Consider the following 72,089-nt stretch of genomic DNA (forward strand, 5'->3'; position numbering starts at 1 on the left):
AAAGGCCAACAAATCTGATCCTAAGAGGATCGAAAGATGCGATCTGAAAAAGACGCTTAAAAGACGAGCCTGAAAAAGGCCAGCAAATCTAATCTTAAGAGGATCGAAAATTGCGATCTGAAAAAGACACTTAAAAGGCGAGCCTGAAAAAAAGGCCAGCAAATTTGATCCTAAGAGGATCAAATAATGCGATCTGAAAAAGATGCTTAACAGATTTGAGCCTGAAAAAGGCCAGCAAATTTGATCGTAAGAGGATCAAAAAGTGCGATTTGAAAAAGACGCTTAAAAGATTTGAGCCTGAAAAAGCCAGCAAATCTGATCCTAAGAGGATCGAGAATTACGATTTGAAAAAGATGCTTAGACTTGAGCTTGAAAAAGACCAGCAAATTTGATCCTAAGAGGATCGAAAAATGTGATCTGAAAAAGACGCTTAAAAGATTTGAGCCTGAAAAGGCCATCAAATTTGATCCTAAGAGGATCGAAAAATGCGATTTGAAAAAGATGCTTAAAAGATTTGAGCCTGAAAAAGGCCAAAAAATTTGATCCTAAGAGGATCGAAATTGCGATCTGAAAAAAACGCTTAGACTTGAGCCTGAAAAAGGCCAGCAAATGATCTTAAGAGGATCAAAAAATAAGATCTGAAAAAGACGCTTAAAAGATTTGAGCTTGAAAAAGGCCAGCAAATTTGATCCTAAGAGGAGACTGGAGCTTGAGAACATCGAAAAATTGATCTGATTCAACAAGTGACCAGTAATAAAAACGTTCGTATTCTAATACGTTCTGGAGAAAAACAAGCATTAAAAGGTCATTAGGCGTGACAAATCCGGCAAAAAGAGATCTCATTCCAGTTAATTTGCGATCCAATACAATGCCAAAAGTTAGTGAAGGCTATACAATCATTCGAAACCAATCAAAAAGTGTCTAAAAAATTAAGTTAAAAAAGAAGTGAATCTCAAAAATAGCCGGCTACCCTATTTCATGGACTCTACTTCTTCTAACAGGACATCGAACTCGCCACCTGGTTCGGGGAAGTCTGGAGCATCTTTGTACGGTTGAAGGTCTTTGTCCAAGCCAGGGTTCAACTGCTGTTGATCGAAAGTTGCAGCGAAGGCCTTCAGAGTGTTCGCTTGAGCTTTGCATGTGTTGAACCCATCACCAAAAAAGCGCGCAACCTTCATCTCCACAGCTGTTTGAAAGGCTGCAGACCTCAAAAAATCACGAGCAGCTTGAAGTCGAGCCTCCACAAGCGACTTTTTATGCTCTTCGATATGGATGCGATCAAACTTACCTTCCTCTATACCATCCAACCGACCCGCCTCGTAACCTTCCTTCATGCCCTCTTCTCTACCAGCTATAACACCTTTTCTGCGACCATCAGAAAAGGCCTTGCCTTTAACCTTCTCCAATTCAACTTTGAGATCAGCGAGCTGGCCTTTCAAGCTCTCATTTTCAGCAATCAGTGTTTTCTCGTTGGACTCCTTTTCAGCAAATTGTTAGTGAAGATTTTCTAGCTTGTGGACCGCTGATAAATAGTTCTTCCGATGGCTAGTGCATTTTAGAGCCATATTGTGAGAAAGAGCTGCGGCCTACAAGATGGCGTAAAAGGTAATTAAGAAGAAACGAAGAAAACAAAATTGACCTCACAAAACGAACAAGTTCATACCTGCATTAGAGCATGGGCAAGATGTTCCTCAATGCGAGTATGGGAGGTCATCAATATAGAGGCTTGATCGCGGGGAAGGAGAGTATTACTATAGATCTCCCAAGAGGCTTGACTGGCTTCCCCATACAAGACAGTGCTCTCTGTAGAGATGTTCTATTTGAGCACGAACTGATCCCCTTGAAGTTTCTCAGTTTTATGGTGGGCGTACTTCAACTCCTTGTGAGCTTGCCTCTACCAGTCCTGAGCCTCCTTCAGCAGCTGATAATTGAGGTCAGCGTTCTCTAAAGCAAGCTCCCCCCAAGAGATGGCTCCACTTCTTTAGCTTTGGCAGATTTAGAGGATTTGGAGCTCCCACTGCTGCCTTTCCCTTTGTGTTTATGTTTGCTTTTCTTGCGCTGCGTAGAGGGATAGGTGGATTGAGGTCGCTTCTTTAGATTAGGGCTTGGGGAGCGAGCATTATCCCCCTTAGGGTTTTGGCCCGCGTCAAGAATACCAGGGGCACCCTCACCATCTGCTTCACCGCTATCAATCTGGATAGGTACGGAACCTCATGATCACGAATCAAGGAAGGAGTCACGGAAGGGTCGGCAGGCTAGCAACTGTTTTAGCTTCCGCGGTATCCTGCGAAGCCAGAAGGCGAGCGGCGATCCGGGCATTCATGACGACCTCAACTGCCAACAATAAAAGGGGTTAACATAAATGCGAGCAAGCAAAAAAGAAAGCGAGCGAGATATTCACCTAAAGATTCTTTTACTTGGAGGGGTGCTGGAGTAAAACGAGCAAGCCTCAGAACCTTTTCATCTAGAAGTACTTTCGGATAGTACCGATAAGCTGTAAGGCTATTTAGAAGATCGCCTTCCAGCCCCCCTCCCTTAGGCCTAGGTTGGAGTTTATGATTATTCCAGTTACAATGGAAGGTCCACACTTGGCTGGCAGGAGGTCGCACAAAAATAAACTTCTCTCGCCAAGGGCCAACGTTTGATTTCAAAGGTTCCGAATACTTGCACTCTCTTTTAACAGATAAGTAATAGAACCCCTTATCTGCTGACCTAGTCGAGGTCGTGAAAGTATATAGGACCAAAAATTATCAAAATTGGGATCTATACCTAGGGCTTTCATTACTATTACAAAGAGAACTATATGGCTTATGGAATTAGGGGAAAGTTGCATAGGATTTGTTGCTGAAGAATCGAAGCAACTGGTAAGGCGATAGGAAATCTCAAACCAGCGGAAAAATGTGTGATAGAAAAAGCACAAAAACCTAATGGCGGTCGGTGCTTACGCTCAAAAGATTTAGGGATCCTAATCTTGAAATCTAGAGGGATGAAAAAACGTTCCCGTATCTTTTTTATGGGGGTTTTGACTTTACTAACTACGGTGGTCCAAGGTTTCCTCTCCAATCTAGCTTCAAATTTTTCTAGAGTGGTAGGATTTTCAAAGGAGACTAGAGCTTTGCTTTGGGAACGTTTGGATTTAAGTTTTCTTAGAGAGAGAATCACCGGAGATAGAGGCAGATGCAGAGTTAGAGCCGGGGGAGGTCTCTAACGACCCTGTGCCCGTGCCATCATTAGAACTGGAGTTAGAACTATAAGTAGAAGAGGACATCGTACCTTATAGATGGAGAGCAACCCTGGAATGCGAAGAAGGAGAGATCGAAGGCTTTAGGTGCGAACGGACAGAAGAGTTTAAATGGTCCAGTCTATATATAGGAGATTCTGGAAAGACGCGCCCATACCCAAACCACCGGATGCTACCACGTGGCACAAGAGCAGACAGACGCCGGATGATCAACGGGTGCGACTAATGCACTTCTTCAAAAGAAAATAAATTTCACTTTTAAAGAAGTGGGGGAGTGATGATGGGGAAAATACAAAATTACCAAAAAATATCCTTCATGAAGGGTATTTTTGTAATATGCTTCATGCAAAGACCTGTGTCCCATTCAAGCGGGTCGGTTAGACCCGCCCATCCAGAAAAATCCGTATTGGCAGAGAAGCTGTCTAATCACAAGACCATCTTATAAAAGAATGACACATGGCTCGATCATAGATTTATCCCCGAGACTATAAATATTCCCGACAACTCATTTATTAAGGTAACTGTAACCTATAATTTTCGACCTACCTCTTGAGTTCGCATCATTTTATTTCGAACCATTCTAACTTGAACATCGGAGGATCGTTGTCGGGGACACACCCGACGAAACTCACGTGTTTCTTTGTCCTTAGGACCCAACTTCATCTTGGAAGGAGAACGTGGCCGTTCGGACAGAAGGGTCGCAGATTTCGACCAAGATCAAGCTCCGACAGACTGGGCAGAGGCGGGAAGAGGAGGAGGCGAAGGGGAGGGGGAGGAAGCTGTGGCTATGGTGGGAGGGAGGAGGTGGTGGCAGCAGCGCGAGGATGAGGGAAGGGGGAGGAGGATGGGGGTCACAACGGGGAGGACGAATGGGGAGGCGGCGGCAGCGGCAGCGCGAGGGAAGGGGGCTGGGGTCAGCGATGACGCAAGGAGAGGGAGATGGTGGCTGCAGGGCGGCAGTGGTTCGACGATTTGAGGACGAAGAAGAAAGGAACTATTTATATATACATATATAATTTTTATATATTAATATATTAAATATTATTTATACAGATATATATTTATATTAATGTATTTAAAATTAAATATATAAATAAAATAATATTTTATTTTGCTCTATTTTTTATAACATAATGGGTAAATAGCTGTTTTATTTTTTACAAGAGGAGTAATTTGCTCATTTTCCATAATTTCTTTTTTCTCATTAAAAATACTTAAAGCTAAGTCCCATAGACCGAGGGCGAGAAACTGTGCGCAAATGAGAGTAACACGAATAATTGACTCCAGGTTGCATTTAAATTGAAAGATTTGAAATTATAAATTTTAAAAATTTAATAATAAATTCTTTAAATATATTTGAATAATTCTAATTCTAAAAGATTTTAACTTCTTCCATTTTATTTTTAAATTAAATTGATAAATATGGATGGGTTTTAAATATTTTTCAGATATTAGTTGAAATTCTTTCTCCTCATCCTTCCCTTAAATTCCAATTTATCAATTCAAATGCACTCTTAAGGGTAGAAAATCCTGATACGTGCAAATCACTGCAGCCCTTAGATCATGTTTTAGCTATATCAAGAGTGCACGTGAAATTATATAATTAATCTTTCTCTTATAAATATCAACGCTCTTCCAGTCAAGTATAACTTTTGTTTACCCATTCTCTCTATACTCACTTGAGAATCTGATTTCTATCGTTGACTTGAACGTGAAAAAGCTATAGTCAAAATATTCCCAACGTGGTTCTAACATGTTAGCCTATTTTGCAGGCATAACTTTATCTCAAGGAGCTCACTTAAAAATACTTTACGTTGTCGTTTGGAACAACAGAAAGTACAAGACATGCAATTATAAATAAAACACGGATTAGCGACAAAGAAATTTAATCGTTAATTTAAATATTGCCACTAATTATATATACTTAGGGATAAAAAAGTATTTTGCCACAATAATATATTTTATAATTTTGTTAGTTATAATTATTCGTGAAACTTACCCACTTGTAAAATCAGTCACAGAAAGTTGTCGATAAAATTGTCATTAAAAGCAATTTGCGACACATATTCAGTGACAATATACTGACAATATCTGTTGTCATCATATTTCTTTCCACGCTAAATTATTACTATAAATGTATATGTTACTAACTATACATCTATGCGACAACTTTATGTTCAACTTTCATAACTGATAATTATATTATTATAAAATTAAAAAATTGTGTTTTAAGAGTTTGTCATTAGTATCAAGATGATTACTTTGGTTGTTAACCTCATTATATATGTAACTTACAATATTTCAAGCAATTTTCCTTTTAATTTTTTAACTCTTACGTCAAATATAATCACATCTAAGTTTGAATTCAAATTTTTTGTAAGAAATTTTGAGTCCACACCGTTGAGTTATACCCAGAGGACAATATTTAGCAAATTCTTTATTCTTTTTTCTATACTTTTTCATCAATCATCACTACTCATCATCACCATTAAATTTACTCATTATGTTTTATTTTTCATTACTCTTTAAATTTTTTGTCGCTCATCTCATTGATAATAAAGTTGTTCGTAAAAATTATTTATGAAATGACATCAATGAGCTGCAAAGAATATTATTTTTTTTTTCAATATAAATTTTCCATGAAACTTTAAAATCTTAAACAAAGTACGTAAAATACAAGACAAAAGGATTTTCTTTAAGAAAATGCATACATAGAGATGGGGGAAATGATAGTTTTCGTCCCGTAAGTTAGGGTTTTTTTTCACTTTTGGTCCTATTAATTACGAAATTGTTATTTTTGGTCCTGTAACTTGTAAAAGATAGCAATTTTGGTCCCATAATACTTTTTCGTTATATATTTTTAACGAAAAATGCCACTTGCTTTGCACATGACAACTAGAGTCTTTACATTTTTTGTTCCATATATTACAGGATCTCACTTTTAATCCTATAACTTTCAAAAAGTAACATTTTTTGTCCTCAAGCACTTATAGCCATGTGGCCTTTTCCACTAATTATCTAACGAAAATGTGTTATTGGACTAAAATTGTTACTTTTTTAAAGTTACGGAATCAAATTGATAATCTCGTAATGGGATCAAAAGTGAAAAGTTCTTAAATTACAGGACGAAAAATACAATTTTTCCCATATAGATATATGCATGTGTGTGAGAGAGAAAAGAAAGAGAGATTTGTAATAATTTTTGGGGTTGCCCTTCTCCATGCTGTATATTGATTACGGAAAATTATATGGTTTACTTTATTATTATTATTATTATTATTATTATTATTGTTGTTGTTGTTGTTGCTGCTGCTGTTGTTGTTGTTGTTGTTACTTTTAGAATATGATGTTTGCTTTTAGTGATATTTGTGGCATTGTAGGTGCAAGAAAAGAACTCAAATGAGAAAAACTGAAGAAATTTAACAAATACGCATCCAAAATTTGGTTGCTAGAAGTGCATTACGTCTAACCTATGACCATGGGTTACGAGGCATGCAGTATGACAAGAATTATGAAGGTCCCAACTTATTTACTGCTGTAAAATTATGTGTGGGAACCAAAATACTTTAAAACTAATTCTAATTATGGTAGGAAAAAGATTGAAAAAAAAAAAAAACAAAGGAGAGTTTAATTGTGTAAGGAATCTTTTCCTTTTCTACTGTGATGAGAAGCTAGTACAAAACGGAAAAGTCGAAAGGAAGCAAAGGTTGGCTAATTTTTCTGCAGAAATACACGTTCAAGAAGGGAAAAGAACGAAGGGACGCATGAAAATGTCGATCCGACATTGGAGTGATCGTTGTTCTAGCCCAATTTTCAACTCTATAAGTTTTTTTTTTCCTAAATTTTTCTTCTTTGTTCTAAATTTAGTTAGCATGGACTAATTTATTTTTTACCAAACCTTTTTGGAAAGCCTACTTGAAACAATATTTTGAATACTTGTTCAGACTAACTATGGTTTTATTTTCATATGTTCATAAATTTATTATGTTGTTATTATAATTTGAGAGTTTGGTCACCTCTTAAATTAAGTTAATTACGCTTATGAATTGGAAGGGGATTTTGCATATAGGACAGGATAATTCATGATGTGTAGACATACATAGACATGATTCATCTGGTCATATAAGTTTTTCACAGATCCTAATGCCTTATTATCATGAATCTTAGAAAGGAGGAATTCACTAATTAATTCCATGGTAATAATAGTTTTTCGTAGAACTTGAAAGAGTATATCACATTAACTCGAGAAGAACTTCAGCTCATGAAAGTATTTACTTATTAGATTAATCCGTTAATATTACACTCATTAGATCATTTAAGTGGACCTATATCTTATCATCTCATCCATTCTTGAATCTTCTCTAACTTGTGCTTATGCTATACACTTTTTAGTAATTTGTCTCATCTGTAACAGTAGCTTTCGTTTGATTTTCAGTCGTTCAGATAATTAGAGATTAGTCATAATTTTATTAATTAATTCTCATAGGATAGATACTTAATAACTGCTGTACTTGCTAGTACCCTATACAAAATATGATAATGTAAAAAATACTAATAAGAATAACTTTTTTAAAATTTGTTTCATCTGAACTTTGCCACATGTGAATAGTTACAAAAGATATATGCTCTCAATATTTATTGAATCAATATTTTTAAAATAAGGTCTATAATAATATTTTATTATTGTTCAAATGCAAATAAGAAAAAAGACCAAATCATATTTAATTTTCAAGTAATTAATGCCAATCGTCGATTTTAGAAAGTAATGGTTTAACAAGTTCATGTACCTCATAGAAAATAAAAATTAAAGTCACGCTCTACATAATTATTTGAAATTCGAGAGAGAAAATTAGCAATCAAAAGACACTAATAAATTTTGTCTTCTTGTATAGAGTTTCTGGGCGTTTTAACCTAAACAAAAAATTATCTCAAATGCTATTATCACTTGAACAGTGTATTCCACTTTATTCATAATGCTACCGTCTAATCTTTCTATTGGGCTCCAAACTAATTCAATTAAATAAGTAATTATGCACGATAAAAAACCTTACGACAGATAATCACACCAACCAAATAAAACCAAGTAATAAAAACACTTTTACTACTTGACATAGTATGCTAAATGCAAGTGCCAGCTGACAATCCTTGATTGAGAGGAGTGGGGTGTGTTTGTGTATCCTTCTTAAACTCTTATCACATTTCATCATTATGAGACATTCTTAGCTGGAGTTTGAAATTTGAGTTCATATCTTTAGTTGTTGTCCACTTGCTTGTAAAGATGAATCAAAAAGACTTTTACTCAAATCCAGCAGTCAACCCCTTCAATTATATGTAGCTATTCAAATCCCACATAACTTGGTTCATATTCTCCCTTCTAAAAAAGGTAATGATTTTCTAAACAATGAAAGTTCAGTTATTTTGTACACTACTGAAAAGGTAGTGATTTGCATTATCAAGTGAGTGTTCTGGAAATATATATGTATATATATTTTGAAAAGCCCATGTAGACCTGATTTATTTATTTAAATCGGGTGATTTAAATTGGTATTTTTTTAAAATTGTAAATATAATCCTGAAATTGTAATTGTGATTTACATCGGCATCCTTCACAAGAGTAAAAACTTACAACCAGCAACCTTTTTGGTGAATTACATTGACACCGCTTTAAGGGATGTACTTGTAATCTTGTAAATAACAAGAAGTTTTTGCATAATTAGAGGCAAAATTATATACTTAGTATCATAGGATAAGTCCATTTCCAAAACAATTCTAGGCTTTAAGGGTTTTAAAAATAATCCAACCTTCCATTAAAACTAACTAAATGAAGACAAAACATTTGCTTAGTTGCTCATTTTCATTTTCTGCCGTTTAGCCCAAATGTCACGTGAGAAGCACATGCCCTTTAGTCAATTGAAGGGAGGGAAAATCATTCAGACAAATTTGCAAACTTAATCATGTCGGATAAGCCATTTAAAAGTTAGTCCCGCACTTCGTGGGTTTTAAAGTAGTCGGAACTTCCATTAAAATTGTTGGAATGAGAACAAAATTTTTGCTTGGAGAAACAATATGATTACTTTAGTCTCCAATTAGAAGTCTCTAAGAGATCCAAAAATTTTTTTAACCCCCACACACCTACTCACACACGCTACCAATGAATTTTGAATCTAATATCTCCACAATGAAATGTTGAACCACAAACCATTGGGATATCCCTTCAGGGGCAATAGCAATTGCAACACCCAAGTTAGCCGTTGTGATACATTTCTTTCCATCCTTTATTAAAACTGGAACTAAAGTCTGGACTCTGTCAATCTATTGTGATTGAGTATTTGCGGGAGTGTAGTTAAATGGAGAAGGTGCCTTTATATTAACCCTTGGCAACAATATAGATTTAGGACCAAAATTGAAAATAAGTCCACTTATGGGACCAAAAATGTAATTTACCCTTATTTTAATTGTATTGACTAATGGAGAGAGTAGTTGCCGTTATCAATTGGACGGAAATCCCTCAATGATCCTCAAATTGAGAAAAAAAAATCACATATGAAACTCAATATACGAATTGACCTGAATATGAGACCAAAATTGAAAATAGATCCACTTATGGAACCAAAAATGTAATTTATCCAACTATGACTGCTGGTCTTTTTTTTCTTTAAATTGGCTTATCATATAGAGCTAAGTGCAGTTTTATCCGAGTATTTTTCCCTCCCTTCAATCGACTAATGGGGACGTGCATTTCACGTGTATTTGTCGTTATGTTTTAGCGATAAAAGATGAAAATGACTAATTGTGCAACCATCTTGTCCTCATTCCTAATTAAAGGGTGACTAGTTTTGAAAATCTGTAAAGTGCATAACTATTTTGTAAATGGACCTATCCTTAGGACTAAATTTATAGTTTTAATTGATTTTAGGGGTGTAGCTGCAATTTACCTTTATTTTATTTTCTTTCAGTACCACGTTAGCTTTTTAAAACTAATATGTATATCTCAGACAATGGCATAGATGCGATTTGATTACCATCAAAATAACATGATTTGTCATGTGGAAAAGAAATATTGACCCATTATTTACAAGTACCATTAACTAAAATAAAATATTAAAAATAAAAAAAATTACATCGATATTTCATAGGATTATTTTTAATTACACAAATATTTTTTAATCTTTACAAAAATTACAAGCAAGCCCCTTAATGTTACAACTGTAATTTTTATTGATACCTCATTGCAGGCTGAAATTTATGCAAACACCCTTTGAAGTAAGTTACATTAACACCCACACTGGGTATAAATATAATTTCAATATGTAAATTTAAATACTTGTTTAATATATTGAGAATTGAAATCAATAAATACATTCGAATAAAATAAAAAAAAATAAAAAATAAAAAACTACTAGTTGGCATATTCATGAGCTTAAACTCATAATAGTTTAGTTGTGAGGTCCCAATCTTACTAATCGTGTAAAGGCTCGTCGGCGTATAGTGTGTATATCTAGAAACTTGAAAATGAAGATAGCATCTAATCCACTACACTTCTCTCATACTGTCTCAAAACATTACAAATTTGTATTCTTTTATGCCTTCTTTACTTGGAGTGATGGGATTTAAATGGTATAGATAACTTTATGATTGTAATCCAGTCATAATAAGTTATAGTAGTGAGCTTTAACTACTAACATCGAGCTGATTAAAAATAAGTAAACAAAAAATTAAAAGTGATATATCCCAACTAATAACTCAAAGTAAAGCTGGCATTAGTCTCTTTTTCTTTCCATTACTATATTATACTCTAAGTAGTTCGTCGCACATTCTGTGTATGTGCACAATTTTTTAAAATTATATAAAATAAAATACATATATAACTCTTATTATGCAATTTTAAAGAGAAATTAAAAAGTACTTAAAATACGAAAAAATAAAAATTAATATCAATATGGAATTCATGAAAATAGATACTAATATAATGTTGGATGAGAGAAAATGTACGAGAAAATTGAACAAAAAAGAAATATAAGATACCAGATTCATCCCTTTTCAATTATATACGATATAAATATATATGTATGTTGAATGAACGAACACGTTTTTTTAAAACCCTAAAAGGGGGATTTTTGTGTTGTCAATTCTAGCAATTAAAAAGAAAAATCTAGCAGAAAACAATAGAGGGACTTATAATTTGAAATTGATTATGACGAGATGCAGACAAAATATTGTGTGAAGAAACGGATATAACACATGTTTCAAATATGATTAATCGTGTCCAGACACAAATATCAAAATCCAGAAGAGGACAAGCATAAAAATGACCTAACTGAAAATCTTAATTATTACCTCGCGTCGAGACACATTGGATATGTCTGCAAAATAAGATAAAAAAGTTACTTAGTACTTAAAATATGATATAGTAAATGTAAATATTCTGTATTGTATATGTTGTTTTGTGCCATTTTTTATGTAGGTCGCATAAAAGTTGGATCAGGTCGCTAGTCTTGGTCCCTGGATTAGGTCGCTGGATCTTTCTTTCTAGCATCCTGTTAGTGGATCCTGAGAACAGAGCAAACGTAAGACTAGTTGGGTAGCTTCCAGCGAAGGCCCTTCGATGTTTAAGTTAGAAATGTGGGGTCGAAAGCGATCAAGTGAAGACGAATGAGATCAAGAAAAAGAAATAAATGAGCTTGCTGAAATATTTATAAATGCGAATATATATAGTAGTACGGTACCGCATGGGCGTGTGACATGTGGTGTCATCTGGATGCTCTTATGTCACACAATCTAACAGCTGGATAGACGGGTTGACTCCATGGACCGGGTCAGGCGGGTCGGGTCGCGCGATCCTGTCATTAACAGTAAAATCCTTTAAAAAATAAGGGTATTTTGGTCATTTAGTAGTTACTCGCATCAATTTTGTTTTAAAATTAATAAATAAATCAGTAATAATTATGAATTCAATGAATATATTTAAAAAAATTATTCGGAAATTTAAGGGATAAAGGGCAGCAATACAATAAAGAGAAACGAGAACAAAAAAGAAAAAGAAAAGATGAGAGAATGGAAAAAATGAAAAAAATTACTTTTAAGGTCATTTTATTTTTAAGGGTAATTACAATGTTTTTTGAGGTTAAGTGTAATTTAAGGTGAACATCTTGTAGTACGAAATATTGCACCTAGTATTCTGAATGTTTGTTTTCGTCTAATAAATAAGTTCATCTGTTAGTAAAATTTCTCTGAATTTATTTATATCAACAAAAATTTTCAATGAAAATTCATACCTACCCCTATCGACTTACAAATTCATAGTAGGTCAACTTTTTTGATCAAACTGCCCTTATAGGGATGAAAATATATCTCCTCATGCAAGTGTAAGATATATATGGATAGTTTGGTCAGAAAATATTTGTTAGACCTACGAATTGACAATAAGTCAATCTAGTAAACATAGATTTTTATTTAATATGTTTGTTGATATGTTCAAATTTCATGAATTTTGATTGAACGAAGACTCTATTTTATTTGATGAAAATAAACGTCAGGAGTACTTAATATAATTTTTTCAAAATAAAAAAGAGCCATACAATTACACCAAACCAAGAGAGGGTGGTGTAATTATCCCTATTTAATTTTTATATATAAGGATAGTTAGTCCGTACACATAATTTAATTTATACATAAATAGTTATTCTACATCCGTCAATCTTAATAATATAGTATAAATTACACAGATGAATTTTGAACAACTTGAATTTCTTTTTTTTGAGGAAGTTCACGATGATATTTTTATAAAATAAAAGAAGGCACGACATAATGTCCTTACAAAACACAAAACGAAACACCAACTATGAACGGACTAAAATAAATAAAGCAACACGCTAAGACTAAAAGCTAAAATAAAAATAGCACCTAGCAGAAAATATTTTGCTTAGTCGACAAAATTATATTTTTAGTCCCATTTTACTCTCAAAGTTGTGCAATTTCAGTGTTTCAGTACATTACTTATCGTAGATTGTCAATTTGGTCGGGATTCGACTACATGCCCTCAGTGACTGAAGGGGAAATTCGAATGCTTGTAGGACTAATAAAATTAGCATTACCTCTTAACTTATATGAATTAAAACTTTACCAATTAATAAATTCCAACTTTATTAATTTTATTCCTGTTGATCCGTCCCAAAAAAATATGACCTCAAGCAATGATCTCGATTATCCTGCGTTCTTCAAACGGGCCAATGGAACCTAAGAATCATAGAAGACAATTAGGTTAGTCGGGTTCGTCCCAACGATGATCATCCAACGCTCAAATTAGATCTAATTTTGTAGATCGAAGTATACAGTAATAGGCGTATATTTTAAATGTATAGAATGTCGTTACCTTTTTGTGAATCAGATCCTGTTATTTATAAGGTGGCTTTTAATATATATGGCATGTACTCGTGTCATGATCTTGCATATCATCTGTATATCGGATTGTCTGCTGGATATTTGTCATAATGGCATGCTTTCACTCAAAATACCCATTTTGAGTGATAATTCCCCCTAATCACCTGTAAGTTATAGAATGATAATTACGGACATAAATGAGTCGAGTTCGGTGAAAAGTTCAAGCACAAATTTTAAAGGTTCTAGCTCGAGCATGTTCATATTTTTTGCTAATAATTAAAATAATATTTATTCAAGAATATTTAGTTGTTGTATTAAGTTGACAAAGCAAATTATTTTTCATCTAATATAAAATATTCTAATTATATTAAACTATTAGATAATTTAAAGAACTAATAATTAATATAAAATAAAAAATATACAAGGATAATAATAATAATTAATTATGAAATTACATAATCGTATGCTTACATTAAATTCATCTAATGTTAGGAATATACAATTTTATATTATTTTTATTATGTGTTTAATATTAGTTTAATTGTAGCATAATTAATGAACGTATAAAAAATGGACATGAAATTGTCCAAGTACTTACACGTAATCTTGATAAAATATATACTACCAAATATATATGTAAAATCTTCTGAATTTTTAGAAAATTAATATTAAAAATACTTAAAATCAGGATACTGGCAAATTTAAATAAATGAATCAGAAGGTACAAAACAGTATTTACAGTCCCATTTGGACATTATGAGTGGAATGTTATGCCATTTGGATTAAAAAATGCACCCTCAGAATTTAAAATATTATGAATGATATTTTTAATCAATTCTCTAATTTTATCATCGTTTATATTGATGATATCTTAGTCTTCTCAAGTAGTATCAAAGACCATTTTAAGCATTTAGAAATATTTAGAAACTTAGTTATCCAAAATGGTTTGGTCTTATCAAAATAAAAAATGAGTATCTTTCAGTCAAAAATTAGATTTCTTGGACATCATATTGAAAAGGGAGAAATTATACCCATCAATAGGAGTATTGAATTTGCAGATAAATTTTCTGATAAAATCATTGATAAAACTCAATTATAGAGATTTTTAGGCAGTTTGAATTATATAGCCCCATACTATAAGAATTTTGCTCAAGATACAACAATATTGTATGACAGGCTTAAGAAGAATCCATCAGAATGGACTGATGAACATACCAAAGCAGTTAGATTAATTAAACAGAAGGTAAAATCATTACCATGTCTAACTCTTGCTAATCCAAATTGGAAGAAAGTTATTGAAACAGATGCCTCTGATATTGAATTTGGAGGATTACTAAAATAAATTGATGAAAATAAGCAAGAATACTTAGTTAGATTCCATTCCGGAAAATGGAAAGCAGCCCAAAGAAATTATGCTACGATTGCTAAAGAAGTTCTTGCTATTGCTAAATGTGTATTGAAATTTCAAGATGATTTACTCAATCAATAATTCACAATTAGGACAGATTGTTCTGCTGCTAAATTTGTGTTTAATAAAGATTTTAAACGTGATGTTTCTAAACAAATATTTGCTAGATGGCAAGCACATCTTGCCCCATTTAATTTTTCTATTGAGCATATTAAAGGAGAGACAAATAGTCTCCCTGATTTTCTATCAAGAGAATATATTGATGGAAATAAATCGGGATGAATTTAGAAATGAAATGTTTAGAGGGATGAATATTTCCCCAAAAATTCCAAATATTTGGATGGAAGAGCTTGTCATTGGAGAAATTTTTTTTATGAATGGAGTTCATTGGCCTATTTATCAATTAAAATTCTAGGACGAACCAATTAAATATAAGACAAGATTGAAAAAAATCCAAAAAATAATCAGAAAGTGAATTGATAAAATCAAGAGAATTATTTTTGACATTCTCACACAATTTCCAGATGCAGACGTCATTGCAGAAAATCGTTTTAAACAACTTTGGATAGCAAATTTGCTATACCATTAGCAAATTGCTGGTTATTATGTTGGCTAATGAATTACTTTTATTTTTCAGGAATGCTCCCCCAAAGGGGAAGAGGAAGAAATTCCTCCTCTAATCAGAGAGGGGGTAGGTTTTGAGCATGAGACATTATTAGACTTGTTTAAAATTATATGGCCCAAACCAAATGTCTGGGCCTTGCTCAAATGGACGGCCAAATCATTAAAGGCCCAGAAGCCCACTATCCACCAACCCAACCCTACAAAGGTTCGACCCGGCTGCCTTATATTTATTTCAGTCTCTTCAACTGAAAACCCTAATCCCCCTTTTTCTTCCCTATCCCGTTTGCTCTTCTCCTTCCTTTAATCAGATGACTCCTTGGGTTCTTCCCCAACCCCTTGTCTTTTGAGCTCCTTCCCGTACCCAGAAATGGCCGTTAGTAACCTTCCCCTGGACAACCTCTTTAAATGGCTGATCTTGGTCGGTTCATTGCTAACGAAATAATCTGCTCTCTCTTCTCTTCTTATCTGAAACCCTAAAACGCCTGAGTGGCAAAAACCTCAAAGCCTTTGTGGCCCTTCCTTTGTGGAAACCGTAAAAGCCTCTGTGGCATATCCTTGGTGGATTTCTGGGAACCTCTGTGGTTCGAAAAACCTCTATGGTTTTCTGATTTGTGCAACCTTGAGTGAGGTTATGACCTTTGGCCTCGGTAGGCCTTGGGTCTTAGACTCTGAGCCGTATTTTACTTACTTCTGTTTCATGTACTGTTGCTTTTCCCTGGTCTTGCTCTTGTAAGCTTATTTATGCTTTTTAGGTTTATTGTAATTTGTTTTAGAAAGGTTTGTAATAATCTTTAAATCTCTGTAAATCTTTGTAATTGTATTCTCCCGGAGACCGATCCACTCCCAACAGTGGTATGAGAGCGGGGTTAAGTCTCTCGCCTACCACTCACGGTAACATTGTTCTAACCCTAAGCTTCTTTATTTTTCTGGTCCCAGTTTCCCGACCCCTTACTACTAACCTCCCTTGGCTGGGCTCGAGAAGCCGTCGGGTATCTGGTGGAGGCGTAGTCAAGGCCCCAGTAATTATTAATTTGTTGAATAATCTTCTGTTTTAGTTGTTCTCTGTTACTTACTCTGTGATCTGTGAATTTTTTATTCTGTGAAAAATGTCTGGTTATAATCTGCAACCTTTTGATGAAAAATCTGATTTTACTATTTGGCAACAAAAAATGAAAGAAATTTTAATACAACAAAAGTATTTAAAGCAATTGATGGAAAATATTCTGAAACAGTCTCTGAAGAAAAACGGCTTGAAAATGATGAGTATGCTTATAGTTCTATTATTTTAAATTTATCTGATACTGTGATTAGAAAAGTTGGAAAACAAAACACTGAATAAAGAACTTTGAAATAAATTAGAGGAACTTTATACTGAAACATCTCTTCCCAGTAAACTATTTCTTTTAGAAAAATTTTTCAGGTATAAACTTGATCTTTCTAAAAATATTGAAGAAAATATTGATGATTTTACTAAATTAATTCAGGACATAAAACTTACTGGAATAAAAACATAGATGATTATACTCCTATAGTTCTGTTAAATGCAATTCCTGAATCTTATGGTGATGTAAAAGCTGCTATCAAGTATGATAGGGATAATGTAACTCTAGAAACTGTAATCAGTGGGCTAAAAAACAAGGAAATGGATCTAAAAACAAATATTCCTAGCTCTAGTAATAATGAAGTTAATTGTGTAAGAGGAAGACCTAAGACTAGGAATAATAATAAATCTAAGTTCAGAAAATACAGTAAAAGTCGTAGCAGAAGTAGGGGAAGAAGTCCTTCTAGGACTAAATATAATAATAACAACACTAAATATGAAATGAAGTTCATAAAAACACCATAAGAAATGAAGTCTAAAAAGAATTCTCAAAATGAATCTGCTAATGTTTCTGAAGAAACTACAGATGAAGTTTACATGGTATCTGATGTCAATTTTGTTGATAATTCCTTGAATAAATATGAATGGCTTATCGATTCTGGATGTACTTTTCATATGACCCCTTATAAAGAAATTTTGATGAATTTTAAAACTGAAAAATTGGGTTCTATATCAATGGCAAACCAAAAATTATGTGATGTGCTTGATTATGGTGATACATGTCTTACTTTTGAGAATGGTTCAAAAATTACCCTAAAGAATGTTAGGTATGTCCCTGATTTTGCCCATAATTTGATTTCATGCTCTGCCTTAGAAGAAGAAGGGTTAAAGGGATTATGAAAATTTCTAAGGGTTCTATGACCATTTTCAAAGCAGTTAAAAAGAGAAACCTGTATCTGTGTACTGTGAAGTATGACTCTTTTTCTAGAAATATTTCTACAGAAAATAAATCTGAACTTTGGCATAAAAGGTTGGGACACATTAGTTTTAAGGGACTTGAATTATTACACAAAAATGGTTTCTTGCATGAAAAACTCTCTGTTTTAAATTTTTGTGATGACTGCATATTAGGAAAACAACATGAAGTGCATTTTCCTACTTCCTCATACCCATCCCCAACTTCTTCAAATAGCATTTTAGAATATGTACACGCAGATGTATAGGGTCCTGCCAGTATTGATACACATGGTGGAAATAGGTATTTCCTTTCCATAATAGATAATTATTCTAGAAAAGTCTTTGTCTTTCTTATGAAACAAAAATCTGATGTTTTTGAAAAATTTCAAAATTGGAAAAATTTAGTTGAGAACCAAACTGGTCATAAGCTCAAAGCCTTAAGAACAGATAATGGTTTGGAATTTTGCAACAAACAGTTTTCTGAACTATGTGACAAATGTGGTATTAAAAGACATAAAACACTCCATACACTCCTCAACAAAACGGGGTAGCTGAAAGAATGAATAGGACCTTGTTAAACAAAGTAAGATGTCTTTTAATTAGTTCTGGTTTACCAAAAACCTTTTGGGGAGAAGCTTTGTTAACTGCAGCACATTTGATAAATAGATCTCCCTCTGTGCCTCTACTTGGTAATATTCCTGAAAAAGTTTGGTCAAAATCTGATGTTGATTTTTCTTCTCTACACATTTTTGGATGTTCTGCATTCTGTCTTGTTAATGGAGATAAATTAGATCCTAGATCCCAAAAAAATATGTTTATTGGTTATCCATCCAGAGTAAAAGGGTATAGATTATGGCTTAGGAATCAACTTGGATTTAAAGTTGTAGTTAGTAGAGATGTAATATTCAATGAGACTGAAATGCCATGTTTAAATTCTTCCTCTAAAGATACTGAAAATTTTAATATTGAAAGTACCTATAATAAGGTGGAACCTAGCAATTTGGATAACCAACAAGGGGAAGAAATAGTAAATAGAGAAGAAAATAACAATGAGAATCTTGAAAATGAAAATACAAACACTTACCAGTTAGTAAGAGATAGAGAACCTAGGGAATGTAGGATTCCTTCTAGGTTTAAAGACTATCACTTAGCTCTAAATACCGAAAACTTGGAACCTAGTTCTTATGAAGAAGCTATAGAAAGCTCAAATGCAAAAGAATGGTTAACTGCAATGAATGAAGAAATAAAAGCTTTAAAAGAAAACAACACTTGGGTTTTAGTTTCAAAACCTAAAAATGCCTCTATAATTGACTGCAAATGGGTTTTCAAAGTTAAAGAAGAAAACAATGCCAAAAGATTTAAAGCTAGACTGGTAGCAAAAGGTTTTACACAGAAAGAGGGCATAGATTATACTGAAATCTTTTCTCCTGTGGTTAAATTCACTACTGTTCGAATTATACTTGCAGTAGTTGCTCATTTTAATTGGGAATTAAAACAAATGGATGTAAAGACTGCTTTCTTGCATGGAAACTTAGATGAGCAGATTTATATGTCTCAGCCTCATGGTTTTGTTGATAAGAAAAATCCAAAACTTGTGTATTTACTCAAAAAATCTTTATATGGTTTAAAGCAATCCCCTAGGTAGTGGAACAAAAAGTTTGATCAGTTCATGCATTTCTTGGATTTTAAAAATAGTGCCTATGATCCATGCTTATATTTCAAGTATGAAAACAATGTGCCTTTGTTTCTTGTTTTATATGTGGATGACATGCTAATAGCTAGTCCCAGTCTTAGTATGATTAAGTGCTTACAAAATAATTTATGCAAGAATTTTGAAATGAAAGACTTAGGAGATGCTAAGAAAATTCTTGGGATGAATATTGAAAGAAATAGAACTAAGTCTACAATTTTCTTATATCAAACTTCTTATATCAAAAACATTCTTGCAAAATTTTCCATGGAAAATTCTAAACCCTCTTCAGTACCACTTGCTGTGCATTTTCAATTGAGTAAGGAACAGTGTCCTCAAACTGATTGTAAAAAAGACAAAATTAAAAATGTGCCTTATTCAAATGCTATAGGATCTGTAATGTACTTGATGGTAAGCACTAGGCCTGATATAACATATGCAGTTAGCTGTTTAAGTAGATATATGTCAAATCCAGGTTCTTCCCATTGGGAAGTTGTAAAATGGCTCTTTAGATACTTAAATGAAACTAAAAATCTTGGTATAACTTTTTCTAAAAGCACTGATGGTGTTAAACTTAAAGGTTTTATAGACTCAAATTATACCAATGATAGAGATAGTAGGAAATCTACTACTTCTTATATTTTCACTCTTTGTGATGCATGCATAAGTTGGAAATCCCAACTTCAAAGTATTGTGGCTCTTTCTACTACTGAAGCTGAGTATATATAGCAACCACTGAAGCTATAAAGAAAGTAATATGGCTCAAAGGTTTAATTTCTAAAATTGGTTTTCTGGAAAATAAACTTACACTCTTCTCTGATAGTCAATCAAGTATTCAGTTATGTAAGAATCCAGTTTTTCACTATAGAACTAAACACATAGATGTTAGATATCACTTTATTAGGGATGTCATTAATAAAGGAATAATCAATCTTGAAAAAATAAAGTCTAAAGAAAATCCTGCTGATATGGGAACAAAAAGTTTACCTATTGAAAAGTTCAAAAACTGTCTCAGTATTCTTCATTTATAATCTGTTATTCTCCTAACCTTTTCTTGCAGGTACTGGAAGCTAAGACAATGATGATAGCCTAATGACCCAACATCTTGGTTTGGACCAAGGTGGAAAATTTAAAATTATATGGCCCAAACCATACATTTGGGCCTTGCTCAAATGCACGGCCAAATCATTAAAGGCCCAGAGGCCCACTATCCACCAACCCGACCCACCAAAGGTTCGACCCTGCTGCCTTATATTTATTTCAGTCTCTTCAACTGAAAACCCTAATCCCCCTTTTTCTTCCCTATCCCGTCTGCTCTTCTCCTTCCTTTACTCAAATGACTCCTTGGGTTCTTCCTCAACCCCTTGTCTTTTGAGCTTCTTCCCTTACCCAAAAATGGCCGTTAGTAACCTTCCCCTGGACAACCTCTTTAAATGGCTGGTCTTGGTCGGTTCATTGCTAACGAAATAATCTGCTCTCTCTTCTCTTCTTCTCTAAAACCCTAAAATGCCTGAGTGGCAAAAACCTCAAAGCCTTTGTGGCCCTTCCTTTGTGGAAACCGTAAAAGCCTCTGTGGCATATCCTTGGTGGATTTCTGGGAACCTCTGTGGTTCAAAAAACCACTGTGGTTTTCTGATTTGTGCAACCTTGAGTGAGATTGTGACCTTTGGCCTTGGGTCTTAAGCTCTGGCCGTATTTTACTTACTTCTGTTTATGTCCCCGTTTCATGTACTGTTGCTTTTCCCTGGTCTTGCTCTTGTAAGCTTATTTCTGCTTTTTAGGTTCATTGTAATTTGTTTTAGAAAGGTGTGTAATAATCTTTAAATCTCTGTAAATCTTTGTAATTGTATTCTCCTGGAGACCGATCCACTCCCAACAACATGGAAATAGAATATTAGTAAGGGAAAATATTTTCGAAATTGGAAAATTTAATAACATCCCTGAAGAAGAAATGAACTCTTCAAACAGTTTATTGAATTTAAAAAGGAACATAAAAAAGTAACAACTGATGAATCATCAGTATTTTATGCAAAAATAGCGCAAGAAGATGAAGATGAATTAATTAATTACAAATTTAGTGGACATCATGAGGTAATTATAATTCTTGAAAATGATGATTTGAGATGGGAAAATGATCCATGATATCTAATGAAAAGGTACCTTAATGTTGTATCTTTTTCAGCAGGATTATACAAACCTAGGGCACATTATCAATGTATCCTTAAGGCAACCCAAAGTGTTGAAATAATCATTCATTCTTCAGTAATGGGAAGGAATTTAATTATTCTAAAGCAGTAATTAAAAAGTTTATCATAGAATTGGGGATTAACCCATTAGGGGAAAAAGAATATTTTCACCCAAAATTAAAAAATACAATAAAGTTCAATTACTGGGACTATGTTGAAGCATTTAATAAAGCTTTTCTTTATAAAAATTATAAAAGAAAACATACTTGATATTTTAAAATTTGCCCACTGGTCTTCCAACAAGAAATACCGAATTGGGTATTTCAATGGTGGATAAATTTTGGTCCATCAATTTCTATTCTTCCTGAAATCTTCCAGGAATATTATACGAAATGGCTGAATTATTCTTCAAAAATAATTCAAGCAGAAAAATCAAGAAAATGATTGAAGGAATGACTTCTCTTTATTTCTTTATGGAATTCTCTATTCCATGGATCTAGAAATGGGACCTAGAAGTAGGAATTACACTACAAAAAGTTCCATGCATCAAAAGAAGATAGTGTTCAAAATTCTGGAACAAGTTGATGCAAATTGATCCCGAGACCAAGAAATACTATGATCAAGAAATTATTAATGAGATGGAAGAAAAATTGCAAGAATATAAAGTTCTTGCAGAGAAAGAAGAGAATCAAGCACCTAATCCTTTTGAACATATCTCCCAAAGAATCATGAATAAGAAAGGGGTGATCACGAAAGATCAAGTGATTAAGGAATATCTCAAACAAATGCAAAATGATCTTAAAAAGAATCTTTCAGGAATTGCTTCTCCAATGAAGACTTCAAGCAAAATTGGAGAAAATAAATTTTCTTATCTTGCTGGAGAATCTCAAAATCCATTTGAGGAATTTTCTCGAAAGGAATTTCTTGATAATTTATTCAAAGGAATTCGAGAGACATTGAAGGAAAAATCTAAGATGGAAATTTCATAATCATCTTAAGATAAAGAAGACCTCAAGCAATCGGGATTGAAATCAGAAGAAAGCAGCTTCTCCAAATTGATGAAGAAATAAGGTGACAGTAGAGCAAGTCAATGAAATTGACCAAAGGATATGTGTCAACAATGAAGCGATGCTTGGCAGATGAAGGCCATGCGGACGTGAAAAAATGATTTCAAGTCTGAACCATTTGGTTATAAATATAACCCCTTCCCCCCTTTTTTGAGGGAGCCATCACGAGTCTTCATGTGTTGAAGTAGAAGCACTTGTAAATTTCTTTCTCTTTTTAGTTATATAAAGTTTGATTTGACAGAAGAAGGGATACAAGCTAACTGTGAGTTTTCTTATTTAGCTTTCTGCATTTGTTACCTCCATTCTTACTTCTGTTTTGTTTAGCTAATGCAAGCCTAAATTGCCGCTGCTGAATTATTCAACTATAACGGAGATAGCATAGCTATATAAATATATATACAATAAAACCTCTATAAATTAATAATTTTGGGACCACGAAATTTTATTAATTTAGAGAGATATTAATTTATCAATAAATTAATATTTTATTAATTAAAAGAGAGACTTTTTAAATTCAACAAATTTAGTACATATGTATTGAAAATAAATGAATTCATATATGTTTCATTGATTATATTCATGCATCAATCAATTCTTTGTAACTAATTAAATATATTCATGTATAATATCAATTCATTGTATACAATTAACTATTATATTCATAGACGCATGTATCAATTCATTGAAATTACTTAAATATATATGCTTACATTAATTCGTTGCACTTAAATAACTATTATAGCCAATTAAATATATTAATGCATGATGAATGAAATATATATTATATAAATCTCAATATGAAAATAAAATAATTCATAACACCCAACCATGTCTTCTCATCTAAAAGGCATCGCAAAATCATCCATGAATGATCAAATGCGTAAAGTATTACAGACTTCATATTTTAGCAAATTACTATAATATTTATAATTATAATATTTATAAATTATTAATTTAGAGTTTTAACGGGACCTAATATTTATAAAGGAATTTTTTGAAAAATTATTATCTTATTATCTTATCGAATTTGATGATTTTTTACAAAGGCCCAAGTTGGGACCAGAAGATTTTATTATTTTAGAGAGTTTATTAATTTATAGAGTATTAATTTATAGAAGTTTTACTGTATATATATATATATATATATATAAATATATATAAAAAAAAAGAGTATTTTTTGTTACTGATGAAGATAAGGAGAAATTGAAAGAACATAAAGATAAGACTCTCTGGGTCGTCGACTTAAATTATGGGTATGAACAAGGTCGGCCTTGCCATTACTGCACGGTTTTACCGTGCTTTGGCGTTGTTTTTTGGCTTTAGTGTGGTATCTCTAGACCAAGATTCATACCTATTAATTTAAATCAACGTAAAAGGTTCCCAATTTAGTCTTCCCTTATGTTATTTGATTTTCTTTATATTTATCATAATAAAAAATATTCTTTTAATGCATTACGTCTGCATGGTCGGTTTTTTCTACCGCCCACATGGTCAGAATTATCTTTTTACTTTTATGCCTTCCGCCTACATGGTCGGTTCTCCATACCGCCTCATGGCTAGATTTAAATTTTCTTAAATTTTTTCGATTGATAAAATATATACTACCAAATATATATGTAAAACATTCTGAATTATTAGAAAATTAATATTAAAAATATAACAATAAAATTCAAATACATTATATTAAATAATAATTACTCAATAATAAAATAAATTTAAATCCGACCATTAAATAATAATTTACTCAATAATAAAGCAAATTTAAATCCGACCACCCAGGCGGTATGTAGAACCGACAATGTAGGCGAAAGACATAAGAACAAAAAGTTCATAAAAATAAATCCATCCATGGAGGCGATATGAAAAACCGACCATGTAGACGGAATGCAACAACATAATATTTTTTATTATGATAGATATAATGAGAATTGAATAAAATAAGAAAAGACTAAGTTGGGAGCCTTTTACATTGAGTTAAACTAATAAGTATGAATTTTAGTTAAAGGATGCTACACTGTAGGCCCAAAATAATGCCATAGAACGACAAAACCAGGCCTTGTTCATACACATAATTTAACTCAACGACCCATAGTGTCTTTTTCATATGTTCATCTAGTTTCTCCTTATATTTATCAGTAATGAAAAATACTCTTTTTTTTTAGCCTTGCTATCTCCATTATTATGAATAATTCAACAGTAGTTTTTTAACCTTGTATCATACTAAGAGTAAGAATGAAAGTAAGAACGAAGGTAAATAAAAGTGCAAAAATATAAACAAGAAAAACTTACAAGTACTCTTTGCTCCTCTTTATGCAAAATAACACTTTGAAATATAACTAAAGGAAAAGGAGCAAGGTACAAAGGCCTCAGCTTCAACATGAAGACTTCCGAGGGCTTCCTCTCCAAAAGGGGGGAGGGGGCTTCTATTTATAACCGAATGTCCGGACTTGAAACAATTCTTTTGCGTCTGCATGGCTTTCATTCGCCAGGTGTCTTCTGATTGTTGACACGTGTTATTTGGTCTATTGGTCACTTCATTTTATTATAATCTTAGAGAAGCGGCTTTCTTCTGATTCTGATTCTGATTGTCTGTGGTTGTCTTTTTTTCAGAGGATTCTGAAAATTCCATTTTTGATTTTCCTTTCAAAGTTTCTCTGATTCTTTTGAACAAATTATTCAGGAATTCTTATTGAGTAAAGTCCTCAAAGGGATTTTGGGATTCTCCAGCGAGACAAAAAAATTTATTTTCTCCATCTTTGGAAGAAATTTCCATGAGGGATGCTATTTCAGAAAGATTCTTTTTGAGATCTTTCTGTATTTGATTAAGATATTTCTCAATCATTTGATCTTCTGTGAAAACTCCTTTTTTATTCAAGATTCTCTAATAAAGTATGTTCAAAGGGATTTGGAAGTTGATTTCTTCTTTCTCAGCAAGAATTTTGTATTTTTGCAGCTTTTCCTCCATCTCATTAATAATCTCTTAACCATAGTATTTCTTGATCTTATGATCAATCTGCATTAACTTGCTCCAAAATTTTAGCAATATCACCTTTTAATACATGAAATTTTAGGGTAATTCCTATTTTTGGTAACCATTTTCAAATCCATGGAATGGAGAATTCCATAAAGAAATAGAGAGAGTCATTCCTTCGACCCATTTTCTTGATTTTCCTGCTTGGATAATTCTTGGTGAATAATTCAGCCACTTCGTATAGTATTCCTAAAAATTTCAGGGAGAATAGAGATTGTTGGACCAAAATTTATCCACCATTGACACACCTAATTTCGTATTTCTTGCTGGAAGACCAATGGATAGAGTTTAAAAAATCATGTGTGCTTTCTCTTATAATTTTCATAGAGAAAGGCTTTATTGAATGCCTCGATATAATCCCAATAATTAAATTTTATATAATTTTTTGATTTTGGGTGTAGATTTTATTTTTCACCTAATGGATCAATTCCCCATTCAATAGCAGTGATGAATTTTTTAATTACCGCTTTCGAATAATTGAACTTCTTTCAATTACTAGAGAATGTGTGGTTGATTTCAACACTCGAAGTTGCCTTAAGCATTTATAATATGCTCTTGGTTTATATGACCCTGCTGTAAAAGATGCTACATCAAAATATCTCTTCATCAGATACCATGGATGATTTTCCCATCTCAAATCATCATTCTCAAGAAGTATTATCACCTCGTGGTTCTCACTGAATTTATAGTTAATTAATTCATCTTCATCTTTTTGCAATATTATTGCGTAAGATGCTAAGGTGATGATTCACCAGTTGTTAATTTTTTTTGTTCTTTTTTAAATTCAAAAAATTATTTGAAGAGTTCAAACATATTATTATATTTTTTAATTTCCAAAATACTTTCTCTTATTAATGCCATATTATCATGGCGTATTTTATCACCTGGACGAAATCTACCTCCTTTTTTATTAGAGGAGTTCCTCCCTCGTTTTTTTTTTAAGGGAGTATTCCTGAAAAATAAAGATAATTCATTAGTCAGCATAATAACCAGCAATTTGCTGATGGTATAATAAATTTGCTATCCAAAGTTATTTAACACAATTCTCTGCAGAGACGTCTGCATCTGAAAATTGTATGAAATTGTCAAAAATAATTTCTTGATTTCTTCAATTCATTTTTTAATTATATTTTGGCCTCTCTTCAATCTTGCCTTATATTCAAATGGTTTATCCCAAAACTTAAATTTATAAACAGGCCAATGTGTTCCTTTAATAGAAAAGTTTTTCCTTTTGATTAATTCTTTAGCCAAATATTTGGAATTTTAGAGTATATATTTATTCCTCTAAATAATTTATTTCAAATTCATTAAGATTTATTTCCATCAATATATTCTCTTGATGGAAAATCGAGAAGACTTTAATTGTATGCTTTTCATTGAGCAACCTCTTGACTTCAATAATGATGATGATGATGATGATGATGATAATAATAATAATATTAAATATAATAATAATAATACAGTTGTATTGTTGGTAATGTTTAATTTTAGATAGATACTGGAATACTATACTCTTATGATGATATATGAAATTAAAATATGAGATATTTTTTTAAAATAATTCTAATACATTATAAATATTTTTTTATATTAACTTGATATAATATTACACGTATTTCTAAATATATAAAAATAGTTAAAAAGTAGAAAAAAGTTGGCAAGTCGGCTCATGAGCTTTCAAACAGGTCAAGAAACTGGAGCTCGAGTCCAGCCAGCTCACGAGGCTGCTCAAATCACCTACCACCTCTAATGATGACAATATTTATGCTACAAATTTGATATATAGCAATTTTAATCCTTACCTGCAAATAAGTACGGATTTTTCCTCCAAAATTGGAAAATTCCCAATTTTTAGTCTTGTGAGTCTCACACATAGTTAAGTTTCGACAAAATTATTACTTGTTTTTCAATAAAAAATGGATAAAACTTGTATAAAAATTAAAAAATAATAAAATGAATTTGCCACTTATATATTTGGACTGTTCTAAAAGTTACCACCCCAAATTACATGATAAAAATATATGGATTTGCCTGCTTAATTATTCTTAGCGCTCATAAAGTTTGAGTTGACGTTGTTATATTATAAGTATATATGTGCTTTAAATTACTTTACCTACTTTTTTATATGCTTTTCGTTAGTAGTCTGATGAGACAAATTAATGTTATTTGCTACTGTTTAATCTTTATTTTCTTTTTAGAAGTGAATAGATAATATTTACATTATAAATTTCGATTGAGAATCAATATATAGTACAGTATAATATATGTATTTAACTTATAATATAAATAATTATTATTATAATAGGTTAATAATTATTATTAAAATAGATTTATTTTTTGTGTGTTGATTTTCTTCTCCATCAACGGCTCTCAATTCCTGAATATCCTTAAAATAATTAGGATTTTTAAATCGGATTATCGGTTCTTTCGCAACCCTATTCTATTTTAAACTGCTGATGATAAAAAATTTAAAAGTTAAGTATGAGAATAATTTCGAAATGGATTAGCCCAATTATTGTAACTATATCCCTTATAGAACAATAGTCTACATAAAATATCGTTTCCGTAGAAGCCAATTTATTAATTTGGTTTTAGTGAGAGCATAATTGCTAGGCTTAGTCTTATCCGTTGGGGGTGAGATAATGTCTCCGTGATGAAGGTAATTTTAATACGAGGTTATAAAAATATTGTCGCTACTCTGGTGTTAACTTGAGTTTGAACTTTAATATTTGTGGAAGGTTTATTTATAATGGGCCTTTTATTTTCTCACTGGATGCTTTATTGTATTCTTTTTAACTGGTATGGTTATAATTTCTTGTCTAAGAATTTCTTTAGGAGTTTTGATATTTACTCCTCGCTTCGGGGTGTCTTGTTATGTGTTTTAAAGAAGCTTGATATTCATGAACTTTGGATCGTTCTATTATACGCCTTAAGAAAAGTCTGATTGTTATTGGTCTCGAAGCGTCTATTATGCACCTCAAGAAAGTTTGTTTTTTTCACGGCTCAAGCAATTCAGACCGTCATTGGCTTCAGAGCGTTCTATTACGCGCTTTACTAAGTTTGTTTGTCATTGATCCGGGGTGTTTTATCATGCGCCTCAAGGAAGCTTTTATTAATTCTTTTAAAATTTTGAGTTTATCACTCCCTATTTGGGGCGTGTGTTTGACACGATGAACATTCTATATAATATGTTTATTATCTTTTGTATTAATTATTTTAAATTGTCTTATTATCATAGATAAACAAAGGCATTAGCTCGGTTGTTTAGAGCGTCATTTTAAATAATAAGAGACAAGTCACCACATAATGGGGGTAGAGTCGGGCCAATTTCTGTACTATCTCCCCTTCGGAACAAAAATAATTTTTTTGTTATGTGTTGTCCAGTCATGCGGGTGCACCCATCGTGGCAGTTAAGGTCATTTGTACAACCATATTAATTAATTTCCTCCCGAAGTATAAATTTATTATTTTTTACTTTTTAATTTTAGATGAAAGATAAAATAAAAACTCACTTCTACTACTTAACAAATTAAGTATTTTCAGAAGGGGAGCAAGTATAATTTTGAAAGCTTGAGAGACGAAGTATAATTTTACGATGTTAGGGAAATTCAGGAATAATAAACCGTAAAACTTAGACCACGTACGTAAGTATAATTATGAACGAGAAAATTGCAATTTTAGTTCTCTAGTATAGAGGGTGATAATTTTGGTCATGTTGAAATTAATTTCGGTAATTTGATTCTACAATTAAAAGAAATTCAAAATAATTTCCAGCCCTAAATTAGCGTGTCAAGGGCCCAAACACAAGTATATTTTGGGTAATTTTTTGAATTTTCGATTAGAATTGTCCTCAAATTATTATTTATTTTTAATTACATGGTCAAATTGCCAAAATTGATTTCAACACGACTAAAATTGCAGTTCTCTTGTACTTGTAGTACTAGAAATTAATTTTTTTTGAATTACTCATGATTTTAAGTTACATTAACAATACAAAACAAAGTTAAAAAGCAATTCTTAAAATACACCTAGCAAAGAATCGCGAGTTTATTTTTGATGTACCATACAACATGATCAATACCCTATCGTAAAAATTATTATCTGCAATGGTTTTATATAAATTTTACAATCTTACTTTAAAAATACACATTACACCGATGACGCGTCAAAATTTATAAACCACTCAAACCCTCATTTGTAATGAACTGGGAGGTATATATCTACGCAACTTAACAAAATTATTTGTACAACCTCGGAGACATAAATAAAGTCATGAATCCTAGTTTTTGTCAAATAATAAATACTTATTCACATGCGGCTTTCAACTCACACCGAATTAATTAATAATGAAAACCACACGTTCTTCACCATACCCTTAAAACTAAATTGTAATGGATGTCATCTTCACCATTTGACGCGAAAACATAGAACAAATTTTCATGACAAAGCTTCAATCCTACTCAACAACGTTTTTTCACACTATTAGAAAAAAAAAATACAAGTAATTCTATGTGATATCTGTACAGTATTCTCTTATAAAAAAATAGTAAATTATATTTTTATATTTTTAATATAAAATAGTTTACCCTCTTAGATAATAAGGTAAAATTGCTTTTTTTTTAACAAAGATAGAGGAAAAAATTACTTTAGTAAAAAAATAATTTACTCATTTACGATATTACATGAATAAATTGCATTAAATGCGGTAAATATAACTGAAGAAGGGTACTATTACTATAAAACTATGATTTCTTTTTTAATTGCCTAATTTGTAAACAATAACGTAACTGATTGAAATGCCGACGTATTCAGCTGCAATCCCAAGGTACGAAGTCTTCCGGCGAGAATTCACCATGAAACGCTTCACCACCAGCCACCTGCAGCAACGGTGCCCCCGCTGCCGCCGTGCAGAACCACCCATCAAGCTGGTAGTGGCCGCTGATGCCCAAGAAAAGATCCGGCAGACCAAGAAAAGCATCGTCAATGTTGTCATTATCAGCTGAGCAGGTCGAAGATATAGGAGACATATGAGCATTTCTGTCGCTGCCGTGCTCGGCAGCGGAAACCATCAGCTCAGCCGCCTTGGTTGCAGCAGCCTGGACGTCTTTCGGGGAGTTGGAGGCGGGACGGGGTAGCTGCTGGGCCAGCTCAGGGAAGTTGAGGAAAGCAGAGCGGCCTTTGATTGCAATGGCGGCAGCGTCGTGGGCTCGGGCCGCCATTTCCGCGGTGGCGAAGGTTCCCAGCCAGATTCTTGATTTCTTTCTGGGCTCCCGGATTTCGGAGACCCATTTGCCCCAGCTTCGTCTCCGAACTCCACGGAATGTGGGGTGATCATTCCTTTCGCCATGGTTAATTCTTGTGGAAATCTTGTTTATTCTTTTCATTTTGTTATGATCAGTTGTACTGGGTTCGGCTCTGGAGAAGAAATATGGAGAGGAGGTGGTGGTGGTGGTAATGGTGGCGGCGGCGGTGGATTCATCATGCATACAATCGAAAATGGTGAATTGTTGATCCATTCTTGGTGGTGGAGTTCGGTGGTTAAGAACTGAGATCTTTGGCATTATATAGTACCTTGCTTGTATATATGGTGGAGATCTACTATCGTAAAAAAATATATGTATAAATAAATAAATAAACGTGTAAAATGCAGACACCCCAATGTATTGAGTTATTTGCATTTTGCTCTCTAACCTTTTTTTTTTTTCATACTTCTCCAGACAATCTTTTGATTCAGTTGCATTTTGCATTTTTTAAGGAATAATGATGGAATATTCAGTCCGCAAGTATACACGCGTCTGAGATTATTTTGGGTTCGGTAAAATTATAAGGTTTAATGCAGAGCCCCCAAATGTATGAGATTATTTGCACTTTACCACCCAACCCTTTTGATAAAAACAAAATAAATAAAAAAATTGGAAAAAATCCAAAAAAATGCGGAAATATTCAATACATAATTTGCAGATAACAACTTCACATTACAAAATAAAATCAAACAAAAAAGCATGAACTTTCTATAATATCAGATATGTAAAACCCCTAAACCGACAAAAAAAAGAAAAAAAACTTTAAACTTCAAAGCAAACAAAAAACTTCAACACCATAAAGTTAGTAGAATATTACAAAGATTTAAGAAATCTAGATGAAAAAATAAGAAAAAATCATCGACCCAAATGAAGAATTGAACTTCAACAACCCAAATGAAAAAATCGCGAAAGAGTGCAACTCCCCAACAAAATCAAACACACTACTATAGTATAAAAAGAGGAAAAATCCAACCCCCCCCCCAAAAAAAAAAAAAGAAAAAAAATCATGTGTATTTCAATCCGTGCCACCATAACATTTAGCTTGTAATGTGAAGTGGTTTATTTGCTGAAAAAATATTAAATTTTCTGGAAATTTCCTTTTTTTTTTCTCCATTTTTAAGTATTTTTCTCCACATATTTTTTAAGTTATTAATTTATTTTGTTTTTTTTTTTTGGTTTTGTAAAAAAGTTGGGGGCAATCCCATAGGTTGGAGGGTTGTATATATTTAACCCTTATAACTTTATCGAATCCAAAATCGCCTTGATCAGGCGCGTGTAGACATACGGACAGAATATTCCGTAAATTATTTCTCGAAAAACAAAGTGCATTAAAATTAAAAGGTTGGGTGTCAAACTGTAAAAAAACAGTTGGGAGGCAAAGTGCAAATATTCCCATACATTTTGGGGGTATCTGCAAATAACCCCATATATAAATAGTAGTTTAGGTTAGTCAACTAGATAAGTTAAACTAACTTTCTCATTAATTCTACTTCTCAAACGACAAGGCTGCATGAATTCTTGCTATTTTTCCGGCACTCTACACATGGATGTTAGCTCTATTTTTCATATTTAAACACTCTAACCTTCGATTGCATAATCTATTTCATCGTTTCTCTAATTTATTTTGTTTTTTTGTTTTTGCAAACATTTCCTAAATTAAGATCATTATTTGTACTGCGAGGGAAGACTTCCAAAGAGCTTTTTATGGGAAGGTTTAGTCCGAATTCGATTCGACTAAACATAAACCAATTATATAATAAGTGCAGTACATTTGTCAAGTGATTGATGTATAGTTAGAAAAAATGACCAATCATATAATAAATTTGATATACATACTTTATAATAAATCTAATTCGATCAAATCTGACTCGGATAAGAATTTTTGGCTTTCTATTGTAAAATGCATAAAGTAAAGATATATAAAGAGTAGTATGAAGTGTGCAGTAGGCACATGGTGATTAATAATTCAACCTAAGAGTAGTAAAGAAATGGTATTTGAGAGAGAAAGGTTTCTTGGATTTACACACAATTCTACTTTGACCAAAAGAGAAATGCAAAAAAGAAGTAGTATCACATGTTCCTTTTCTTTTTTTCCTCCCTTTTTTTCTCTTTGGGTAGAATCAAACCATACGTACCAAGGAAGTGACTGAAAACAGTAACTTGTACCCCCAAAGATATATCTAATGCTAAAAAATACAATTAAAACTTTGATTTAATTGAACCCTTTTTTTTTTCACCTTTTTTCCCCTTTTTCTTCGAAAGGTAGATGATTGAATGAGATGCAATAGCATCAATATGAACAACAATTTGTCATATGAAGGCCTTACAAGCAATAAATTGTGAGTTCGAGGTATATGAATGTTGGTATATAGTCTATTGAATAATTGTGGCCCAAACTTGCACTGGACGGCCAAACAACTTAAGGCCCACCGGGCCACCTATCCACTTGACCCGACCCACAAAGCTCCGACCCACCTACCCTAAATATAAATATCCTAATCTGACTAACCCTAACCATTTTCCTTTCCCTTTCCCCGCCTCCTCTTCTTCTCCTCTGACTCCTAGGGTTCTTCCCATAACCCCTTGGGCCTCTGTGTTCTTGCCTTCCCAATCTATGGCAGTTAATCCGCCATTAATAGATGGCCCCTTTAAATAGCTGGTCTATTATGGTTCAAGGGTTAAGCAAGTTAACCAGTATTCTACTTCTTCTCCTATTCTCTGAAATACGACCTAAAGCCTTTGTGGCTCAACCTTTGTGGTTTTTCTGATAAAGCCTTCGTGGCATTCCTTTGTGGATATTCTGGTGGAACCTTAGTGGTTTTCATAAAGCCTTTTGTGGCTTTAAGTTGTTTGTGCAACCGGGTAAGGGTTGTGGCCTTTGGCCTTTGTAGGCCCTGGGTCTTAAGGCTCCTGAGCCGTTTACAAACTGTTGATGACCCCTTTTACTATTCTGTTACATTTTCTTGGTTTAGTACTTGTAACTTTATTTCTGTTATTTAGGGCCATTGTAATTTGTTATAGAAAGGTTTGTAACTATATTTAAATTTCTGTAATACTTGGCGGAGACCGACCCACTCCTTACATAGTCTACTGTTAGTAACAGAATCTTAATTTGAATATATTTTTTAATTTATAAAAATTGATAGTAGTAATAAATCGAATCTTATTAAAAAAAATCGAACAATAATTGTCAGCATGCATGGCACGTCGAATACTTGCTATCATTTTGAGGGGTTAAATGTAACATGTTTCTTTGCCAAAGGCTAAACTGTTGCCAGAGGAAGGCATTTTTAGGCTTTCTTGTGATGTTTTAGACTGAGCTGATACTTATTAATTTATCAATATGTAAAATGTTATAATATTTAGCTCTTTCCAAGTTTATTTAATTTCTTACTATATCTATCATAATATTTTTTGAATTTCTGTTTATTTGTTTTGCTATCGCTCACCTTCTGCCTATGTGGATGGACTTAATGGCAATGTATCGATCCCTGCATGGTTTCAGGCCATGTCTCATGGTATCATAGCCATGTTATCAGAGTTGGCAGGATAATTCAACAATATTTTTTACTTTGCATAATATGCAAAATATTTTTAGTACTAGTATTAATTCTATTAAAAATGCAATGACGGAAGAATATGAGATTCAAAAAAAAAATAGATCAATTAAATAAATAAAAATTACTAACATTAGTCCTAAATTAACTTATAATTTTGGACGTTTTGATTTTATGAAAATTAAATAAATAGTGACAGCTACTGAAAAATTTATAGCTCTTGATAATAAAGAAAAAGTAATAAGACTTTTATACACTACGGATATAAAATATTATCAGGAAGAAGATAAATTCTTGCATATAGGACTTCTGCAAATTGCTTTTAAGCCCTTAACATTAGAAGATTTACCAAAAATCTTTTTAACTGTCTTTAGAGATGCAAGAAATTTAGACTGAAAAAATCTTTAATTGGAATAATAATATAATCTGATCCATGGACCAGTATATTTTAATATTATCCTAATTTACAATTATCATTATCTGATGTGAATATACTTGATACATTAACTTTAAATGTTAAGACATGTGGGTATAATTATGCACCCGGATCTGAATTAATTTGTGCATGTTACAGGATATATTATAAACTTCTTCATGCCCTGAATCCTAACTGTAGGACACAAGATAATAACTCGTTAGAACTAATAATGTTGTTTGAAACTAATGTTCGTAGCTCTGAAATTAGTACTAGAAGATAAATAAAATGGAATGAACTAAAATTTCATGATAATTGGATAATAGAAAGGGAAGTATTAATTTTAAGTAACACTGAAAGTAATTATGCTAATACTATTCGAAATTCAGAAGGAAATGTTCAAATAAAATATTAGTAAAGTAATTTCTCTAATGCAAAAGTATATAAAATATTATTTCCTACAAGAAATCTACTTGCTAATGAATTTAGTAATGAAAATTTACTTGCTCAGTAATTTAGCAACGAATTGTTTAAAATATATATTAAACAATGTATAATATCAATGAAAGTTTTACTTGCTAATTAACTCAAAATTGATATTAGCATCAAATTTTATCGTGGATCAAGTTTATAATGAGATTTTCTTGGCCAAATTCGCCGGCTGACAACATTACTACAGTCATAAATACTATACATCCAAAGATCATGAATGCCATGAACAATCATCTTCAACAGCCCGTTACCGCGGATGGAGTTAACATAGCTACATTTTAGATGTATCCTCTCAAGTCCCCTGACCCTAACAGTGTGCTCCCATTATTTTCCTAGAATTTTTGGCATATTGTCGATAATGATGTAATGACTTGCGTACTTTGAAGTCTTAATCAGGACTTGTTATTACATGAATTGAATTTCATTTCACGCATATTGTCCTGATACCGAAATGTGAGAAATCGAAAAATGTGAGAATTTCTTCTTTAAGAATAAGTTGTTTATCCATCATATCACCACTAAGTTCCATAGGAAAAGCAAATTCACCTGAATTTTCGTTATAGATTATTTTTGTTTGAGTCCAATTTGATTATGGACTCTTCTGATTCCTTCAATTCTAGATTCATTAATTATATGGACTGAGTTGGAGTTTTGACGCATGATTTTTTTTCATATTGATGTTTGTCATGGTCATTCTTGAAAAGAATCCCCGCAGATTTTTAGAGGTTTGAAGCCTATCGCATTTATTGTAATACTCTAATTTGGTTGAAGATCTATGCGGATCACTTTCTATTTCCTCATCATAAATACTTTCATATGAGGGAAAATCTTTGAATTGGTACATAAGCACCAACCCACAGTAGTAAACTTTCTTAGTGTACCATGCTTTTGTGGGCAGTATGGTAATATATGATCTCTTGCTACACATGTCCTACAGTTACAATTTTTGAAACTTTCATTCTCTCATGTGGGTTAGTATGAAAGTCCTTCTTGTGGTTTTTTTTTTTTTTTTCTATAGATCCAGATTTATGTTCTAACTTTTGATTTTGTACACCAAGATCATTTTCTAAAAGACGATTATTTGGAACTTTTTGTGTATGAGTAGCTATTCTTTTGTCTACTCTACTTTTGCTCATTTGATTCTCTTATTATAGTTGGAAAATTATTATCATTACAACAGAAAGGTGCTCTTTTTTATCTACGTCTCAATCGCTTCATGTTCTTTTAGATAGATGCTTGATAACATCAATTTTTAAATTTATCTTTGAGGAAAGGCATTCTTCCTACTACAAAATTCAGTTCTATGACTGGATCAATATTTTCCTCCATGAACTGCAGATCTTTTCAAGGAACATAAGGGCAGCTACTTCGGTTGGTACTCCACTCTGGAAAAAGTATTTCTGAAATTAATAGATATACTAATCTATTATAGAAATATTCGTTAATTGAAACCAAAGAAAACATGTGTGTACTCTCTAGTCTTACCAAATCTATTGTTGCTGAAGTATCCATTCTCGATGAAGTGTAGTTTAATCAGCCTTCTGAGTCTGTTTTTGCAATTGTACCTTTGGATTCTCCAGCCACAATTCCTTTTTGGTGTCTTTTAAGATATTGTCTCATGCAACTTTCACCCAACCTTCTAAGGTTAACTCTAATAGTTGTTTGAAGCTCTTCTATTGAGTTTCAACATGGTTGTTGTTATTTTCGTAGTTGCAACTCATTCATCTATCAACTTTTTAATATATGAAAAGTCAATGATATCCAGGTTTAGTATAGTGCTACATGGATGCAAAGGCTGGAGTATGATCTTTGTCCATGGTGTATTTGCCGGCATTTGCTTAGATTTCTTATGGACTCAATCTGGTTACCATGAATGAGGGGGTGGAATTGGTGTGGAAATTCAAAATTTTTCTCATTTGATGTTCCTATTGAGAATCATTTGAATCTATGCTTCCCTCCGACACAAGTATTGTTGGATTGAATTTGTTGGTTTGGAAGTTAACTAAATCCATAATCCCAAATAGAGAAAAGGATCTTGCTATTTTTTGCAGATCCGATAGATCTACTTTTGATAGCTCTATTATATATTTTATTATTTTGATAATATCAAGAATTAGATTTTCTCGTCTCTTCAACTTGGGATCTCTTTTGTCTTTCCCTTTTGATGTAGAGAAGGTTGGGGTCCAAAACCATCCCGATACGTTCCTAGTAGATCTGGAGGTCTTAGGGGCATTTGTCGATTTTGTCTTCAGATCTGTGACTTAAGCTTTTAGATCCATAAGATCCTTATGTAGAGTTGGGATGATCTTCAGGATGTCGTTCATCTTTTGGTTGAAGAGATCTATTTTCATAGGCATGTGCTATATCCATGGTTTTTTGAACTGTCTTCTGGATCTCTCTTTGGTTTTGAAAGAATTTTGAGATATTTGACTCGAGTTCTTCCCATTCAATTTCATTTCTCATAATCCTAAGGACCGTAGCGTTTTACAAACCTATCGGATCCATCTCTCCTTGCTCATATTTTACCTTAGATCTCGGTACATCTTATCGTTGTTTCTCATATGTTGTATACAGTCCTCCTTCTCCTTTTTTTGATGAGGATCTTGATTATTTTTTCTCTTTCTCGAGCCATTCTAACAATGTGTCAATCTTTGAGAAGTTTCATGAAAAAAAATCTTCCTTTGTATTTTCAGAATTTGGAAAACTTTCCTATTATCATTGTTACTTGAACTTTTTTTTGTTTCCATACTTCGAAAATTCTCCTCCACAAGGAATTAAAATATCAATATGTAATACAAATGATTTCCTTCTGAGGATTAAATGCATTTTTGGTCGCATAACTTAGGTCATTTGGCAATTTTATCCTTTAATTTTCTAGAGTGGCATTCTGCTCCTGTATCTTTTAATTTTTCATGATTTCAATCTTTTTGTTAGCCGGAGTTCACCTCCACCAGCGAAAAGGGTGTTCAATGAAAAATGACTGAAACGCAAAAATTAAAAAGATACATAAAAAGGCCACCCTAAAAAATCAAAGGACAAAAATATTAGCAAAAATGGACAGATAGGAACATAAGCCCCAATTTCAAAATATCACGTGAGAGGCACATACAATTTTCTAACAAAATTAATGTACTCCAACAAAAAAAGGACTAAACTTATGAAAATTAAAAATATCGCGAACCAAAATTCTATCCTAAAAAGTAAAAAGATAAAAATGTCAAATGATCTAATTAAGTTATCGAATTAAAAATATATTTAAGCCTTTTTTTTTTCAATAAAATCGAGGCTTTGATACCATCTTGAGTGAGCATGTGGTGCAAAAAGCAAATAAGAGCATAAAGTGATTAAAGTGCTCATTTTAAAGTTTTAAAGAGGTATATAAATTTGTCCATAATTCAGTCAAATTACAAAAATTGTCATTTTTAGAAAATGTGAGAGACAAAAATTGAACTTTTTGAAATCGAGGGACTAAAATTAAAACTGGGATTAAATGCATTTTTCATCCTCTAACTATAGCTCAATCCCATTTTAGTCCTTTATCTATCTAGGGTTTGAATTTGGTCCTCTATGTAATTAAATTGCTCAATTTTAGTCCTATTTTGGCCGGGAAAAAAAACCAAGTCCGCCGGAAATTGCCTATGTGGACCATTTAAATTGGGGCTGAAACCTCAATGGTTTACATTTTTATGACGTGATATTTTTTGAATTAAAAAAAAAATTACATGGCTTCTTTATCCACGTCACACAGTGACGTGGATAAAGAAGCCAAACACTCTCAGCAATCATACGCTTTTTATAAGAGAAAGCAGCAGCCCCATTTCCCAAATGAAGAACCCTAATCTCGATTTCACTCTTCTTGCTACTTCTCTCTCTAAAATTCCTTCAATGCCCGTTGTTACAAGTTCGAACGAGTGTCATTGTGGAAGCCCACAGTGATGCGAACGGCGTGGACGAACAAGAACCCAGGGAGAAGGTTTCACTCATGCCGGCAGTACAAGGTAAGAAAACCCACCTTGGTTTGGAGTTTCTCTAAAAAAATTATTTTTTGTTTTGTTTAAAGGGTTATTTTTGTGGTTTTCGGCAGAGAGGAGGGTGTAGATTTTTTGCATGGGAGGATCCCCCAATGTGCCAAAGGGATAGGGCCATTATTCCAGGTTTGTTGAAGAGAATATATGGCCTGAAAGCAGAGGTTGAAGTGTTGAGGAAGAGAAACAAGAAAAATAAAAAAATCTTTGTTGGTTTAGCTTTTCTTTTGATGATTTTGTGTTGGTTGTTGAAATAGGTAGGTAAATTTTGTGTTGTTGCTGTTGTAGTAGAAGGAAAATATTCCTTTGCAATTATCGAATGTACAAGTGTATTTGGTTTTGATTCGAAATGATATTTGGTAATGTACAATTGTAAATTTTGTGTTGTTGTTGCTCTTTTTGGATTTTTGGTTATATGCAACCTGAAATGTAGAATCTGAAATAATTGAAAAACTGGAATGAAACATCTAAAAAAATGGAAAATTGGAATTAAACATTTGCAACAATGGAATAGGACATTTGTAGTAAAAGAGCAAAATTTCATTGATTGAGAGTGACACAAGGTTCACAATGATGGGAATTGAGCAACTTTTCATTGTTTCTGCAAACATATGTGCAGAAATAAGAGCAAAAACAAAATCAGCTGTGAACTTTTTGCAATCAACTGTACTTACATAAAAAAGACCAAAAACAACAATTTACAATTGTCAACCTAATGAACTAATCATCTAATGAACTAATCTGGCTTAAATCTAAAAACTTTTGTCCTCCATCTCTGATTATTGCAGCACGGTTTCCTTGTGGTGCTCTTGATGTGTTGGAAAAAACTGGTAATCCTTGGCTGCCAATCATAGGTGGAGGTGCTCGAATTTGGACTCTAGGTTGTAAGGTTAAGGCTGGTTTGATTGTTGCATTTGTTGATACATTGATGGACCTTTCTTGTATACTGGAGCTGCTGCAACTTGAGACTCTTGTTGTGTGATACATGGATCAACAGTTGGTTCATCCATGGGATCTTCTTCAAGAGGCAAAGGTGGAAGAATGGTAGCACCTTGTGTTTCCTGTATCCAATTGCATGTTCAAAAAAACTTATAGTTCATATTGAGTTTGCCATCTTAAGTTAAAAAAAAAAAAACTTCAAAAAAACTGTAGAAACTTAAACTTATAGTTGAGTTTGCCATCTGTTTACCAACTTGAGTTTCTTGTGCTGCTTTCTTCTTTCTCTTGACATCCTGTTACATTAACTCAAAAGGTATTAAAATAGACATCCAATTCATGTTATAAGTACATTTTCAGATATTGTTTCTTACTCTAACACTCGGGCCATCTGTATTAGCTGCTACTTCAAGAGCTTTCTTCTTTCTCTTGGAAGCCTATTAAAATAGAAAAGCAATATCAAATTGCAGAAAAGCATTAATATACAACAATCATGAGAAACACCTGCTAGTTGATAGGCGAGAACTCTCTACAACACTCTTTAGGCAAAACATAGTCAAATTTACATACACTACCCCTTATGTACTTTCCTTCGGGAACATGTATGGCTACACCATCATAATGCAAAGAAAGTGTAATAGAATCACTTTTAAGGTCTGTACAATATTTAAAAAAAAAAAAAAACAATGTCATTCAACAGTAAAAGTATATACAGAGCATTATTTTAAACATATAAATCATAAAAAATATGGGACCACAAGCAATAAACAATATTTGGAAAGAGACAACACATGCCAACTATACACTAAACAAAAAACATTATGGGACCACAAGCAATAACCTAAAAAAGGCGGAGGGAAAGCAACAAATAACTCATAAAACAACAAAAAAAAAAAAACAACTTTAAAACATAGAAAACTTACGGTACACAGGCGGAGGCAAGCCCAAGTGACGCTCAGGCCGTTTCATCACCATCGTGGACCAGTGTTTCGTCTGATTTTTGAAACTTGCGTGAAGGCGATTTGGGGGAGAAGGGTTTGCTGAGTTCTTCGATTTGGGGGAGACGGGTTTTAGGGATTTGGGGATTTTTCTCTCTTGCTAAGTGTTTGGTGTGTTTGTGTGTTTGTGTGTTTGCTGAGTATTTGGCTTCTTGTGTGACGTGGATAAAGAAGCCATGTAATTTTTTTTTTTTAATTCGAAAAATGCCACATCAAATAAAAATGTAAACCAATGAGGTTTCAGCCCCAATTTAAATGGTCCACATAGGCAATTTCCGGTGGACTTGGTTTTTTTCCGGCCAAAATAGGACTAAAATTGGGCAATTTAATTACATAGATGATCAAATTCAAACCCTAGATAGATAAATGACTAAAATAGAATTGGGCTATAGTTAGAGGACGAAAAATACATTTAATCCATCAAAACTGTGTAGTTTTAGGGAATCAAAAGTGATAGACAACGGCAACTATCACTTCATTTTTGTTTAGAATAATTTAATCCATCTTTTTGCCTCCAACTTTCTATTTAGCTTCGCATTCTAAGTTCGCTTAGGACAAGAGCAAGACGGCTTTTACCTGTTCTCGCAACTCATTGCATTTTTCCCACTTCCCACCTAAATCCAAAATCCAAATATAGTAATGAAATTACACATGTGGTACTTTTACTTTTCCCTTTATAGAACCTTCGAAGAAACCGACATCCTCTAACAAATTGATCGATCAACTTTGAATTTCTCGAAAAATAATAATTCTTGATGGCTTTCATCTAAATGCATGAACCTTATGTCAAATTTTAGCTTATATATAAACCCCAGCTACTAGCTTTTACCAATGGCGGCCCTTGTTATCCAATCCTATCTTTGAACTTGGGATACAACTCTTAGAAGTCGTTGAATTGGAAAATGATGTTTGAAAATGATGATTATGAGGCTGATCTTGCCCTTCTTGAAACCATTAGAAGACATTTGCTTGATGATTCTCAGATGCCTTTCGTACTTTCCAATAACGGAATCGAATCCAGCTCTCCCGAATTGTCAGAGACGCTGACAATGGAAGAAAGTGGTTCTCATGACATGTTTCTGTGTGGCGTCATCAGCGGCGCCACCGATGCGGGGTGGTTGCCACCTTTGGCTTCTGCTCCGATGGTTGTCAAGCCTGAGCCTCAAGTTTCCTTTGAAATGCCCACAATTCTGAATTTTCCGGCAGCAGCGACGATGGAGAGGGCGACAGCAGTGTCGCCAGTGCCTCCTAGGGGGAAGCATTACAGAGGGGTTAGGCAGCGACCATGGGGGAAGTTTGCGGCCGAGATACGGGATCCAGCGAAGAATGGGGCCCGGGTGTGGCTCGGGACATATGAGACGGCGGAGGACGCGGCGTTGGCATATGACCGGGCTGCATATCGCATGCGCGGGTCACGGGCTATGCTAAACTTCCCACTGAGGATAAACTCCGGTGAGCCGGCGCCGGTTAGGATTACGGTGAAGAGAGCAGCAGTATCGCCGGATCGCTCTTCGTCTATGAAGAATGGGTTGTTGCGGAAACGTAAGACGGCGGCGCCCAAGATGGTGCAACTTGCAAGTGGTGAAATAAAAAAGGTCCAAGTGGATTCGACTTCACAGTGACAAAACAGGGATTAAGTTTCTAGTTTGGTGGACGACAAAAGTACATGTTTTTGTCTTTTATTGAGACCATGTTGTTTATTTCTTATTCGATTCATTCAACAATTGTATTCTTGAACCTTGTTTACTTTTCCAATAATGAGATATAAATCAAAAATGAATATATGATGTTATATGGTAATGAACGTGGGCGATCAATGAGAAAAAGCCCATAAACTGGCATATAGCCTTCACATTGAAATTTGATGAGTCCAAGTTATTACCTTGAGAATAGGAATTCATATAGCACCACATTACTTGAAATAATCAAATTAAGCAACGCAACCATACAGAAAATGGTAGGCAAGGATCTTCATTTGTTGTTCATGGGTCAGGCTTATTCTTGTAAATAAAGAATTCTTAATTAGCTGGCAACAAAGTTGAGTATGTGTATATTAGACATGCTCTCCGGGCCAATAAATATCATGGTAGTCCTATTTATCTTGAAAAGTATTTGCATTTTATCTTCATTTATAGTCCAGCTGTTAATTGTTCCACCTTGCCGCAAGCTGATTGTACATTCCTCCAGTGTTGTAACACATGATTGGTTCTGAGGTATGGAAGGAATTAGGAAAATAAGATGATAAAAACACAACACAGTAAATTCTGATTGGTAAAGAAAGAATTAGCGAGTGATGAGTTTTGGTTGTCTTACACAAGGACATATCATCAGATAACATTTTTCTTCTCTTCTTCGTTTTGTGAGGATATCGCGCAAAGGAAACTTTTTCGAACAAGATAAACCTTTCAAAGTCCAGTAGTTGTATTTGTACACTTCATGTGTGGAACTCCATTATTACTCTCTATTTTCAAGTAACATCTGTCCCTTGGACATTGATATTGTAGGACTGTCTCATGGATGAAGTTGGGATTGAGTGTTTTAAGATTCTAAAACTGCAGTAAACATAAAAGCACTGGAACTTACAAGTATATCTTGACCTATCCATGCAAAAGAGGCATTTCTGTACACAGCCAAACCACAGCAAGAGCTGTGCAGAATGGAGCAACAGCAAAGTATGGTGTGAGATAACCCCCAAGACAGGCACTTTCATAAATGATTCTCCAGCTCACTTGAACCACCTGAAAATTTTAGCATCCATCTCATCTGAGAGTTTGATTCTTCTTTTCTAGTGAAACCCATGAACTACTTTGGGTACTACTGATTCTCAATGGAGAAAACTGTCACTTCATTTTCGTTCGATTGTTATCTTGTTTGCTCATTTTAAGTTAGGGAAACTCCATGAAGTAGAAGTACCATACCTTGATAGTAAGGCAACTAAGCAAGTCTGCCAACCCTGTGAAATGAAAAAAGGCAGAAATTCAGGAAGATAATCGCCACAGAAACATCAAATGCACTCACCAAGTTTTTCATCAATGGAGTCCTAAAACCATAAAAGTTCAGCTTTGAACATGGACATAAGAGAAAAAATGCAGGTATTTTTTTTTTTTTAATTGAATTTTCAATTGAGTCCCCAGTCCTTCTATATTAAAAACGCACAAGATAATTACAGCGGGGAGAGCTACCTCCCTAAAATTTCTAGTAAAACCATAAACAAGGAGTACTACTCCCTAACAAATAGAGCAACAATAAACAAGGAGTACTACTCCCTTACAACAAAAGACCCGAACAGGTGTCATAGAGAAATTATGGCAAGTCAAAAAGATTTTTGTTATCCCACCACGTCGTGGATTGCACAACACCTGCAAATAAATCTGTACAAAAAGGCCAACCCAAAGTGTATGTAATGTTCCAAAAGGATAAATAATGAACATAAGTATAACCGTGGAGAACAAGTTTGTATGGCTAGCAGCCTTTGAACCTCTGCGAGGGGTTCATAAGACCTGCAAAAGATAAAACAGCAAACAACTAGATAAAGGAGATTAACAGAAGTGATAAGACCAAAAGGTAACCAGATAAATATTGGTCCCAACGTCAACCAATATGGATGAGTAACCTCCTAGGACCCCATATAGGAACAACCAAAAAACAGCACAGAAAAGCTCAGATAGGGCAACAAATAACAGCGAAGAACTAGTCAGTAATGAAATACCCCTAATTTCATGAAAAAATATGCTTAGCTGAAATTAAAGGTATTTAGTACTTCTGATTCTAATAGCAGGCAAGGAGCAGGCGTCCAGTCTAATTAAACCTTTAGGAATACCAGTGATATTATCTAGGGATACAATGGTGAGATGTTGGCTGAAACAGGCTTGGTTAGCAAAATAATCAGCCACTTGGTTACCCTCTCTAAAGATGTGTGTTATCTTGAACTCAGTTTTGGATAGAAGCTCTCTAATTTGTTGCAGCAAGTTTTGAAGGTGCCATGGCCCTTGGGGGGGAGAGGAAATAAGCTTGATGGCGATGTTGGCATCTGTTTCCACCCATATTTTCCTAATGTTGTTATCAATGCACAATTTAACACCTCTATATATAGCATTTAGTTCTGCTGCTGTGTTGGACATGAGACCAACATGTTCCTGGAATGCAAAGACAGTCTGACCAAGATGATTTCTGATGATGCCGCCTGCTCCCGTAACGCCTGGATTTCCTTTTGAGGCCCCATCCGTGTTCAATTTGAACCATCCCCTATCTGGCTTAATCCACTTAACAATAGAGATTCTGGATGATATCTTCTGAGGGGAAAATGAAATTTTAAAAAGAGAGGCAACAGATCTGTCCCCTTTCCAGTGTATAGTTCTCATGAGGTTGGTTTTACCAAGCAGATGAAGATAATTGAGGGTTTGAGAGATAATACGATAAGCTTTGAAAGGAGCCCCCTCAAATATGGCAGCATTCCTACAAGTCCAAATGTTCCACATGATCAGCGGGGGAAGAATATCTCTGATGTGAAGTTGATTAGAAATATTACTTTTCCAGGCTTGAAGGATCATGAAAAAAAAAAAATTGTCCGTGACAGGAATATTGAGTTGAAAAAATGCAGGTATTTAAGCATGCAAAAGGTGATATTTCACACCTCTACACAACCAATGCAGAAGAGAACCACCAATAGTTCAATGAACCAATATGACATAAGCTTGTATCTAAGAATCAAGAAGCATGAAGCAACAACGACAAACAAGATTGCAGACGTCGTGTTGATATCCACTACACTGCTTCCACCAAGGGCTTTTAATGTTTGGAAGTTCATATGTAGAATCCTACCGAAAGGAACATCATTCATACGTACAGTCAGAGGCAAAGAAGGGTATAAATTTTACTTGCAAAATCAAGTAACTGCCCAGATAGGAAGACTTCAAGGATGGCAGACCTTTAACAATTTATCTTGCTCTATAGCTGCTTCTCTTGCACTCCATGCAGACCAGTAAGACGCACAAAATATGGTACCTACTGCCATTAACCAAAGAAATACCTCGGCTATATCAACCACTGGTCTCCTTGGAGAGTACAGCTGCACAGATACTGTAAAAGGGAAGAGTTTTTTTGGTTGACAATATTGCACTGGAACCAAATGTAACAAGTATTTTATTAAGTATCAGGGAGTAAAATGGTTACAGCAATATTTTGGCAGACAAGACTGCAGAAGTATTGTATTTTACTAAAGCGATCAAGGAATGTCAGGTGTTTCCAGCATCAAGGAGGGTGAGACTTTGTCTTTCAGCCAAATGATATTTTAGGCATTGAGAGAACACAAAAAAAATTGTCTTTTTTCCTTCCATGCAGGAAATCCATAATTAGCATCTGAGACATAATAATTATAAAATTAAAATAGCTAATAGCAAAACCTAAGCAGGAAAAGAAAAGAGTGATCTTCTCCTTAGCAGGACCGCAGCAATCCCGAGGGTCTGAAAGTGAGAGTCGAGATTGGTTGGCATTTTTTTCCTTCGATACTGTGGTAGTACCAAATCTAGCACCAATACCAACAAATTCCTCATCTTCGACCCCATTAACCGAAGTTTGAACTTTTACCTTATAGAGAAAAAACAATTACAATTAAAGTAAAATGAGAAAAAATAATCTCAAAAGGAACAGACAGGAGGCAGCCATCTCCACAGGCGAGCACTCATTCATACTTGTAGCTCCAAAGTAACTAGAAGTGGGTATAAGGAGGCTACATCCAGGCAAACTGTTATAGTGTTACACCTACTTAGTAATCGCCATTATGCCTAGTTTAGAGTGCTACGAAGACGTAAGCAAGCTCTGTCAAAGAAAAAAGGAAAAGCGGAGGAGACCCTTCAGATTATCTCAACGGATACTAGACTATCATTCATAATCAAAGATCAGAATGACGGTCAAATAAGTGTCCACCATTATAATATTCACAATACTGGGAAACAAGAAATGAGACAATAGTAAAGGAAACCTCTGGATATAGAAACCAAAATTATAAATAGGGAACAACTTGCCAGAAAAGGTTTTATGCATGGATTCTAATTATATTAAACTGAAAGACAAATATAATATTACTAAATGCAAGCTCCGACTGGCAGTTAAAAACCACAATGTCTTTTGGTTATCCTGCAGTTGGAAGAAGATGCAGAAAAAGGAAAATCATTTAAACATATGATAACTTTATTCTTCATAAGCCTCCTAAGCTATCCACTGGAGACGATGGAAATTGAGTTATGATTTGCTCAAACGTTAAACCAAATATCATAATGGATGAAACAAAATATTGATGGATAAGATCCCCATCAATGAACTAAGAAATACGAAGGCGAAGTTCAAGGAATCACAAATGGATTGCAGCCCTATAGTAAATTTATCCGTGTATGCAAAATACCTGGTATATATCGACATAAATACAAACTCTATTCATAAAAACAACATAATAAAACCTACCAAGATTATTGTAATTAGAATAAACAATTCATCATTGAAATTCGCTCAAATACAACTAGAACAACATGCAAGCTATATATACACATATAACATACTTCAAAGCTAAGCAATTTAAGACAAAAACCGAGTCATCAAGATTTAATCGTTCAACACATATAACATACTTCAAAGCTAAGCAATTTAAGACAAAAACTAAGTCATCAAGATTTAATCGTTCAACCAATAAACAATTAAATTACAAACACCCAACAGAGAAATCACAAAAACATTAAATGGGTGGGCCGGAAATGAAGTAAAATTGCAAAAACTTACCAGTACAAAATCATTCTCACAACCGGGCTTCTTGGGGGCCGAATAGTCATCATGAGCTATGTCACCGGCAGTCACTCCAGTTGGGCTGCTTAACCACACAAACAAAGCTGCACATACGCAAATTAAACTCCAAATTCTCCGAAATCCCATCAGCGGAGTTTCGGAAACTTGATGAACAATTTCCCCTTTGTTTCTTGCTTTTACTGCATCGGCAATTCTGTTGAATTGGTAGAGAGAGGGAGATTGTGTTTTCTGGTGGAGCGAATCAAAATAATTTCGAATCAAATGTTTCTGGGGAATCCAAGATGAGCTGTACAGAGTTACAGTATGGAAATTCCCGAACAATTGTAGTTAATATAAGAAGCAAATATCCATTCCCAAAGGACTACCATTTCAATGATTCTGAATTTGTGATTGTGGTAGAACAGTACGTAAAACCAAGTACAGCAAGGAAACTATTTGATCAGAATCATCGGCTAAAACCACATAGCTATTAGCTTCGGTAGATAATCTTTAAACTTTCTACTTACTGTCGCTAACCTGTTGTAGCATAGCTTCAAGGAATTAGTGAAGATCTTTATATTCTAATGCTAACAGCTCTGGAATGATGACCTGCTCCTCCACATTTTGTTTTGCTTAATTAAGCCTCTGAAAACCCTCTTTCTTACTTGATTCAACTCACTGGATTGTTGATACCATAATCAGTGGCAAGCTCATCATGCTGTTGATGCTCTGGATTTTCAGGATAAACTGTTCATGTGCCTTTTGAACTGGTGGACGACGAATTAGATATGGAGTCCTTGAAGAGTCTCCATCAAGCTCTCTCCTAGCTGAACTCCATCTCTGGAATTAATAATCATAGCTCATTACCCATAGGGGTAAATCTACTGCTGACTCTACAACATCACAAATAAGGAGTAAACAAGAACTCAAAACTGATGTATAAGGAAGTGAACCCCACTGAAGATCCTGAGCGTAATGGTATTCACCACCTCCATTGTGTTTACCTTGGACCTCATATATCCCAACCAGAAAATGGGGGAGAAATAACATCAAAATGATAGGAAAAAATAAAGTATTTCAGCATCATCAACCCCTCAATGTCCAATTACCAAAGAGAGAAAGCAACAGGCACACTGAAAGAAGTTCGGTGCTCAAGACCAATTGAAAACATTAAATTACCAAAACTCAGCAACACTCCTCAAGCAAAACCATGAAAGAATATATGTGTTGCCATTAGCATCATTCTAGTTAAGAACACTACCAAAGAATAAAAGAGCCATTTCATATTTTTCTGAAGCATGATCCTATAGTACTACAACTGGTTTCTTAAATGATTGCCCATGGAGAATAATCACAGGGCTAAGTGTCTGTGAAGTTATATTAGCCACTTGTTGACTATAGAATCTAAGTTCTACTGAAAACAAGTCTAACCCAAAAGATGATCTCGAACTTTATAAGCAGAATATATAAGAACTTCGTAACTCATTTTACGGTCCATGTCTTTTCACATACTTTGTATTTTAAGATAAACCTCATCTAACAAGCGCCATATTTGAGTGAGGATGGAAAAGCCAAGTCTTCCTAAAGAAACCCACACGCTCGGACATTTATATAGGTGGAAGTGGGACAATTAGGTACTACTTTTTTATTTCTAATAATTCCAATCATGAAAAAGTTGTAAGCTTACCAATTAGTTTGTCAAACTCAGAGAGAAGTAATCACTTGAGCAACTTTCTTACTGCTGGAGGCATTGCCGCATGACCAGTTTGTGCTTGTATGTACATATGGCCATCCTGAACCAGCTGGTGAATGAACATAAAAGACGTGTTACATGAATTACCTGTAGATCTACATATGACCATCCTGCACCAGCACAAAGCTGAACACAGAAGACATTACATGAATTACGTGTATATCGACGTATGACCATCCTGAACCAGCTGGAGACTTCAACATAAAAGACGTCATACATGAATTACCTGCGCAGAACTGTAAGCAAATGCAGGTCACATAAAAGAGAATGGGAAAGTACTAAAAACAGAACCGTGCAACATTCCACCAAATTTTGACATTTTGAGACAAATTCATATGTTGACGTGTTACCTGGTCCCAGCAATTACATTCTGATGTCTCGACATTAGCACCAGGAAAACAGACAACTCTGGGAAGGCTCCTATACTAATTTACAGCCACTGCTTCAATAACTACTTTACGTACACTCTTTAAGATTTGCATGTATGAGAGTATAATCACACAATAGTAGACAATTCAGCAGCATAATCAATCACAGTGGAATAAGAGAAGAGTGCCATACTTTAGTAAAACTACGAGTCCAATGGAAAGAGCAATCTCTGCTAATGCTTCTATTAAGATCAAGGAGTCAGATCGCAATCCGGGTATTCATCAAAAGTGGAACACTTAGATTCGGAAACATCACCTCGACCTTCATCAGTTAAGTCAAATCTTTTGAAAAGTCCTGTTATCTCAGCGGCACGCCAGTCAATTTTATCACCTGCAGCAAGGAAACTTCTCTTTTGTTCCACTGTTATCCAGCTACATCCAGGGAAAGTTTACTACTTCCAGCAAATTTTTTAACTCCTTTCTCTGTCATCTTTTTCCTGACAGAATTAACACCATCCCAGTTTCCTGATGCTGCATGTATATGGGAAAGCAACACATAAGGCGAAGAATCCTGTGGTTCCAACTCAATTAGCTTTTCTGCTGCATGCTGCCCCCTTATATCATCTCCATGCAATCTGCAAGCGCTAAGATATGTGGCCCATATCATAGAATCAGGCTCAAAGTCCAAGTTCTCAATAAATTTCTCCGCCTCTGCAAGAAAACCCCAGCGTCCAAAAAGATCAATCATGCAGGCACAGTGATCGACTCGAGGCTGCACCCCATAATGACTGATCATAGTATCATATATTTCTTGACCTTCCATCACCATTCCTGCATGACTACATGCAGTTAGAACACCAAGAAAAGTGACTTCGTCTGGTTTTACACTTGCCCTCTTCATCTCTTCAAAAATCTCTAGAGCACATTCTGCATAACCATTTTTCGCGTATCCAACAATCATTGAGTTCCATGAAATAACATCTTTCTTGCTAATCATTTCCCTGAAAACTTTGGCTGAACTTTTCATATCCCCACATTTCGCATACATATCCACAAGAGCACTTCCAGTCAGCTCATCTTTATCATAACCAATATGAAAGATGAAAGAGTGGATTTTCCTACCATCCTCTAAAGAAGATAAACCTGAGGATGCTCTGAGGACACTGGCAAATGTCGCTTGGTCAGGCATGGCATTATGACTACGCATTTCTCGGTACCAAAGTAGAGCCTCCTCACCATTGTCATTTTGAGCGCTTCCTGATATCAAGACAGTCCATATTATTGTGCTTTTTGGATCAGGGAGCTCAGAGAAAAGACAAACGGCATCAGTATTTCTTTGAGCACTCATGTACATTCCCAAGAGAGCAACAACCAAAAATTCATCATTATATGGGAGGCCAAGCTTCACGATGAAAGAGTGGATTTGCCTTCCAAAATACAACTCAATATTATCTGAACATCCCTCCAGAAGGGTAGCAAAAGTGACTTCTGAGGGTTGCAATCCATCAGAAAGCATATGTTTGAATAAATTTACTGCCTGACCCAAGCTCAATCGAGCATGACCAGAAATTAAAGCATTTATGCAAACCACACTTCTTTCAGGCATGTAAGAGAAAAGTGTAGTTGCAGCTTCAACAATTCCACACTTACAATACATGTCAATGAGCGAGCTACCAGCATAAAGCCCTTTCTCTAGGCCATATTTGACCAGAAAACAGTGTACTTGCGTACCTTTGCAGAGATCTCGCAAATTTGCCGTGGCATTGAGTATGCTAGCTAAGGATACCTCATCAGGTGTGATCCCCTCTGACATCATTCTGCTAAACATACAAAAAGCTTCTTCTTCTTCTTCTTCTTGTACATAACCAACAATAATCGCGTTCCAGGAAACATTATCTGGATTGCTAATTTGCTCAAATAGTTTCCTCGCATTGCATAGAGCCCCGCATTTGGCGTACATATCTACCAATGCATTTTGCACATATAAGTTTACTCCAAACTCATTCTTCATAAGAACTGCATGTAATCGGCGACCTATTTCCATATTTGCAAGACAAGCACAAGCACTCAGCACACTAGTGTACGTATATTCATCAGGTTGATATCCACAGATCTTCATTTTCGAAAATAACTCCAAAACTTCATGAGCATGCCCATTCTGAGCATAACCTCCAAGCAATGCATTCCATAACACATTATTTTTCTCTTCTAGACCGTCGAAGACTGCCTTTGCAGCCTCCATCTTCTGACATTTGGCATACATGTTAACCAGAGAACTCCCAGCATATACATTAGAGTCTAGCCCCCGCTTCACTGCCCAAGTATGGACCTGCAAGCCATAACTGTGGTTAGATACATTTGCAATTGCCCTCAGTACACTTCCTAGTGTAGAACGTGTTGGTTCGATGCCAGCACTGATCATATTCTTGAAAAGTTTAACGGCCTCTCCCTCGTTACCGCATTTTGCATGCCCCGAAATCATTACATTCCACGCCACAACATTTGGATTAGGCATTTGGGAAAACAGATGACAAGCATCCTCAAGTCTTCCTTGCCTAACACACGCACTCAAGATGGTCACAAACACCACAGCGTCTGGCAGACGACCTGCCTTTTGCATTTCCTCAAAGACTTCCATTGCCTCCTCAGTCAAACCACCTTGAGCAAGTCCTGAAATCAGTGCAGTCCAAGAAACTGTATCCAGTTTCACAGCATCATCAAATATTCTCTTAGCAACCATCAGATGACCACATTTGGCATACATATCAATCAATGCTCCCTCGCAATATGAATGAGCTTCAAGCCCCATTTTCATAACAGCACAATGCACTTGCTTCCCCAGCTCCAAGTCCATCAACTTAGCACAAGCTGACAAAACAATCGCAAAACTAAACTGATTCCCCACCACCCCAGTGCTCCACATAGAACCGAAATCCTCCAGAACATCTCTAAAAAATCCTTTACGCGAGTTCATTATCATCATCGAATTCCAAGCCAATTCATCCCTTTCCCGGAGGTGCAAAAATACCTTTTCTGCATAATCCGCTTGGCCGCATTTGGCATATAAATCCACGATGGAATTCCCCAAGTCCCCATCCGATGAAACACCAAGTTTCAGGCTCCGAGCGTGGACTGTCTTGGCGGTCTTCACAGACAAACTCAGTCTTTCCGGCATTCGGTCGAGCAGTTGGCGGGACTGGATTTTCTTGCATTCTTGCAAGCATATCTTCAATAAATGGCTGTAAAGGTTACGTTCTTGTGCTGATGAATTATGGATTTGATCTTTTACAATCCGGGTTGCTGAAAATTTGAGTTCCTGGTTCAGGAATTCGGAAGAGTTTGATTTGAATCGCTGATTCTTGATTTGAAATCTTGACAGCATTGGCGCGGAAGTGAATAAAATTCTGATCAAGTCATAATATATACTCTTCATAAAGTGAAGGGTATTTCTAACCGCGTACTTATGTTTATGTAAATAGATATATTAAAAAATATATCCCTTTCAAAATATATATATATATACAACAAAATATATAAATTGAAAACGGTATACATAATTATAAGGAAAAATTATATCTACACTTTTTACATATATTTATAAAAAAATATCAACATCACTTACGTAATTCACCCGTAAATAATATATGCATCCACGGACATCTTTGCAGCCTTGTGGCCAAACCGGCACGAGTCATGTGTACTATGGAGTTCATTCATTTTCAAGCATATTTATGTGTATCTTGATTAACATTTAAGGTAAATTATACCTACGTCTTTTAAGATTATGTTTAATTATAAAAACACTCTATATTTTTTTATAAATTACACACACACCTTCAAGTAGGTATTATTTAATATACCTTGTGTGCTTTGTAAAACTACAGACATCCTTTGAGGGGTGTTTATGTTAAATTTCATCATTAAATACAAAGTGTACTTGTAATTATAACTACAACCCCAAGAAGCTCTGCAAATGTTTCTTGTCTTTAAGTACGTCTAGAAAATTGCGAATTTTCTCCACAATGTGATCCTGTAACTCAATTCCTGCTTCATCAATAAGAACTCCTAAAAATTCAATTTTATTGACAGCAATAGTAGTTTTCTTTCATAAAGTACTAAACCTTATTTATAGCATTCATCAGAAAAAATTTCAAGATATTTAATATAATCTTTCATATTTTTAGATGCAACCAGTATATCGTCAATGTAGACAAACATAAATTCAAAACAATCTTTAAAAACATTATCAATTTTCCTTTAAAATATCTGGGCTGCATTAGCTAAACCCATTGGAAGCACATTTCAGATATATTACTCATGTGGTGTGGAGAATGCAGTAAATGTCTTTGATTCGCTCTCCATTTTAATTTGATAAAAGTCATATTTACAATCGAATTTAGAAAATACTTTTGTACCTTTAAGTGCTCTCTACTGGGAATGTAATAACCATCAAATTCTAATATTTTATTAATATCTTGATAGTTAATTACCAACTTGGGTTTACCTCTCTTTAGCTCACCATGGTTTCTTACCAGAAATCCAGGGCTACTGTAGGTAGAGACTCTAGGCTCAATGAGTCCAAGATTGATATGCTCTTTGATAGTTACCTGCATATCCTTCCAGTCCTCCATGTTCATCTGAATAGGTTTGTATCTAACGTACTCATACATGCATTCTTCTTTAACTTTTAGAGTAGTTTCGATCTTGTTCCTATCCCACCATGCTAGAAGGTTTTCACAGTAATTCTTTTGGATAAGTCTCTTGACATTCTCAAGAGAGAGCTTGCTCGCTTCGCTAATGTCTAACAACTTTATGTCTTGTAATGCTTCCTTGAGGTTTCTAATCTCTTCCGCAGATTCCTCATATAAGCTATTATTATCAATGAGTTCGTTGCCTTAAAGACAAAAGAACTTTACAAAATTTTTCCTTATCCTGCATTTTTGAACGAGTTAATCTGGCACCGAGTTCACCATGCTCGTTGCGAAAATTTATAGGCATTATCCTGTTAAAGGCCTTTTCTCTTTGCAAAACCTGTATCTCACTACCATAGTTAATAGTAAAGATTAACATATTCCTTTGATTATCTTGCATATATCTTGCAAACATTTGAATGAAATTATTACTAAATAAGATATCGGCACCTGTATCATGAAAGTAGACTATGATTATCCAAATGCTCCTCCGATCATGATCTTGACTTCTTGTATTCCCTTATTGAATATTAGGATTTTCTGTGTAAAATCCCTTCCTGTAATAACGATAAGGTTTCCCTTGCTTGTTTAGGGAAAAACTCCAAATTTTGTCGTGGCAAATTTCTGATTCTGAATCAATATAAGCTACAAAATACTCTGTCTTATATTTATCATACAACATACCAACAGATATCTATATAGAAAGGGACTCGTAATTCAATCCTTATGGTAACTCCATCAAAATTGAATTCTATTCCATTACCTTTTTTCTTCCCCATAGTTTATGATTCGAGAAAACTTAAAATCTGTCCATAGTTGTTGCTCAACATCACACCACTCTTCAACTCCCTCTCACGAAAAAAATGGACAGTACATTGAAGAGTTATTTCAACTATTGCTGTCACTGGCAGGCGGGAGCCCCTTTCAGAATCCCATTGATGCATTCTGACATGTTGGTTGTCAAAATACCACATCGTTATCCACCATCATGAGATGCTATCCATTTTTCCTTGTTAATCCGGTCCAAAAATGCGAACGCTTCAAGTTTTTGGCTCTTTATCTTCCATAGTTCAATTGAACTTTATAACATGATAATTTGAGTCAACTCTCCAACAAAAATACTTCAAGACTACAATTTTTAAATGTCCGTGTCGTAAGAGATATATTGGATGAGATACAATTTAACCAGGTCTCTCATATTCAAAATATTGCGTACATCTAATTTATACACGACGGTGGTTGGCACATAATGCTTTTATCTCACAAAATTTGGACTTAATTTATTAGTATGTTAGTGGGGTTTAATGGTGACCAAATTAAACAATGTCTCGATAACGCTGGGCTTAAGGAATAATAGTTCATCCCAACATAAATTCAAGAAAAAGAAATATGAAATTATTCACACTATTTTATATTTTCACGTTCAATTCATTAAAAAGCTCGTTTGGACAACCTAGTGTAAGACAATCACTCTAAACTAACCTAATCGTACTAAAACTAAATATTTCTAGAGAAAATACTCATTGGACAACAATTTGAACTTAAATGGTTTTTGATTAGGAGTTATAGTCTTAAATAGTTGAGCAAAATTTCAAGAAAGCAAAAAGGGGTGATCAAGAAACTGGCCTTTCCCATGAGTAGTTCCTTCATTGCAACATTTGGACTAGACTACTTGCAAAAATCCCTGCAACTACATGTTTAGGTTACTGAATACAGATCTTTACACAGGTTAAACATCTACAGACTCTGAGCATCATCTTCAATTCTTTCGGACAGCTCTCTGAAGAGCTTGTCTGATCACACTTGTTGATGCAGTTTTTAATCCCTTGCTCTGCAAACAATGCAGGAGATCATTAGTAGTGTTGGAAAAATTTCAGTTTTGTGTAATTGAAACAAACGTTTTGAAATGTAACAATCAATTTAAAAATCAAAAATAATAAAAGCCACGTTAAAACAAATAATATATAACAGTTGAAAACACGATTTATGACAAGAATTAAAATAATAAACTTACAATGAGAATCGTATCGTAACAATTCTCAGTCCAATAGAAATTGTAAGTCGCTGCTTGTCTTGAAAAAACCATACGTCCCTTTATTTTTTTGTTGGGACTTTTTTGTACTTTTTCATTAATACAGATAGTAAATTGCATTTAACCCATTTCTAAGAAGGTAAATTACTTTATTTTAAAAAATATAAAGAGTTTAATTGGTGTATTTCAAAAAATACAGGAAAATAAGTTGTTATTTTTTCTTTCTTTTAAAAAAAATAATTTACTCATTTATAATATCACAAAAAAATTTCTTGTATTTTTTCCTTGACAATGTATTTAATTTTTTTCCTTGACGATATATATAGTTTACAGAAAAGTTGACCTAATACAAATGTTCAAAGTTCAAACAGCCCATACAACTTGCTTTAAGTTGACTTTTCTGTCTACATTTCTATTTCCGAGAAAAATTATGGGTAAATTATAACAACCTCTCTTGAGGTTTGACATAATTATAAATACTTTTTTATTATTTAAAAAATTATCAATACCCCCTATGTTTACGGTCTTCTAACAATTAGCCAAATCCGTTAGGTTTCCATTCATTTTTTGTGGTGAACTGACCAAAATGTCATTGTGGTTATTTATTCTCTAAAGTTTTTTAATTTGTTTATGAACTAAGTACATAATTCTTTTATAATTTTTAAATTTTTTTCATCCACCCCGTTTGAATTTTTATAAGTTTTTAATTTTTTTAAAAATTAAAAAATACTGCAAGGGCAAAGTTAACAATTTCATACCTCCATCCAAGGATTACATAATTTCATCAAATATTAGAAGGTATTTGTAATTTTTCAAATGGAGTATTTATAATTATAACAAATCTCATAGGACGTGGTTTTAATTTATCTAAAAATTAAATAAGTATAATAAAGAGAAAAGTAGTAAGAGAAGTTGTGATGGTGAGACCTTTAGTGAAGTCATCCATGTTCAAATATATATGTATTCAACTTGCTACTGCCAGAAAATAAATAAAGTAAGATGATAATATTTTTCTACATTTGAATTAAGAACTTGTCCCACAACTATGAAATTTAAAATCTTTATAAATGTTTTTTTTTTTCTTTTTTCGTTTGCTAGCTAAAAGAGTGTTGATTGGTGAGCAGGATTGTCCAATTATGAGATGACACTAAAAAAAAAATATATGATTTTTTGCTATAATTAATTATGACAAATATAAATCAACTACGGTCTCGCACCGGTCATTGACCATTGTTTCCTGTAAGGGTAGCTAAAATATTTGTCATGGCCAAAACTAAGGCAATTTTGTCTTGCCGTGGCTAAAAACAATAGGGAATATTGATTATCGTAGTAAACGTTTAAATTTTTGCTTTTATTTTATTTAACCGTGGTTAATAGTATTAATTTTCAATAGTATTTAAGGAGTGGTCATTTATAATATAGCAAAAAAGCAAATTAGTTACAGTGTAATCATATATAGAACCATTTTTGAAGGGGTCGAATGTCATATTCTCTATGGGTTTGAACTTACCATTCTTATATTTACTACATGGACAACGAATTTTCTACCATTCGTAAAACTATGCCATGTTTTTCCCCAATTTATTAACTCAATTACCGCATGTAGAAATTCTTTTCTAACACCATTATTACGTTGTTTGATACATCCAGTTTTTCAATTTTCTCAACATTTTTTTAGAACAACTAATAATTTAAAATAGTCATATATTACTATAAATCATTAGATCATAATAATCCTTAGCTATTAATGCAGCAGTAATATTGTATGCAGGAAGAGATGTCAAATTGAGTCCACTTTTCGCAAGAACATCCCGGTTGGTGAGTTTGACAGCATGGGTGTTGAGTTCTGGTCCATGCTGGTGTTTTCTAATAATCGAGGCAGAGTGTTGAAAGTGATGGTATTTCATGATTGTATGCTCAATAGACTTTTCTCCCCAACGTGTGAACATCTTGTATGCAAAATCCGTTCATGGTTAGATGTTGCTCAACATCAAAACACTTTTCAACTCCCTCTCACGAAAATAATGGACATTATGTTGAAGCGTTATTTCAACTATTGATGTCACCGGTTAGGTGGCAAGCCCCTTTCAGAACTCCATTAATGCATTCTCACATGTTGGTTGTCAAAATTTCGTATCGCTGCTGTCCATTTTTCCTTATTAATCCGATCTAAGAATGCAAAAACTTCGAATTTTTTGTTCTTTATCTCTTCCATAATTAAATATTAATTTACGTCGTTTTATTTATTACACTTTGGCAGCCGTATGACATGGACTCATATATCATTATGGTCATGGAGATCAACATGTCCTTTAATATTCTATACAATAGTGGAAATGCATCGTCCCAAACAGGTCCTTCGCCAATTCGGGATGAGGCAAAATATTCTAGAAGCAGTGGATACTCGAGATATGAGTTTGCATCAAATCTCCTGTAAGAATCGTACAGATACAAATTGGAACATGCAACACATACAATACATTAGTAGATGATAGAGACGATATGATACGATTGTACAAAGGCCACCCATTTCAAACAGAAGAGATTCAGAACGAGTGTACTGAGAACGGTACAATACCATAACACGCCATTTCGTGTCGTCATTTACCGACAAGCATGTGAAAAGCGGATACCAACTTGGAGATGCACCTATGTTGCAAATTGTGGTATGTTACATATAATCAAATACTTTATTTTAAACACTTTTTTTTACGTTAAATTCATTATTTTTCTACATTATTCAGACAAATGTGGTAAATTCCCTTGAAGCAATTTGTCAATCTAGACTACTAGATATTGAAAAATACTGTCAATTGGTGGATCAATTTTCTTTTGCCATTTTTCTGCTTTCAATCATTTTCAACTAGTTGTATTGGTTTTCCGCACGTAGTGTTTGTTTGGTCAATAATTGCTAGGTATTTTTTTTTTTTTGGGTCAAATTTGATAAGGGCATTTCAAGTTTTGGGTCAACTTGATTTAAAGTTTGACTGGTCAGAACTATATTATGTTATCACTATTCTTTTTTTTTTTTGAATTAATGTTCCTTGTTCTTTTCCATCTTAATATCAATTCTTTATTTATTAAGGTCTGAAAATAATTTTTTAATTTATTTGAACTGTAAAATTAAATCGAATTGAACCAAAATTTTGATTAAATAAAAAATTCAAACTTTAAAATGTTGTATCGAATGCCGAACTAAATTGTCATATTTGATCTCAATAATTACTATTCTTCTGAAGCTAAGGCCGTATGACCTCTAATCGAACCAAAATTTTCATATATAAAAAATTCAGACTTTAAAATGCTATATCGAATATCGAACCAAATTCCCAAATTTCGTCTCAATAATTACTACTCTTCTGAAGCTGAGGTCCATGATTTTAGAAGTCATGGGTTCGAATTCCTCCTATGCATGAGATGTTGTGTCTACTGAATAGTAGGTCTTGATATTATTGATCAAAGTATTCTTGTTGTAAATTGTAATGATCTTTGTTAGATATTGATATCCGATAAGAACGTTGTAAATAATTTATTTCAATTAATAATAGTTCATCGCTCTTACTTAAAAAATAATAATAATATTGTTCCTGTATTTTGGTTTAGAACCCAACAAACTTATTTTTCACTAAAAATATAAAAGAAAAATTAAAAATTATATATTTCCAACAATAATTACACTTCTTATTTAATTGTTTTTTTAGTTTTAAATAAGTAAATAATAAAATTATATGAAATAATTAATATGTAAAAACTAAATATAGAAATAAATCAAATTAATAATTTAATATTTTGTATGGTTTAGCTTGATATCAAATATTTAGAAAATAAAATCGAATATAGAACCAAAACTATCGTTTTCATATCGAATTTTCTGTTCAAACTGGATTCGATCGATTTATCAAACTGTGAACCTTCCTAACTATGCTTCAATTACAGAAGTTATAAATGCGAATACAAAAGCACAGGTGCCGTCCTCTCTGATGGGTTTATGGGCCGAGTTTGACAAGTTATATATACATTTAAAAAAAAAAATTAATTTTTGTTACGTTATAAATAATCATGATTTAAAAAATATGATAATTCAATATTATTACTACGATTAAATAAAATCAAAGTGAAAACCTGAAGTTTGCCCACAATTATTTAATATTCACTATGATTTTTTTATCATAGGCACACTTGCAGAAACAACGAGACTAATAGCCGTTGTGGAGCTCTGGTTGATTTGGATTGCCATGATTTTCTTTGTGGCTATACTAATTATTAACCGTAGTGAAGAATCGTAATTTTTCTAATATAATTTTAAAAAATAAATTAAAATAAAATATTTATATAAATTGTATTATTAATTTATTGTAGAGTAAGAAAAAAATACCTAAAAATATGTATTGAAATTGAGCATGATGAAGCATATATGGAACGAGTGGCTTTGAATGTCAAACTTACGTCTCTGTAGAAACTTTCTAGATGCCTTCAAATGAAAGACAAGTAGTGATTGTAACAATTAATATATAGGGTAAAATTACAATCACCTCTTTTGATATTTATCATAATTATGAATACTTTTTTATAATTTAAAAAATTATAAATACTCTCTGATATTTGATGAAATTATGTAATTTTTGGATGGATGTATAAAATTGTCAATTTTACTTTTAGTGTATTTTTTTGTTTTTTAAAAAGAAAAACTTATAAATTTTTTTTTGAACAGGATAGATGAAACTTTTTAAAAATTATAAGAAAATTATCCACTTTCATAAAAAAATTAGAAAAGTAAAAAAATTAAATAAAATTATAAATTTTAATCCACAAGGGTATTTTAGTCAGATCACCACAAAAAAATGGATGAAAACCTAAAGAATAAGCTAATTATTAGACAACTGTTAAAATTAGGGGAATATTTGTAATTTTTCGAATAATATAAGCGTGTTCGAAACTATGCCAAATCTCAGGAGAGGTCGTTGTAATTTATCCTTAATATATATATGTATATATATATATATAATATACTGAAAATCTTGTTAGTAATTAATCCAATCCCATGCAATTTTAGTATATATATATATGCTCAACATCGTTCAGGTAAATACCAATTTGAAAGTCTTAATTTAAAGGTGGGATCTGTATATTCTATATTTTAATTTAGGCCGGCCTGTAAGGCTACAATGATTTTAGTTACTCAAATTCGGTAAAATGTCTTTTTAGTCCCATATAATAACGCATAATTTATTTTAATATCACAACTATAATAGATGTCGCTTTTAGTCCCATAAAACTCATAATCATGTATTTTCAGTCCTAGTAAGTCATGTGCATTGTGGTTTTGGGACTAAAAAGACATTATTTAGAACTAAAAAGACGTGATTTTAAATTTTATAGGAGTAAAAGCATCACCTGTTATAATTGTGGTACCAAAAACTATTCTGCCCTTATTTTATAAGACTAAGATACCCTTCAAATTCATTATTGAATTTTTCATTTAGTGGTCACTCCGATCAACTCCAATCAACTTTTTTTTGGAAAAATATGGTCAGATTTCGACTTTTAAAAATAAAATAATCATTTTAGTTTTTCTTTTTCACTTTAATCCTTTAAATTTGTAAAAGTATCGAATTATTTTTTTTTTATAGGTAGAAAAAGTATATTGTAGCTTACTGCCAAATCATTAGGACTGCTCGTTTGCTGGCCAACGACACATTGAAATCAAATTAAAAACTTATGGTGTAAAAAAAGTTATGACCGGGCCAAAAATGTAGATGTTGTACTAAGTACATATTGCGTGTGATGTATATTGGTAAAAAATATTAATATGTAAGGGTAAAAAAATAATTTAATATATATGAGACATATATTAAATAAATGCAACCCACTACATAATACAACTTCCAACACTACTATAAATACCAAAAATATTATTTTTTTAACCTAATTACTATTTATTGATAGTGACCACTCTTACTAAAAAACTCCCTCAAAAATCGTGTTTTCACCTAGTGAGTTATCATGTCGCGGGTAAAATTCTCAATTTTATTCATTCGTAAAAATCTCAACCACATCAGCGTGTGAGTTAATTGATATAATAAATGAAGTATGTATAATAAAATGAACCTGTGATTGCTAAAATAACTCCCCCTCCCCTCATCCAGAAACATGTGAATCCACATTTTGAAATAAAATGTAACTTTGAGGATGAAAACACAACTTACGCGTGTTTTTGTCTGTTCGTGCATTGAATTCTACATTGAACAACACGGTCAAGGTGTGTAACTTTTAATCTGGATGGTGAATATGTTTGTCTGAAAAACAATCCTGTATCTTATAACACAGCCTAAGAGTGTTTAATTATTGTCTTAAAAGAAAATGGCAAAATTGCGCTGTTGAATAAACCAAGGGGTGTTTTCGTATGTTCCCACATTGAAATTCTAAATTAAACAGCACAGTCAAGGTCAAGGCGTGTAACGTTCAATCAGGATGGTAAATGTGTTTGTCTGAAAAACACACCCGCATCTCATAATACGGGTTAGGTGTGTTTAATTATTTTCTTTAAAAAAATAAAAAAATAACAAAATTGTCCCTATTGACTAAGCCATGTGCCAATTACATAACCACTTTTCCACCATATTTTTGACAAAAAATTGACAGAGAATTCAAATTGAGACAAGTTAAAGTTTAAGGATGATAAAGTAAAAAAAATGAAAAAAAGACTATTTATACTATTTACTTTTTTCTAAGGGTAAATTGCATAAAACTTCGATGTGATTATAGGCGAAAAAATCCATGTATTTTTTAAAATAATGCATACTCTCCCCCTCCATTAATAAGGGTTAATGACGCTAAATTTTTCAATAAATTGACTGTTATGCTTTTGTGTTGATACCCATTGATCTTACTAGATAAAAATGAACGGTCCAAATTTTAAATTATTTTAAATATATATTTCATATTATATATATATATATATCTATATACATATATATATATATATAAATTATAATGGTTGCCGCCTCTGGGGTGACGATCAAGTCACCCAATTCTATGGTCACCAATTCTATGGTCAAATTAAGTTCAGGGATAAATTCTCTGATGAGATTTGATATAATCACATATAAATTAATTTCTGTAGTACTTCTAAGGTTTGCTTCCATCCAACAACTAAGTTCCTCTATTAGTCAAAATTAATCAAATTTGTTAATATCAACCAAAAAAGAAACCAGAAAACAATATCTATATTAACCTCTGGTTAACTTATTACTGACTTATTGCAGGTCAAACAAATTTTTTTATGACCAAATTACCCTCATACGTTTTCACGCATTAATGCATGTGAGGTGGTATATCTTCAATGTTATAAGCATAATTTAGTCCGAATAAAATTATTGACCTGTAACAAGTCAATAATCAGTCAATCGATGGTAGATATCAACTTTCATTCAATTTTTTTGCTAATATTAACAAATTTAGTAAATTTTAACTAATTAACAAAAAAAAATTATTTATTAGACGAAAACAAATCCAAAAATGCTAAACAATAATTTCTACTGAAATCCATATATAATTATACCACAATTTATAAGAGAAGAATGCCAATTTATGCATAAATTGTAATGCTTGGTCCACCACTTTTGTTTTAATTTGCTCTAACATCGAGCATGAGCAGTCCACATAAGCACTCAAAATTTGCAATCATTGGGCACTACCAGTGGAGCGTGTTTTCGTCAATTGCTTGGCTGATTATTCTGTCTTCATCGGTAGTTCGAATATTTGATGAGCAGAAGCGGTTGCCGTTCTTGCAACTGTGTATGATGTCGAGTACGTGTCCGGTGTGAATTGCAATGATTTTTTTTTTAAATTTGATATAATTATGAATATTTTTTTATTATTTAAAAAATTATAAATATTTTTTTTTTAATTTTGATGAAATTATGTAATTTTTAAATAAAGATATAAAATTATCAACTTTTCATTTACTATATTATTTTATTTTTTTTAAGAAAAATAAAAAACTTATAAAAAAATAAACAGGGTGGATGAAAAAATTTTAAAAATTATAAAAAAATTATCCACTTAGTTCAGAAGATAGATAAAAACCTAATGAATTGGACTAATTGTTAGACAAACATTAAAATTAAGGAGAGTTTTGATAATAAGGCCGAGTTGTAAAATTGGGGTAACATAAAGGCCGAGTTTGTGAATTAATGATATTACATGCCTATGTAACACAATTTTATGTACTGAAGGTGGCGGAGGATCCGAAATGGTGGATCTGGTGGGGCGGAGGACTGAACCCTCGTTTGAACAGGGGGGGAACGAAGGCACGGTGGGATCCGAGGAGAAGGACGAAATGCTAAATCACTGTCGAAGGAAGGAAACTGGCGAGTCCAAGGAAAAAGGCGACTTTTGAGCTCAGTGGCAAATGGAAAAGGGTCATTGCAGTGCTGTTCGAATTTTTATTGGGCATGATGGAGTTTAAGTGGTATATATAGATAATTTTAGAATTATAATTCAACCATAATCAGTTACAGTAGCGAGTTATAACTACTAATATCGGGTTGATTCAAAACAAAGTAAATAAAAAATTACAGGTAATTAAATGAGATATCTAAAAATCATGTGTAGGCATGATTGGTTTCCATCTCCTAACCATTTTTTAAAATTGAAAACCGAACCGAACGTGATTGGTCCAGTTCGATTTTTTCGTTTAAATAACCGAAAAAACGAATATTTTTAAAATATAAGTTACAAATAAAATATATAATATATTATATTATATTATATTATAATAATAAAAATAATATATATATATATATAGAAATCTGTTTCTCGATTCTGTTTGATTAACCGAATCGAAAATTAAATTTTTTTCTAAAACAAATGAAAATCGAATTGAAAAATTCGATCAATTTGATTCAACTGATATAACTGAATTGTGAACACTCCTATTCACGGGCTAGATGGTGGAGCTTCTGATTCTTTATGGAAATATCCATTTAACCCAAATTGAATGAGTATGCTACAACCCACACACGCCTCCCAATTAGCGTCTTCGTCATTTGTGGAATTTTTGTGATGCTCAATTTTAGGACAGTATTGGCCGAAATTTTACCCAATTTGTTGGAGAATTGCATGTGGAACCCACGTGCACTTTTAAATAGGGACTGAAATACTATTGGCTATTTGAGATTGACTTGGCAAATACATTCAATTTTTTTTTTTAAAAAAAGATCCAAGGTGGCATTAGTGGCCATGTTTCATTAAATTATTATTTAATATTTAATAAAATTTAAATATTTTTTAATTATTCTTATAAACTTTAAATATTAAATTAGTTTTACTTCGTCTTTTGAAAATTTAAAGATTATATTTTTTTCACATTAATTTAAATATTATTTAATGTATATATACATCATCACACACACACATATATATATATATATTACATATAGTATAAATATATATTACTATGACAACGATGGCAGCAACGGCAAGCCGCCGCCAACCTTTAGACAACGACGATTGTTGCCTAGAGGAAAAAGGGGAGTCGCTGTTGCTACTGGGCGACGACAACGCTCATTTTCGGGGTGATGATGATCGTCGTTGTCACTGTGTGGTTGTACGTCGCTGCCCTATAGAAACTATATATATGTAATTATGTATATATATAATTATATATATAATTCCTATAATATGATGTGGCAATTAATACCACATCATTTTTTATTTTTTTAATTAAATTCATATAATTGTCATATCATGCATAACTAACCAATAACATTAATTCCCCCAATTTAAAATGTCATGTTGGATTCAGGTGGCATTTTCTGACAAGTATAGAAAAATTTCGACGAAAGGAGGACCAACTTGAGCAATTAAAAAAATTAGAGAACCATGTTACAACTCTTAAAAATTAAAGGGATGTTTTTAAATTAATAATGATTTGAAAAGGGATGAATCTATATCCCTAATGATCTTTAATTTTTCTCTTTTGAAAAGAAAAGGTACATATTTACTATTTTCTTTCAAAAAAATTTAATTTAAATTGAATTTCATTAAATTTAAATTAATTATACAATAAATTAATACACTTAATTATATAATTAATGCATAATTGATATAAAATAATTAATTATACAATAAATATATTACACGGAAGTGATTAAATTGGACTAAATATGAGTTGAGTAAAATTATTTTTTGTTTTTATTTTGGTTTTATTTTTGAGCTGGTCCGAACGTGCACAGTGCTTAGAAGCGTCTACGAAGTTGAGTTACCAACTTATCATTTTAAACTACCATTCAGTGATACGCTGTGAATCTCTAGAAAGGACAACTGCACGAATGACTCGATATCCCAACCGTCATCTCGTCGTTGACAATCTAATCCAACGGTTCAAATCCCGTAAAAGACTGGCTCAATATTTTCGTCAGGAGTTTGACCAAGACTTCGTTGGGAACAAGCCCGGAAGGGGGAAGCCCCATTCCTTATCGGTATATATTGCCATCAGTACTCCACACTCGACATTCAAGTTCAACACACCGCTTCTCCTCTTACGCATTCAAACTTACTGCTTTTCAGCAAAAACCCTTTTCGGTTCCCTAGAATTTTGGTAGTTTCATCTGTCTGTTAACTGATTTGAATCGAAGAAAACTTCAACTTGATTGTGATGGCGAACCCGGATGAAGTTTCAGCCATTGAAAGAATCAGGATGCATCTGTTGGGGGAGTTTTCTCCTTGTCAGCACGACGACAATGGCGCCAGCACCAGCAACAGCTTCACATCGTCTGTTGCGAGCTCCGAATCCGACTCTCTTTGCTCGCAGGTTTCGACATGCGATTCTGGGCTTTCATCAATTTCCGATTACTTCCTCGATTTTGAGCAGAATCAACTGTGTTCAGCTCCGGTTGTTGATCTTATGAAGACGAAAGCCAAGCCCGAGCTGCGGGTTGAAATTCCGACGGCCGCGGTGAGGAAGTTTGAGTGGATCGAGTTCGGGGGCTCGGGTCAGCAGAACTCGGTGGAGGAGGAGGAGGAGGAGAAGCGGCGTTACAGAGGGGTGAGGCGGCGGCCGTGGGGCAAGTATGCGGCGGAGATCCGGGACCCAGCCCGCCGCGGGTCGAGGGTGTGGCTGGGTACATTCGACACTGCGGTGGAGGCGGCAAAGGCTTATGATAGAGCCGCGTTCAAGATGCGTGGAAGCAAGGCGATTCTCAACTTCCCGCTGGAAGTTCAGCGGGAGGAGTGCGCGTCCCAGGCCGCAGCTTACGGCGGAGGGAAGCGACGGAGAAAGGAGGAAGCTATAGAGGGGAGTCAGCTGAAAACAGTGAAATGTGAGATGGTGGTGAAGAGTGAAATGACGGAGAGGGCGCCGCTGACGCCGTCATTTTGGGCGTTATCTCCATTATTGTCTCCACAGCTCCTAGTGATATGAGAGAATTATTATGAAACTTAGTTCTATTATATTATCTTTGGATATTAAACTTTATTGGGAAAATATGTTTTGGGAAAAATGCAAGCTAACTTCTTATAAATATTGTTAATAAAAAAAAAAAGATAATTACACTATATTACACGTAAATCTCTTATAGTTTGAAAAATTACATTTAGCACACCTGAGATTTGTTTACATCTAACAAATAAGTCTCTTTGTTAATCAAAATTTACTGAATTTATTGATATTAACAAAAAAACTAAATGAAAATTGATATTTACCTTCAATTGACTGATTACTGACTTATTGCAGGTTAAATAATTTTTTCTTGACTAAACTATCATTATAATGATGAAAATATACCTTTAATGCATATGAGGGTAATTTGTATATAAAAAGATTTCAGTAATAAGTCAATTAGAGGTTAATATAATTTTTTTTAATATCAGTAAATTCGGTGAATTGACTAACGGATGGACTTATTTGTTAGACAGAAGCAAACTTCAGGAGTGCTAGATGTAATTTTTCAAACTACAAAATATTTAGTATAATTATACCAAATTCTAGACGATGTATGTATAATTATCCCTAAAAAAACGTAACTTAGTATCCCTATTTCTCAACTCCAATCAATCATCTTCATATACACATTAACAATCCACATTTCTTTAATATATTATGATATCGTTCTTGAACTTTAAATACTCCAAAATATTAAATAAAAAAAATGATTAAATACATTTTTCGCTATTAAATTATGGTTGTAATCGTCTTTAGGGAATACCTTAATAATTTGAAATTCAATATTTCATTATGGAAATATTAGATCTAAAATTCATTGACAGCGTGTATAAGTGAAACGTGTGTGTGGATGTAAAAGAAAAAAAAATGGCTATAATGGTATTCCACCTCTAATTTGTAAACTAACAAAGGTAACAAAAGACTTCTTCATAATTTGATCTTTTTACACCCCTAAAATCATTTATCATAATTAGTCTCCTAAAATAATATTCTAAACTATCTTTAAAATAAAGTAATTTACTTTATTTCAAGAAGGTAAATTATTTTATTTTAAAATACATAAAAAGATAAATCAATGTATTTTAAAACTACAAAAAAATAAATTATAATTTTATTTATAAAAAATAATTCATTCATTTATAATTTCATACAAAAACGTTTCCGTTTTTCTATTTAACAATAAACATAATGTAAAAGAAGTTGACCGAATAAAAATGTTCAAACAAGCAGTACAACTTGCTTTTAAGTTTGACTTTTCTGTCTCCATTTTCTACTTTTCAGAAAAAAAAAAATATATATATATAATAAAGAGAAAAGTAGTAAGAGAAGGTGTCATGGTGAGACCGCTGGTGAAGTCATCCATGTGCAAGGCCAAAGCATTGTGGGTACTGGGTAGTAATATACCAGGCGGCGTTCTTGTTCAAATATATATATATATATATTCAACTTGCTATTGCACAAAATAAATAAAGTAAGATAATAATATTTTTCTTTATTTGCATTAATAACTTGTCCCACAACTATGAAATTTAAAATCTTTATGAATGTATTTTTTTTTTAATTTGCTAGCTAAAAGAGTGTTGATTGGTGAGCAGGATTTCCAATTATGAGATGACACTAAAAAAAAAATGAGTTTGTGTTACGATTAATTACTATAACTAAAAGAAGAAAATCATGATAAATATAAATCAGTTCGGCCTCACAATGGTCATTGGTTCGTTTTCTGCAAGGATAGCCAGAACATTTATCATGGCCAGAACCATGACAAATGTTTTGGTTATGATTAAAAATTACAGAGAGTGTTGATTAGTCGTAATAAAAAATTGAATTTTTGCTTTTATTTTATTTGATCGTGGTTAATAGTATTAATTTACAATGATTCACATAGCGAAAACTCATTTTTTTTTTGTTCTACTGTGACCACATCATGTAGAGACTCGTTATGAGATATCCAATTACATAATTAATAGTCTACAAAACTATTTTTAAAGAGGTTATATGTAATCTTCTGTGAATTTGACCTTACCGTTTTTCTAATTACTACATGGACAATGAATTTTCTACCATCCGTAAATATGTCGTGTTTTTGCCTAACTTATTAACTCAATTATCGCATCTTGGAATTCTTTTCTAACCCTATTATTATAACACTGTAGATCCTTTTGATAATCGACTTATTTAATTTTCTCAATATTTTTTTTAGAACCAACAAATACTTATATACATTCACCAGAAGAAAATATGATATTAGTGTCAAAGTATCAAGTGAAAATTTTAAAGTTATTTTTAATAATATGTATTAAGTGGCAATAATTTTTATCTTGTCACTATATTTAATTATTACTGATGAAAAATGTGTATAAAGTTATCACTAAATACAATTAGTGATACATTTATTGTCACAAGATAAATAGTGACAACTATTATTTTGTCATCACTAGATCGTCACAAATTGTATTTAGTGACAATTTTGCACACATTTTTTGTCATTAATTCATAATAATAACAATTTATACAAAACAATAGTAATTATTAAAATCATGAAATTTCTTATTGTGACAAATTAAACAGTCTCGTCACTGAATATATATAAATTAGTGACAATTTTGCGCACATTTTGGGTCATTAATTCATAATATAACAATTTATACAAAATAATAGTAATTATTAAAATTATGAAATTTCTCATTATGACAAATTAAACAGTCTCGTCACTGAATATAATTAAATCAAATATGAATAGGATGGAAGTGTTTTGTTTTATTAATCTTTACAATGGATGTTGCCATAAAAATTTCCATGGATTTCAACTCCATGGAAAAAGTAACATATAGAAAAGAGTTAAATACAGTTACCACATTTTTAAAATATTCATTCTATATTAATTATCCCCGAAAGTATTAAAAATATTTAAAAACCCTCCAGACTTTTAATTTTTAAGTTTGAAAAGTTCATTTTACCCTTACAAAAATTAATTTGTGAAGAAAAGAAGAAATTTCTAAAATATTAAAATTACCCTTTGTCTAATTCTAGTTTCAGTTGTTCGTTGAACTCATTTTATTTTGTAATCCTATAGTGCTTGCGGCTCATTTTATTTTAATTTCACTTGTTTGTCAAATCAAATTAAAAATAAATTTGTGCATGTATATTACCATATTTATCTAATTATCATATATATATATATATATTAATTCGATATTTTTTTATTAGTTCATCTGCCCTTTTTGATTTTATTAATTGTATATTTATTTAAGTAAATATATAAATATATATATATATATGCATGTATATTTTTATTTGATTAGATAAGCAAGTGAAACTAAAAAAATGAGTTCTCAGTATTATAGAATTACAAAAACAAAAGAACTTGATGAATAAGTGAAACTAGAATTAC

General features: G+C 33.1%; 4 protein-coding genes across 4 annotated transcripts; 2 read left to right on the top strand and 2 right to left on the bottom strand.

Annotated features, from left to right (window-relative positions):
• Positions 1-30,550: 30,550 nt before the first annotated feature.
• Positions 30,551-31,478, bottom strand: LOC105164366 (ethylene-responsive transcription factor ERF039). The gene has a single exon (XM_011083004.3). It carries the CDS (start codon positions 31,464-31,466, stop codon positions 30,714-30,716), a length of 753 nt encoding a protein of 250 aa, XP_011081306.2. The 5' UTR covers positions 31,467-31,478; the 3' UTR covers positions 30,551-30,713.
• A 10,924-nt stretch (positions 31,479-42,402) lies between these two features.
• On the top strand, positions 42,403-43,413 carry LOC105164449 (ethylene-responsive transcription factor 1A-like). The gene has a single exon (XM_011083100.3). The coding sequence runs from the start codon at positions 42,534-42,536 to the stop codon at positions 43,251-43,253; it is 720 nt and encodes a 239-aa protein (XP_011081402.2). The 5' UTR covers positions 42,403-42,533; the 3' UTR covers positions 43,254-43,413.
• A 3,337-nt stretch (positions 43,414-46,750) lies between these two features.
• LOC105164365 (Pentatricopeptide repeat (PPR) superfamily protein) lies at positions 46,751-53,999 on the bottom strand. Its single transcript, XM_088881510.1, has 3 exons — positions 50,843-53,999; positions 50,093-50,394; positions 46,751-49,245 (listed from the first exon to the last, which is right to left on the bottom strand). The coding sequence occupies exon 1, from the start codon at positions 53,957-53,959 to the stop codon at positions 50,951-50,953; it is 3,009 nt and encodes a 1,002-aa protein (XP_088737636.1). The 5' UTR covers positions 53,960-53,999; the 3' UTR covers positions 46,751-49,245; positions 50,093-50,394; positions 50,843-50,950.
• Positions 54,000-67,756: 13,757 nt separating this feature from the next.
• Positions 67,757-68,753, top strand: LOC105164363 (ethylene-responsive transcription factor 5). Its single transcript, XM_011083002.3, has one exon. It carries the CDS (start codon positions 67,910-67,912, stop codon positions 68,672-68,674), a length of 765 nt encoding a protein of 254 aa, XP_011081304.1. The 5' UTR covers positions 67,757-67,909; the 3' UTR covers positions 68,675-68,753.
• The last annotated feature ends 3,336 nt before the right edge of the window (positions 68,754-72,089 follow it).

This window comes from Sesamum indicum, linkage group LG6 (assembly GCF_026168435.1).
Source record: "Sesamum indicum cultivar Baizhima isolate 11 linkage group LG6, ASM2616843v1, whole genome shotgun sequence".
In the NCBI taxonomy this organism is placed as follows: Eukaryota; Viridiplantae; Streptophyta; class Magnoliopsida; order Lamiales; family Pedaliaceae; genus Sesamum; species Sesamum indicum.

What these genes read in the sequence shown, in the direction of transcription:
- LOC105164366 (XM_011083004.3), bottom strand. Translation starts at nt 31,466, where the DNA reads ATGCCAAAGATCTCAGTTCTTAACCACCGAACTCCACCACCAAGAATG.
- LOC105164449 (XM_011083100.3), top strand. Translation starts at nt 42,534, where the DNA reads ATGATGTTTGAAAATGATGATTATGAGGCTGATCTTGCCCTTCTTGAA.
- LOC105164363 (XM_011083002.3), top strand. Translation starts at nt 67,910, where the DNA reads ATGGCGAACCCGGATGAAGTTTCAGCCATTGAAAGAATCAGGATGCAT.
- LOC105164365 (XM_088881510.1), bottom strand. Translation starts at nt 53,959, where the DNA reads ATGAAGAGTATATATTATGACTTGATCAGAATTTTATTCACTTCCGCG.